The sequence below is a fragment of the Eptesicus fuscus genome, chromosome 5 (genome assembly GCF_027574615.1).
Source record: "Eptesicus fuscus isolate TK198812 chromosome 5, DD_ASM_mEF_20220401, whole genome shotgun sequence".
Taxonomy (NCBI): domain Eukaryota; kingdom Metazoa; phylum Chordata; class Mammalia; order Chiroptera; family Vespertilionidae; genus Eptesicus; species Eptesicus fuscus.
In genome coordinates, this window is record NC_072477.1 from 91088912 (window position 1) to 91161000 (window position 72089).

Below are 72089 nucleotides of genomic sequence, written 5' to 3' on the forward strand. Positions count from 1 at the left end.
ATTTGGCTCTCAAAAGAAATTTCAATCATTGTACTGTTGATATTTGGTTCTGTTGATTAATGAGTTTGCTGACCACTGATAGGGCATTCATACTGGAATTAATATTACTACTATGTCAAATATTTAAAACTATTATTATTAGTGAATGAATGGATTTAATCAAAGAGTTGGGTTTTGGAGATTTGAGTCAATCCTGAGGGGGTTTTGACTTTTCCAGGAAACTTTTGAAAATTGCTTCTTCCCTTAAACAATAGAGAAAACCATTTTCCACTTAACTTTTGAGACACAGCTGATTCTCTTCTGCAGCAAACCCATCTGCTTCTAAAGAAGCTGTGTTCACTCGCTCACTCACTCGTTCATTCACCAACAAATATTTATTGACTAAGGCATGCTATAATGTAGTGAATAAATCTTCATGAATAAAATAGACATGCTTCCTGCTTATATGGAGCCTATAGTTTAAAGGACAGACATTAAAGAAATAAATACATAGGTAAATATATAATTACAAATTATGGTAACTTCTATAAAAAAAATAAAAAGATGGGGGAGTAATTTATATTTGGTATGGGATATCAGGGAATTCCCTTCAGGAAGTGAACTTTTGGCTGAATTGTACATTGAGACTCTATATAATCAGGCAAAATATTCCTCTGATTGCAGAATAATTTTAACCTTGATCTCCTGACTTTTAACTCTAAATTCTTAATTCTTAGTACAGTTGTGAATTTAAAAGTTATTTAAATAATTTATCTTTTCATTTTCCCAACTGCCATGTTTCTTAATCCTTGATGGCTAGTAATATACTTGACATCATTTTTGCTTCAAGAGATTATAAGTTTGATAACATCTGGTCTTGAATAAAATCTTTTCAATATTTTCTTTTGAAGATATTGAAATCATTAGATTATCTATTTTATTCATTTCTTCCATCTGGCACCAATAGTTTAAAAATTGAGTAATGAAGTAACATAAGGGCAAACAAACTTCAAAATCTTTAGGTATTTTTGTTTCCCTATTTTAAAAATACTTGATAATTTTTATGCTTCATTCCCACCACCCCCAGTATCAATGGTGAGGAGCTTTATAACTGAGTATACAATGATTTAGTCTGTTTACTCTATTGCCTATATGTCAATGTAAAATGAACGAATCATGCCAATACCAATTCATTTGTTTTTACAATTTTAGGGATTAGAATAATCCATATTTTATTTGATAGAATCAGTCTTGGTGTATTCAGTCTAATATGTAGATAAGCAGTCTAATATATAGTATCTTTAATTTAGTCTAATATATAGATAAAATGCTGAGGATATATTGGGGTGAAATTGATAGGCCAATATAACACAAATTGAACAATTCACTTATGAAATTTTATCTGTAAAAATTTCAGTGGGGTAAAGGCTTGGTTGCTTGTATATGCCATTTTAGTTCTCTTTCAGAAAACCTCCTCTTTCTAGAACTTGATGATAAGTGGATTTCCTAAAGACATGGTTTTAAAATGCAAATCTAAAAATTTTTTCATCTGCAGTACTTTGCTTTTATATAATCTGAAGTTTAAAATGTGGCTGTAGTCCATTTAATTTCCACATTTATATGTTTTCTTGTCTGTCTTTTCCCCATTATGTGATTTGTTTTTGTGTCTCCCCTCCAACCTGACACCCTTCCCCATGTAGTGCATTTTTTATGATCCCAAAAGAATAGCTGCATTATTTAAGCGTGGAATGTTTCACTATGAAAATGAAAACTGGAATTTAGCCATACAGGATTTTACAGCCTTGTTAAATAGAGATCCCCAAAATTCTCAAGCAAGGTAAGAATTATTTTACATGTAATTTTTGAAATTATAATATTTTTGAAATACATTCTCAGGAAAGAAAATTGCTTGAAATACATCAGACAGCCCTTTAAAAATATGTATCTATTTTCAGTGACCTCAGGGAAGAAAATCTTTACTATACCCTAACAGTAGTGGTTAATTTAATTTAATAAGGCATAAATTTAGTTTCATTAGCATTTTCTAAATACCAGTTACATGCATGTGCTGGGGGGTGGAAGCGGGCCTGGTGAGGTCAATGGAGAAAAAAGAAGACATATGTAAAATTTTCACCAATAAAGAATTTAAAAAATAAAAATAAATAAAAAAAGAGAAAAAAAGAATAAAAATAAAATATTTAAGAATGAACTATAAAAATAAAGAAATAAATACTAGTTACATTATTAATTTTTAATGTATTGGCTTATGTTTTTATTTTTTCTTTCTTTTTTGTTATTGTCTAAAGTTTTACATATGTCTCCTTTTTCCCCAATTGACCACCCCCCCAGCCATTCTCACCCCAGGCAAGCCCCCACGGATGCAGTGTCTGTGTCCATTGGTTATGCTAATATGCATGCATACAAGTCCTTTAGTTGCTCTCTAACCCCCTCTCTCCTACCATTTGTCTCTAGATCGATCTATTCTTGTTCATCAAATTATGTTGATCATTATATCCCACATATGAGTGAGATCATGTGATATTTATCTTTCTCCGACTGGCTTATTTCGCTTAGCATAATGTTCTCCAGTTCCATCCATGTTGTTGCAAATGGTAAAAGTTCCTTCTTTTTTATAGCGACATAGTATTCCATTGTGTAGATGTACCACAGTTTTTTAATCCGCTCATATTGCTGATGGGCACTTAGGCTGTTTCCAAATCTTAGTTATTGTAAATTGTGCTTCTATGAACATAGGGGTGCATATATCCTTTCTGATTGCTGTTTCTGGTTTCTTGAGATATAGTCCTAGGAGTGGGATTACTAGGTCAAATGGGAGTTCCATTTTTAGTTTTTTGAGGAAACTCCATACTGTTTTCCACAGTGGCTGCACCAGTCTGCATTCCCACCAGCAGTGCATGAGGGTTCCTTTTTCTCCACATCCTCACCAGCACTTGTCATTTGTTGATTTGTTGATGATAGCCATTCTGACAGGTGTGAGATGGTATCTCATTATTGTTTTGATTTGTATTTCTTGGATGACTAGTGACTTTGAGCATGTTTTCATATGTCTCTTGGCCTTCTGTATGTCCTCTTTCAAAAAGTATCTATTTAGGTCTTTTGCCAATTTTTTGATTGGATTGTTTATCTTCCTTTTGTTAAGTTGTATGAGTTCCCTGTAAATTTTGGAGATTAAACCCTTATCTGAGACTAGAGGCCTGGTGCACAAGATTCATGCACTTGGCGGGGTGGGGGTCCCTCAGCCTGGCCTGCACCCTCTTGCAGTCCGGGACCCCTTGGGGGATGTCCAACTGACAGCTTAGGTCTGCTCCTCATGGGGAGCAGGCCTAAGTTGTCAGTCAGACATCCTTAGCCCTGCCACCGCTGTGCTCGTCAGCCATAAGCCATGAGCCTGGCTTCTGGCTGAGCGGTGCTCCCCTTATGGGAGTGCACTGATCACCAGGGGGCAGCTCCTGCATTGAGCATGTGCCCCCTGGTGGTCAGTGTGCATCATAGCTAATAGTCATTCCACCATTTAGTCGATTTGCACATTACCCTTTTATTATATAGGACTTGAGGCCCGGTACACGAAATTCGTGTGTGGGCATGGTCCCTAGGTCTGTCCTGCAATCAGAGCCATCTTCCTCAGCTGCCTGTAGCTGGCCCTACCCCCCCCCACCACCCACCCTCAGTTCCCCGTTTGTCATCGGGGGATCAGTGCCTGATGGCTGGGGGAGGGGACCAAGAGGTCGGCTTTTTCCGCCCACTTGCCAGCCCCACCCCTGCAGTGGGTGGCCATCAGTCAATCAGAGTCTGCCGGCCGGGAAAGAGACCAAGAAGTGGTCAGTGCACCTCATAGTCACTGGTCCAGTGGTCGTTCTGGTCATTCTACCATTAGGGTCAATTTGCATATTATCCTTTTTATTATATAGGATAGAGGCCTGGTGCATGGGTGAGGGCCAGCTGGCCTGCCCTGAAGGGGGCTCCGGATTGGAGTGGGGATCCCCATTGGGGGGTGGGGCTGGCCTGGGCGAGGGGCCGAGGGCCCCTGATTGGGGTGGGGGTCCTGCTGGGGGGCGGGCCAGCCTGAGTGAGGGGCCGCTTGGGGTTTGCAGGCCAGCCATGCCCCCAATCGGGGTGGGGGTTTCCACTGGGGGGTGGGGCCTGCCTGGGCGAGGAGTCTGGGGCAATTTGCAGGCCAGCCACGCCCCCGATCAGGGTGGGGGTCCCTGCATGGGGATGTGGCCGACCTGGGCAAGGGGCCTGGGGTACTTTTCAGGCTGGCCATACCCATGATTGGGGTAGGAGGTCCCTGCTGTGGGATGAGGCTGGCTTGGGTGAGGAACCTGGGGCAGTTTGTAGGCCAGCCTTGACCCTGATCGGGGTTGGAGTCCCCACTAGGGGGCAGGGTGGCCTGGGCGAGGAGCTGCGGGTGGTTTGCAGGCTGGCCATGCCCCCAGCTTTGTCAGGAAGGACATCCAGTCTAATTAGCATATTACCCTTTTATTAGTATAGATAGCATTGGCGAATATGTTCTCCCATGCAGTGGGCTTTCTTGTTTTTCTGTTGATGGTTTCTTTTGCTGTGCAGAAGCTTTTTATTTTGATGTAGTCCCATTTATTTATTTTCTCCCTAGTTTCCATTGCCCTAGGAGCTGTATTGGTAAAGATATTGCTAAGACATATATCTGATATTTTGCTGCCTATGGATTCTTCTTAGATTTTTATGGTTTCCCATCTTACATTTAAGTCTTTTAACCATTTTGAGTTTATTTTTGTGTATGGTGTAAGTTGGTGATCTAGTTTCATTTTTTTGCATGTATCTGTCCAATTTTACCAACACCATTTATTGAAGAGACTGTCTTGACTCCATTGTATGCTCTTGCCTCCTTTGTCAAATATTAATTGAGCATAATGGCTTGTGTCAATTTCTGGGTTCTCTGTTCTGTTTCATTGGTCTATATGTCCTTGTGCCACTACCAGACAGTTTTGAGAACAGTGGTTTTGTAATACAGCTTGATATCTGGCATTGTGATCCCTCCAACTTTGTGCTTTTTTCTCAGGATTGCTGTGGCTATTCAGGGTCTTTTTTTTTTTTTTTTAATTTCAGATGGTTTTTTAATTGTTTTTCTTTTTGGTTCTCTGATTGAGTGATTTTTCCTACCCAGTCTTCTAATTCACTGATCTGATTCTCAGCTTCCCCTAATCTGTCTATTCCTTCCTATGTGTTCTTTATTAGTCCTGTGTCATTCTTTGTTTCCTCTCATTTTTTTGTTCTCTTTTCATAGTTACTATATCTTTTCTCATGTTCTTGAACATCTTTGCCATCATTATTCTGAACTTATATCAGATAAATTTCTTATCTCATTTTCATTTATCTCTTCTTCTGGAGAATTCTCTTGTTCTTTCTTTTTTTTTAAAATTTTTTTTTTGTCCCCCCCCCATTTGGGCTGCCTGTTTGGGTTTGTGTCTGTGCATTAGGTAGATCTACTATGACTCCAAGCCTATAGTGCAGGACAACGTTAGGTGTTGTTTCTGACTGGCTCCCAGTATCCAGTTTGTGGCAGTCAGCAATCCACAGCTTGTGGCTCCCCCTGTTGGGGCTGGATGCCTTGGAAAAGGACCAAGATGTGCACCAGTGTCTGCTTTTCCTGGCCCCAGGCAAAGACTCAAAGTCTCCAGAGATCCACCTCTGCAGGCAGTTTGATTGTTATCAGCCTTGATTGGCCTCAAGCTATTGACCTCAGGGTGGGGTCATCCAAACAGGTGTGACAACTGCCTTTCCCCCAGGCCAAAACCACCTGGATAGCAAGATTCATCCAAGAAAAATGTCCTCTGTAGAGTGAGGAGACTTAGCCCAAGAGACCAGGTGTTTGCCCTCCAAGCTTCAATCCCAGAGACCCCAACCCAAGATTCTCCTCACACAGCTCCAATGCACTCTCTCCTCCCTCTGCCAGAGCCCAAGGTGAGTGGCTACACATGAAATTTTAATTGGTCCTTTAAGAGGGTGCCTGCTGCTTTTTACAGACAGGTGTTATGTGCTCATCTTTCTCAGTTCTGGTGCTCTGGGTTGAGGAGCCCACCTTGGGATTTAAGATCCCAGAGTTCTCAGTGGGAACTCCTCACAGCTGAGATATCCCTCTGGACCTTCAGCTGCTGTCTGTGGGAGCCTGGCCACCCCTTTCACATCTCCATCTCTGCACTTCATCATACAAGTCTCTTATGTGGTCTTCACTTTCTGTCCTCGGTTATCAGTTAGTCTTCAGTAGATTTTTCAGGGTGTTTTTTTTTTTTTTTCCTGTATTTTAGTTGTATTTCCTGTTTGGTCCTAGGAGAGTGTCAATGTAGTTTCCATTTACTCCACTGCCATTTTTAATGTCTCCAACATGTCTTAAAGTTTAGGTAAAAAAAAATATTTTGCTCTAGGATAAAATATCCTGGCTGTCAGGTGCTTAGTGCTTTTGAAAGACCTCTGTTACTAGTCTACCAGTATACTGACTATATCTTTTTATTTTTTTTAATTAATTTTTAGAGAGAGGAATTGAAAGAGAGAGATTGAAACATAACCATGAGAAACATAGATCAGCTGCCTCCCATGTGTGCTCTGACCAGGAATCGAACTCACCACCTTTTGGTGTATGGGATTATCCCCCAACCAACTAAGCCACACTGACCAGGATCTGGCTGCATACTTTTCTCCAAATTACTGTTGTTTTCCTAATATAACCATTTTCTTTTAGCATCTTTTATATTCTCCCTGGATTTATTTTCTTCAAGCAGACTAGCTATTCCTCTTGTTTTACCTTTATTTCTAAAAACTGATTTGCTTTACATTAAATGATTGAAGATGAAATTTTCAGAAATTAATATAGTTGTGATAATTTTGAGTATAAGCCAATAATAATGATAATTTTGAAATTGGAGTCAAAGTTATTGGAGATAGAATCCAATTCACGCATCTGATATAATAGCTCTTATTCATGTAGAGCAGCTTCCCATTTATGTGGGCATATCTTCAGTGTCAGGGGAAAGTACCATAATAATTCTACCCAGTGACAATGATTCCCATTGTGTTCAAAATGGATTATTTTAATTTTCTACAAAACGATCTTGTATAATTTAGGGCCTTACATTTTGGGTACTCAAAAATAATAAAAATGTTAAAATCTGATACTTATTTTTATTGATACACCTCTTTGATACATATAAGAAATATAATAATATTAATAATAAAATAAGTAATATGGAGCATATTATTAATAAGCATCATATTATTATATACAATAAAGTATAATTTATTTATTTATAAAAAGTTTATATCCTTTTTGCTATTAACATTATGATCAATCTTTCTTAGAAATCAAGGAGAAATAATCACTAATTATTAATTTATTTTAATGAGAGAGAGAAAGGGAGAGTGAGAGAGAGTGGTTTGTTGTTCTACTTATTCATGCATTCATTAGTTGATTCTTGCATGTGCCCTGAGCAGGAATCGAACCTGCAACCTTGGCCAATCAGGATGATGCTCTAACCATTGAGATACCTGGCCAGGGCCATTCACAAATTTTTAAATATGAAATTAATTGTATAGGTTTGCCAAAAAGAGAAAATATCTGTTCTGCAATACATGTTAAGATGAACTTCTTTTCTCTTTCTAGGACATACCGAGGGAGAGCATATTTTAAACGGCAGTTTTATAAGCAAGCAACTCAAGATTTTTCTGTTGCAATTCACTTGGATCCTAATAACTGGCTAGCATTTTATTATAGAGGCTGCTTATTTAGAAAGAGTAACCCTTTTAGAGCACTACAGGATTATAGTGTTTCAGGTACTTCATTTTCAACTGCACATATAAAGGATGATTAATATAATATGTATATTACTAGAGGCCTGGTGCAAGAAATTTGTGCATGGGGGTGGGGGAGTGAGGGTGTCCCTCAGCCCAGCCTGCACTCTCTCCAATCTGGGACCCCTCGGACATCCCTTTCACAATCCAGGACCGCTGGCTCCTAACCACTCGCCTGCCTGCCGGCCTGATTGCCCCTAACTGCCTCTGCCTGCTGGTCTGATAGCAGCCTAATTGCTCCCCTGCCAGCCTGATTGCCCCTAACCACCTCTGCCTCAGCCCCTGCCACCAAGGCTTTGTCCGGAAGGACGTCAGATGTCTGGAAGATGTCTGATTGACCGGTCTAATTAGCATATTACCCTTTTATCAGTATAGATTATATAGTTATATATGTATATATACCTATGTATTAATTTATATAATATATATTCATATATATTTATGAGCTACAATAGTTTAACTAAAAATGTTTCTAATATGCACTTTTAATGTATGTGAGTATATATGTATTTACCCGGGTGTATAATTGTGGCAAAAAGAGAATATCATGCCAAAGAAATATCTTTCTACATCTTGAGTCCTGAGGATATTTCTGGAAATTTAAGATTTATTTCCTAGTCAGCTTGCTAAATAGTAGTGAATTATCCTGGTGGGCTATGTCCTACTGCATAAGCCAAGCCCATGGATTAGTCAAATTCAGAATTTTTTAATCCTTAAGCTAAAAATTGGCTTTGAGAATCTTCAATAAGAGGATGGGAACAGCCATTTCCTCCTTACCCTATTATCAGTGCATTCCTGGTGTATGAATATGCCCAGCACAATCTGGGCATAGAGTAAGTGCTCAAGAAACAACCCCCATCTGAATAAATTAGCCCATCCTGACTAGGAAACTCCACCCAACACTCCAAACATGATTATGGTCACCTGGGTGCAAAGTGCTAGAATCCTCGATGAGGCTATATCCAAAGATGAAGAGAAGACTAGACTCACAAAGAATACAGAGCTTCTCAAGGCAGGCAATCTAAGGTGATTGTTACTTGATGTCTCTAAATCCATTTGCTTTCTGACATCACCCTTTCCATAAATATAAAAATAAAATAACTCAGATCTTACTCTACGTGTTGAGAGGAGTCGAGTGTCCTTCCTTCTATTTCCGGGATTTCTTGGAAGAGAGGGCTGCGGATTCCTGTTTAATTCTCCTATAATCTTTGTAGCTAATTTTTGCCCTCTGATTCTGCATTTTTGTTGTTGTTGTTGCTTCTCCACTTATTTCTTGTCGCCACTGTCTGTTACTAAACATTTTAGGGTTCAAAGGATAAAGTTAGCATAGACGATTTAACTGTGAAGGTCAAACACCCCTATTTCTGTAAGTTTATCTAACTCCGTCAGCTCTGTCCATCTGCCATCTTGCTGAACCCCTCCCACCCTGGCCTCTGAAGGCCCTTTCTCATGTTCCCCTCTTCTCCATATTTTGGGCTTCTCACCCCCTCTTTTCTAAGCTATCACAATAATATAAAATCCTTGACATTTAATTATTCAGGACAGACCAGCTTGATTTGGGCCATAACACTTTCCTAGTCTAGCATAAAGAGTTTTCTCTTCCACAATCAAAAAGGATCTTCTGGGTGTTTTTTCTAAGCTAATGATAACATCTAACATTTATTGGACGTTTTTTATTTGTAAAGCATTATTCTAAGTGCTATATATAGAGTGTCTCAATTAATATTCAAGATAATGCTGTGACGGGGGTATCAGTATAATTCCTATTTTACTGATGAGAGAACCAAGGCACAGAGAAGTTAAGTGATTCTAATAATTCTTTCATTAGGAAGAATTTTTCCATTTTTCTAGAGCAACCACAAAAACTGCAACCCACTTTCTCCTTGCTAGCCAATCATACTGTGAACCGGACAGTCAGATTTCCTTCAAGTGATTATTTACTTAATCTATATGAGCTTTTTTTTTTTTTCTTTTTTGTACTAGGTATACTTTCCAAAATCTAGTACTGTGAATATTTGTGTCCCAGACTGTGGGCACAATGCACATTTTTTTTTTTTTTTTGGTAAAACTTTCCCTTCTTAGCTGAAACAAGCTTGAGAAGCTTAGAAGACATAGATCAAACAGTGTGGAAAACCCATCTAATTCAGTAGCATGTTTTTGAAAGTGGAAGGGGAATCAGTAAATGGGGAGATGTGAGATGACCCTTAGACTGGTTACTGATGAGAGCCACAAACCTGGAGTATTGAGAGGAGGCTCTTTTGCCTGATGGTTCTGTTATTTGGGACAGGCAGAGTCATTATCTGCCTTAACTCCAAGTTCTGCTTCCATTGGAGAAGCCTCTCTGAGCACCAACCCTTTATGTGTGTCAGCTGGAACTCTGCTGTGTGCCTAGTCTGCACTTGTACTTGGTCATCAAGGGTAATGGCACCCTTCTGACTGCAATCCACTGAAATGAATCAGAAGTTAGCTTTTAGATTCTAGGCCCATCTTTGCCCTTGGTTTACATCACAGCCATGGTCAGTGAACCCAGCCCCACCCCACTGGACCCTAATCTCTTCATCTATAAAGTGAGTGGCCTATCATAGATTTCCACCAGGATTTCTTCCAGCTCTAATGAGTTTGTGATCCATGAGAACCACATTGATACTCACAGACAAATACATTTTAAATGAATACTATTTTGTATTCTTCAAATAAGTACACTCATTGTATACATGTTTTCCTTTATATAATGTTAAAAAAAAAGAAGTAGGAAGGGTATAGACTAAAATGTAACTCAGATATGTTTGTTCAGAATGTGAATAAGAGATTATATTTTTATTTTTAAGCTCTCATAAATGATGGCTATGAGAATCTTGGTTGTTTCCTACATCGGGGCATACTCTATGCACATCTAAAACTTTGGTTGCTGGCAATTTGTGACTTTGAAACTGTTATTTCTTTAGAAAGGTAGGTTTTCCTTTCCATTTTTTTACTAATATCCTTTTTGTGTAACATTTTTAATAAACAATGAAAGAAAAAGCTTTCCCCCCTCGTCATTAATAACTTGGTAAAAATGATATAATTATGAAGTTATGCTAGAATTAGAATATTAATCCTATTCTAAAAATAGGATTACTTCTAAAATAAGACCCATTGTTAACATCTATTTTGCCTCAGATGGTTTTGAAAACTTTAGAGATTGAATGGGTTTATGAGGAATTAAATCCACGAATGACAAAATAAACCCCACAAGTTTTTTTCAAAGAAGGTTGGAGGTGCCCAGGTTAGAGCTTTATAAAGTTAACTTTATGTAACACTGTCATCAAGTTTTAAAATAATCTACATATATAAAAGCCTAAGTGACCATCGCAATCGAATGGATGACTGAACAGGCTGTGTGGGGTGACCCGGCCGACAGGGGTGTTAGTGAGGGGCGACCAAACGACTGAACGGCAGGCTGCATGGGGCGACCAGGCAGGCAGGGTGGGGGGGAGCAGTGAGGGGCAACCAGGACAGCAGAGGGGGGAAGTGAAGGGTGACCAGGCCAGCAGGGGGTGGAGGGCAGTTGGGAATGACCAGGCTGGCATGGGGAGCAGTAAGGGGCTACCAGGCCAGTGGGGGGCAGTTAGGGGTAACCAGGCTGGCAGGGGGAGGCCAGTTGGAGGTGACCAGGCCAGCAAGGGGGAAGTGAAGGGTGACCAGGCCGGCAGCGGGGGGCAGTTGGGGGTGACCAGGCCAGCAAGGGGGAGCAGTTAGGGGCAATCAGGCGGAGGGAAAGTGAGCAATTAAGAGCCAGCGGTCCCGGATTGGGCCTAAACTGGCAGTCGGGACATCCCCGAGGGGTCCTGAATTGGAGAGGGTGCAGGCTGGGCTGAGGGTACACTGGACTTCTAGTGAGAAAATATTCTGCTTGATATATCGTTGCTATGCACAACACACAACTCAATAGAAGGAAACCTCTATTTAGAACTTCTGACTTCATTTTACTTAGTAAAACAAAAGGGAAAAAAAGCCAATAACATTTAGAACTAGTGTGTATAAGGAAGGAACACAGACTGAAAGCTATATACACTAGTCAGAAAGTTAAGCTATAAAGATTTAAATAAATAAATTTAATGAAGCATTTATTCAAATGGAAGATGTCAGAAAGAGTAATAAAGCATGGGGATTCCATGCTAACCCCCAGACTGTTTACTTCGCTTATCAATAAGGCAAATTTTGCACTTGTCCAGGAAAGTCATGGAGTATGGCTCCATAATAGCCACAGTGATTTTCTTTTCTTTTTTTTTTAAATATATTTTATTGATTTTTTACAGAGAGGAAGGGAGAGGGATAGAGAGTTAGAAACATCAATGAGAGAGAAACATCGACCAGCTGCCTCCTGCACACCCCCTACTGGGGATGTGCCCACAAGCAAGGTACATGCCCTTGACCAGAATCAAACCTGGGACCTTTCAGTCCACAGACCGATGCTCTATCCACTGAGCCAAACCGGTTTTGGCGTGATTTTCTTTTTGATATTTTTGAGCCAGAAATGGAAAGACAAGAGTTTCAGTTGTAAAAAGCTGAAACAGCCGAAACCGGTTAGGCTCAGTGGATAGAGCGTCGGCCTGCGGACTCGAGAGTCCCAGGTTCGATTCCGGTCAAGGGCATGTACCTTGGTTGCAGGCACATCCCCAGAAGGGGGTGTGCAAGAGGCAGCTGATTGATGTTTCTCTCTCATCGATGTTTCTAACTCTCTATCCCTCTCTCCTCCTCTCTGTAAAAAAATCAATAAAATATTTTTTTAAAAAAAGCTGAAACATGGGCAATAAGGACTTTGGCATCTTTTCGGTAAGGGGACAGGGCTTCCATGAAGCTGGGCTGTAGGATGTGTAGTTTCCTTATTTTGAAACAGGGGAATTGAATAAGTAATTTCTAAGGTCATTTACATACTGAAAATTGTTTTACTCTAAGAGAGAAAACATTTATTTGCTCTAGAAAAGAAGCTGGGTTAATCCCTATGTGGAGAGGATATTTCATCACAAGCCTTGAGACTATCATTATTTCTCATTGTTACTCATGGCGAATATAATAGAACCCGAGGCAAAACCTTTTTTTTTTTTTTAAATCTTCCCCCAAGGATGGATGGATATGTTTGTGTGTATGTTTTAAAAGAAACATTGATGTGAAAGAGAAGCATCAATTGGTTGCACCCCAACTGGGGATCGAACCCTAAGTATATGCCTTAACTGGGAATCAAACCAGCAACCTTTTGGTATATAGGAGGACACTCCAACTCACTGAGCCACCTGCTGAGGGCCCAGAAACTTTTGAATTGAGGAAAACTGAGCTTGTAATTCAAGATAAATCAAGATTAAATCCAGGAAGAGTAAAGTACTGCTAAGTCAGACCTCAGGAATTCTGTTCCTGGCCCAAACGCAGCAAATGTTCACTCCCTGCTAAGGATTTTATAAAGATGTTTATAATTTCTAAGAGAGAGGGTTTAGTTAACTTACTTTGCTTTAGTAAAGCATTAAAAGAAACCTGCTATAAATAGATGTATTTAATTAGGTTCATTCATAATTGAAGAACAGTAAAGTAATTAAAATGTCTAACAAGAGTTTGCTTTCTCGTTTTTTTTTTAGAACTGTTACTTTGGCTTATATAAATATTGGCATCATAGATCTGCTACACTTAGATAACTACACTGACGCCACTTGGTATTTTTCTGAGGCTCTTAAACTTGATCCTTCATATATTCAAAGCTATATGTGTCTAGCAGAAACTTACAATAAGGTATTTAAGGTTTGAGAACCTTGATTTTTTAAAAAGTTTTAAATTTCTGGATATTTGTTCAATATAATTTAAAATATGTTAATGTGTTTTTTCAGATAATTGCAGTGGCTAATGCATTTATAAGCAATAAACATTAAGTAGATATCGTTAACTATAATTGCCCAGTTATAAAGACTGTATTGATGAGGTATGACTTTTTGTCTTTCATTTTCTTCTTAAAAAATACATTTTTTCCCTAATTACAAAAGCAACATATATTTGTTGCATATAATACTTTTACTTGTATATAGTCACAGATAAATTTAAAACTACCGATGATTTCATTCTTTAGGGTTAACTGCTATTAACATTTGGGAGCCTATCAGTTGTGTGTGTGTGTGTGTGTGTGTGTGTGTGTGTGTGTGTGTGTGTGTGTGAGAGATGGGTTTGTGGAATGGAATTTGTGCATAAAATGGGATCCTACTCACTCATGCTTTCCTTTAGATTTCGTTTAGATTTATATATCATTTGAATTTAAAAATGTAGCATATCCTTTATGTAACAAATTCAAACAATACAATAAACAGGAAGTCTTAGCTGACTCCAACCATATCTGATTTTCTGGAGAGAAACTCTGTTGTCTCTGCCTTTCAAAATAGATATCCCTTTCCACTACTCCACCACTAACCAAGACCCTGTCATTTCTCATTAGGACTATTGCAGTAGCCTTCTGGTCTTCTTGCTTCTGTTCTTTACTCCTTTATGATGGATTTTCAACACAGCAGCCATAGTGATCCTGTTAAAACATGCCAGATTATGTCACTTCTTTGCCCAGAAACCTTCAATAGCTTCCCTTTGCACTCAGAATAAAAGCCAAATCCTGCAAAAGCCAAAGAAAGATCTGCAAGAGTCCATGTGAATTGGCTCAACACTTTTTTGCTCTTGTCTCCTACAAATCCATTAGTCACACTTGTTTCCATCAGATTAGGCAGATTATGGTGTAGGGGTGAGGGAGGGGGGAGCCACAGAAACAAAACACCAACCCACCCCACAAAAACAAACATAAAACTCCACTTCGAAATCACTATTAAAATAAGTTTTTTTTATTTGTTTTTTTCTTCCTCACACTGCCTCTCCTAGGAGATTTGGCTAGAGGCTCCGGTCTCCAGTGTCTACATCTCAGGACCCAGTGAGACTAGAATCCCATTCAGAGCTCTTACCTTCCTGATGATAGAGGTGGAAGACCCAGGGCAGGTTAGGGTTAGTGCGGTCCCCAGGGAAAGTTTGCTCTTGACTCCTGCTGGGAAAGGGATGGACATTCTTGTGGTGTGTGGTCCTTTTGCTTGCCTACATGTTGTTGGAGCTGAAGGCTTCTGAAATTTCTTTTGAGTGCACTTAGAAACCAAAGCCCCAGCATCATGTCAGGGTATAAAGACATGCATTCAAAAACTCTTTGTTCTGAGGAGGCAAAAATTCCTGCACAGTAGTGAATAAATTATGTTGTATTTACACAGAATATTATGTAGTCAATAAAAAAACAACTAGAACTATATCATATGGTGTAAGACGACGACTAGGTTTGGGTAGTAAGCATGTGATGTAATATACGGATGATGTACTATAGAATTGTACACTTGAAACCTTTATAATGCTATTAACCAATGTTACACCAATAAATTTAATTTAAAAAAGAATATCAGCTGACTGGTATAAGAAAAGCAAGATTCAGAAAGGAGTATAAAGTATGTACAATATAATTCAATGTAAATGAAACAATCACAAATCAAACCGTTTGCATATAGAAGAATACATATGCCTACTGTGTGGGCTCAGCCTCCAGGGTGAAGCTAATCTAAGGCTGTCTGGAGAAGTCCAACCCCAGGTCAGCTCATAAAGATCAGAGAGTGAGCCTCCGTGTTTCCCAACCAGGGTTTCAATGTATAAATATTTACGGGTGGAACAGACATATGAATAGATGATTTAATACTTACACCAACCTGAGCAGGGTCAGCTTGAGAAGCAGCAGGCCTGAGTCCCACAGAAATTCTCCAGTTAATTTAAATACATCTCAAACTCGATCCTTTTCTTTTTACTTCTTTGTATCCCATTTGCTATGATAGCTCTTAAAAAATATATATTTTCATTGATTCCAGAAGGAGGAAGGGAGAAGGAAAGGGAGAAAGAAACATCAGTGATGGAGAGAATAATTAATCAGCTGCCTACTGCATGCGCCCTACCAAACGCAATGTACTTATATCTTTTGGTCATGTGCAACCCGGGCATGTGCCCTGAACAGGAATCAAACCATGACCTCCTGGTTCATGGGTTGATGCTCAACCACTGAGCCATACTGGCTGGGCTGCTATGATGATTCTTAAAAAAAAACATGTATTAGGAAATGTTTCTGCAAAACTTCTGTATTGAAGAATGGCAGGGGATAAACACCAGAAAGGAGTGTTATTATGAGCTAAGTTTCTGTTTATCCATCAACAGGTACATAAATTGCAAAAGGCAGTAAGAGAGATATCTCGTGCTATCCACCTTCAGCCAGATCGAATCGAGTTATATATAATAAGGTATTGGCATAGAAATCACATCTTCAAGTCCTCTCTTGATCCTTCCAGTGACCTCCTTTTACATTTAATCTTTCAGCGGTGGCCAAGACCCAACCACCAAGTCAGATGTAGTTATTGGTTTTGTTAAGCTTGAAGAAAATTTATAATATAAGATAACCAGATCTTTCCCTTTGCTCTATCCTTGCATCAAAACACAACTGTTTCATGTTTTAAATTATTTCAGGCCTCTCTACATTACTGGTTATATAATTATCACAGGACTCATGAAAGTAAGATAATATTTTGAACAATTATTTGATTATGTCCACAGAAGTACCAAATGTGAACCTCAGCTAATTCAGTGGGGAAAAAAAGTGACACATTGAATTGTATTTCAAATGCCATAGGCTTTTCTATAAAGAGACTCATTGAACATTATGAGTTATCACCCCAAAAAAAAAAATGTTATTGTCTCTAACTCAGGAAATGGATGTATAGATAGATATGGGAAAATGGACTAGAATAATGCTTTCTGATAAGGGCTTGCTTTGTTTTTAAACCCTTGAACCACATTTTAACAATTTATGTAATACTTTTCCACTTTTATGTACCTTGAACTGTGTTCATTTTTTATTAATTTCTTAGCAACAGAGTTTAACATTTTAAATACAGTAATTGCAAAAAGATTTGAGGTTTTTCTTCTTTCAGCTTCATATTTCCTAAATTGTTTTCTCATCACATCTCTAAGCTAATTGGTTCATTTAGACAATATAAAATGTTTATAATTTTCACATTGTTTTTATCATACATATGTAAGTATACATATATGTATTATAATTATAAAATTACAAGTAACTGGTTATAAGAAACTTTGTTGTGGAAAAATTTTCAAGCTTAGAATTAAAAAGGCATTATTTCTTCCAGAGGACAATATCTTCTTAGGATGAAATGTTATGACCTTGCAAAGTTCACTATTTACCAAGTAGCAGAAATGAACAAAGGTAAATATAATTAATGCAAAATTATAATGGCCTCAACTTAAAAGTAAACGCTTCTTTAAAATTTTTATGGTATTTGCAAAAGCTATGCATAGATAGCTTGAAGGGTTCACTTGAAAATCTAAGTTAGACTTTTGAAACTTTAAAAGTTCCATTTCATTTGCACATAATCAATTAGTAAAATGCTTCAAAACAGTGAATTTTGTGAGAGAGGTTATTATAGGAAATACCAGGCTTACACTTTTATTGTTTTTTGTTTGTGTTGGAATGTCTTACTGTTTGTTGATGGTGAATAGATTTTAGTATCATATTGATTTGTTAATTCATATTAAAAGATAGATCGTTGATCAAAATATTACATGTATTCTAAATCCTAGATACTTGACAAAGGTATTGATAAGCTTTCCTTTTATTTTAGGTCTCATTGAGTTGAGTCCTATACAGCAAGCACTCATTTATTCATTTTGTGAAAACCATGAGAAGGCCATTCAGGTGTTGGATGGGGCCACTTTGAATAGGCCTGAGATCAACATGATTATTCTATTAGCAAAAACCCAAATGAAGGCCAAGAGAAACAAGGTACAAAGTCTTGAATAATGCTTACTAAGGCTATTAATGGAATTTTAATATTTTGCTTAGAATGACTGCTTGCATATCTTTTTATAAAACAAAATTATATCATTTATTTATTGACTAGAGACCTGGTGCACAAAATTCGTGTACTTGGGGGTGTCCCTCATCCCAGCCTGCGCCCTCTCGCAGTCCAGGAGCCTTCGGGGGATGTCCTACTGATGGGCCTAAATTGTCAGTCGGACAACCTTAGCGCTGCTGTGGAGGCGGGAGAGGCTCCCGCCACTGCCGCTGCATTCGCCAGCCGTGAATCCAGCTCAGGGCTTCTGGCTGAGTGGCACTCCCCCTGTGGGAGCTTACTGACCACCAGGGGCAGCTCCTGCATTGAGCGTCTGTCCCCTGGTGGTCAGTGCACATCATAGCGACCAGTCGTTTCTCCGTTCAGTCGATTTGCATATTAGCCTTATATTATATAGGATTCTTTTGCTAATTAACATTGAGGTTGTTTCTTTTTATTATTTTTTCTCCTCTTAACCTTTTGCACTCGGATGTCGAGTGTGACTCGACACGGTTAGCATTAGAATAAAAGAATCGAGAAAAAAGCAAGCGAGTGCAAAGGGTTAAGAGTAGGGCTGCCCTAGCCAGTTTGGCTCAGTGGATAGAGCATAGGCCTTAGGACTGAAAGGTCCTTGGTTTGATTCCAGTCAAGGGCACACATACCTGGTTGCCAGCTCTTACAGGGCCCTGGTTGGGGCAACTGCGGGAGGCAACCAATAGTTGTGTCTCTCATATCAATGTTTCTGTCCTCTTCCCTTCCACTCTCTCTAAAAATCAATAGAAAAACATCCTTGGTGAGGATTAACAACAACAACAAAAAAGTAGGGTTACTAAAAATATTCTTTTTCCTGTCTTCTGTTAACACATGGAGTAGTTTGCCAGGATTTCCCAGGAGTGGAATTGTTGGTGTGTAGAGAATGTGAATGCCTAACTTTCAAGCTAATGACACATTGTTCCATAGGGTTGTATCAATTTATTCTCCCACCTGCAGTATGAAGGTCCTGCTAATCTGCATTTTCTACAATAATGGGTGTTGTCAAGTTTTATTTTTGTCAATTTGGAGGAGAAAGACCACTCCTGTGGTCTTAATTCACATTCCTCAGTTTGAGCACAGATGGAACTTTTTTATATATGTTTATTAGGCATTCGTATTTCCTAGTCTATCAATTTCCTATACACAATTTTTGTCTTTTTCCTATAAATTTTAGGCATTTAAAAACTAAATTCTGTTATTCTTGGTTGGCTGTATGTTTGATACATATCTTCTTGCAATTTGTGCCATTTATTTATTTATTTATTTATTTATTTATTTATTTTGTTGTGCCTTTTGGTGAAAATAAGTTCTTTTTTTTTTAAATATATTTTATTGATTTTTTTACAGAGAGGAAGAGAGAGGGATAGAGAGTTAGAAACATCGATGATAGAGAAACATCAATCAGCTGCCTCTTGCACATCGCACATCCCCTACTGGGGATGTGCCCGCAACCAAGGTACATGCCCTTGACCGGAATCGAACCTGGGATCTTTCAGTCCGCAGGCTGATGCTCTATCCATGAGCCAAACCGGTTTTGGCGAAAATAAGTTCTTAATTTTAATGTGGTTGAATATATCTATGTTTTATTTTGTTGTCATGACTTTAAAAAAATTGTTTAGGAATTTCTTCCCTACTCCAAGGTCATAAAGATAGCCCTGTATTTTCTTCTAAAAGTTTATAAGTTTCACTTTTTCCATTTAAGACTTTACCTTAAATATATATTTTGAGTATGAGACAGGATAAAATTTCAATTTTACCATAAATGGACACTTAGCATATCCAAGTTAAAGCTCACTATTTCTTTTGCAATGTAATAGAATTAATAAAATGGGCTAAAGGGTCACAGGTTTTTTTGTTTCTATATAGATGTACTTCAATTAGCTAATTTAAAAGACATTTCTATCTGAAAATCTGAATTTTTCTCATTAATGCCTTTCAAGTATTTTGTTTAAATGGGTTATTTTTTTATGTTAGTTTATTTTCTGGTGTCAATGGAACTCTATTAACAGCACAGCAGGACAAAACAAAGGTTGATTAAAACCACATCAGATATTATCATTGGAGATTTTCTACTACCTAAAACAGTGATGGGCAACCTTTTGAGCTTGGTGTGTCAAACTTCGCCAAAAAACTGAGCATAACTCGGGTAGTGTGTCACTTTGAGGAAAAAACTAACTCCAAGACTCTAGTCGCAAATGTTTCATCCTCGGCATGCGGCTGCGTGTCATCAGAAATGGCTACGTGTGTCAGTGCTGACACGCAGGTCATAGGTTCGCCATCACTGACCTAAAAGCTGCCCAGTATTCCTTTCAGGAAAATTATAGGAAATTGGTCATAAACTAGTCTACAACTTTAACTTTAATTTAAGACTACAAGAAAATAATCTTTAGAATTTAGGAAGTGTTGTTTCTTAAGTCCTCATGTAGAGCCTGCTTAAGCACTAGCTCTAGGATAGGCACCTCGTGGGACGTGCTGCGATCAGACAGGCAGTGGTCTTCTCGCTGTGTATGGACAAGATCTGTATGTGAGTAGGGCTATGTGCTCAGGATTCCTTTTAACGTTTAAGGTTGTCATGTTAAGTAAACAGTAGAAAGAAGCATTCTCAGCCCTCTCTCTCTTCACCCTGCAGGAAGCTATGAGACTGTTTAAAAAGGCGTTGGATGTCTGTTCTCATTCTGAGAGAGGATCAAATGTCTTAGAGGCGTCAGTGGACTGTCTGTATAACTTGGGTCTTTGTTACATGGATGAAGGCAACTTCCAAATGGTATTTTGTATATTTAGGAATTTAGGTTACTTGTGATTTTAGAAAATGCTTGCATTTAGTTCTATTTCTGAAGGTTACTTCTACAGGAAGTGACCAATACAGGAGACCAATGCTTCTTATAAGGCGTGGGTTGTTACAGACACTATGCATCCTACAATACCTACTGCATTGTTTTATTTACCCAACATGTTTGTTTTATTTGATGCTTATTTGTCAATAGTATTGTAAAGACTAATATATGTTTTTCACCAAAACAATCTAACTATAAGAAATTATTATAGCAAAATAATTTCATCACATTAATGTAAATTTACCTATTAAATTTAAGTACTTTAAATTGAGTGATTCATTCTAATGTAGAATAAATGGAAAATGATTAACACACTAATTTTTCTTAATGTCGACTAAAAATTCAAAGATTGAAACTGGTTATTTAGATAGCCAGGATATCATTGAAAACCAGTTGAGTCAATATTTACATACTTATCCAATATTTGGCTATTTTACAGAAGTCTCCATTTCAAAATTGTCCAATATGTAATTTCACAACTGTATCTTTACACACACACACACCATTCCTATCCTTATATTCATAGGAGTGGACAGTGTCTAAAATTTGCATCTCAAACCTTGAAACAGAGTTGCACTTGATTAGTTGTTCTATTAAGAAATTCTAATAAGATTAATTACAAATCTTTTCCATGCTTTTAGCCCTTTTGTTCAACCAGCATTAAAACTGACTTTGCCCTACAATGTTGGGGGAAATTTTGGAGTTCTATCATTCTGAAATTTCATAGCTACGCATCTGCTGTGAAATGTTTGGGCCCTCCTGGAAAACAAGTGTGCTGATTGTGACTTCTTTGAAGGAACACAATATGAAGAATAATGATTACATGTACACGCAAAATTATTGAAATCTAACAACTTGGACTATGCGGACATTAATCTGGGAATACGGGGCTAGTAAATTATAATACTAAACCTGACTTGTTAATAAATATTACTTTTGTTTGCTCCACAAGTTTCACTGGGAAAAATGTATTTAAAATGACCAGAAAAAGATGGAAAACTTTCAACAATGGCTATATACTATAATTTATTAGCATTATAAATTAATGAATTCTGCTTATTAAACCATTTGCTTTGTAACAATATGCTCTTCTAGGCTTTTGATTTTTTTACCAAAGCTGTGAAAATAAATCCCAGTTTTGCAGAAGGCTTCCATCAACGAGGGCTTTGTAAAATAAAACTCCACAAGGATAGCTCAATATTGGATTTTAATCGTGCAATTACCCTCAATCCAAAACATTACGAGGTATTTAAATGAACACTTCTGGTGATTTAGAGAGTGTGTTATAGATTTGCTAAAACGATTAAATCCTTCATATGTCATTGTTATTAGTTAACAACAATTGATTACTTATACCTACTTTTCATGTAATTGTTTTAATAATGCATATATCTGTATTTCCCTTTGAACTAAAAATATTATCTCCAACAGGGATAGTATATATGTAAGTGTCTTATAAATTATGATGTATATAAGTATTGTTAATATTTTAATGTATCTATTAATAATTATAATTTTATATACTATGTTATTAATTTTATTTACTTCTTGTTTTGCTATTGCATTTATTTCTTACTTTTAAGAGACTAAAGAGATAACACAAAATTTAATAGGTGAAGTTTTATTGGATCCTGATTTTAAAAGTCTATAAATTTTAAATATGGACCAAATATTAGATGTTTTTAGGGAAATACTATTAATGTTCTTAGATATATTATGGTAGTGGGATTGTACAAAAAAAATGTCTTCTTCATAGGAGATGCATACTGGAGAGCTGCGGTGAATTGTTACAATGTCTACAACATATTTTTTAACAGTTCAGGGAAAAGTAGATACAATAAATATTGCAAATATATTAATAATTATTTAATCTATGTGGTAGGTATATGGATGTTCATTGTACTATTTCAATTATTCTGTATGTTTGGAAAAAATCCTACATTTTATAACATCTTTGGGTGGTATAGATTTGTCCAAACTATCATATCTTTTGGTATAACTAATGCTTTTACTATAACACACATTCCTGTTTTCCTCTTCTCTTTCTCTGAAAAGGCATATTTAAACCGAGTAGCCTTCTACGGTTTGAAAGGCAGATACTCCAAAGCAATCTTGAACTGTAACGAGGCCATCAAAATTTATCCTCAGAGTGTGCGAGCTTACATCTACAGAGGCGTCCTCAAATACCACAACAGGGTAGGCGATTTCCCGTCTTGTTCACAGAAAACAGAGTGAGCGATGCTTGGATGCCAGTGGGGACGCACTTCCTTTTTCTAATCCGTGAGAGAAGAATCGACATAGTGTTCAGGGCAGAGCTGCATGGGACACCTTCCACTTCCACAGTACATCAAAAGGCTTACAAAATAGTGGGGGTTTTTTTGGACATTCACATTTTAAATAACACATTATTTAGAAAGTAACATATTATTCATTGTAAAGAATTTGGAAGATACAAAGAGGGAATAAAGAAGACTAAAGTCACCTATTATCTCACCATCAACTGAAAATTTCTGAGAGCATTTGGTGTATTTGCATTGTCTTTTTTTTTTTCTAATAATATATGGAATATATTTTCCAAAGTGGGATTATGCTACTTACTTTGTGTTGTGCCCTGCTTCTCACACTTAACCTTTGAAGATACCATTTTCAATGACTGAATAATATTCTATCATAGTTTATTTTTTACCACTTGATGGTTGGACATTTGGGTTTTTAATTTTTTTCACTATTTTACACATTACAGTTACTAGTATACACACTGAGAACACAGTCATTGCTTGAATTTATAGTTGATTCCTAAAGAGAAGTTAGTAGGTCAAAAGGTGTGAGTAGCAGCACTGATATCCGATACTTCATGAATACTTTATTTTTCCTGCTTTTCTTTTCTGAACTTTTTTTGTAGCTATTTCATATGAAATATTTTGCAAATAATGCCTTAAAGCAAAGGTAAGACCTTGTATTATGTATTAATTCCATGAAAATTACTATCTATAGAAATGGATGACACAAGGTATCAGAGAAGCATCAAAGAGGAAGCAAAAGAGACTGTAGGTAGAAAACATGACGGTTATGGGATCTGAGTATGAATGACAGAAGCACGCAAGCTCTGGTGAATGTTTGCTGGAGGAACATGACTTGCTTCTCCTTTACCAATAAGAAGTGTAATTTTCTCAACATTGGCAATAAGATAATCATCTAAATTAAAATTCTTTATATATTTAATTTTATTTGCAAGTAACAGAAACTATAATAATAATTCCTACCAAGAGATTTTCTTAATTAACTTGGTGAAAGATGAGCTTGATTGTCTTAATATCACAGATGCTGCACGTAGTGTTCCAAAAAGTCTGATAGAATCAATAATTTCTTTTACAATTAAATGTCAGTCCATTGTGACTAACCCTTCTCACCTAATTATTTTTTCCTTTGTAGACTTATAAGCTAGCGATTACAGATTTAACTACCGCTATCAACATGGACAAAAACAGTTATGTAGCATTTTATAACAGAGCATTGTGTTACACCAAGATAGGTGAACTTCAGATGGTAAGATGACCATTTTAGTAAACAAAATGTTAAAGTATTTGTAAACATACGTAAAGCACGTGTAAAATATTTTTTATTATATCTGTTGTAATTTTGAAAAATAATTCTTGTGGAAATATGCACACACACACACACACACACACACACACACACCTTGAGAACCCAAAGAAACATTTCAAAGGACATTATTATTTTTGTTAGTGTTCACAAGATTGTCTTATACAATCTCAGCAATGTCACACGAAAAATTGATTTTATAATGTTTACAAAAGCATTTGAAGACATATATAAATTAAAATACATTACATAATTCTCATTAGGGTAAATGTTTCTACTCATACACTTGTGGACGAAAGGAGCCACATGCTAACCTGACAAGCTCAGGGGAGGTCTGCGTGGCAGTCTTGCAAACTCAGAGACCTGGAATAACCACAAAGGATGGTTTGAAAATTAAATATTTAACTACAGACAGGTTATAGTGGGCAGTCATTCCTAAGCTGATATCTTCCCTGACAAAGATCAACTTAGATCTTCTTTACTGAGCCCATTTGCCTTTTTGCCTCTGAGATAACATATCTGTGAGATGTCTGGGTAACTTGTAACTTCCTTTCTACCCCGAACCCCTCAGGGCACAACAAATGGCACCGGGACATTCCCTCATTGTTATTGTTATCAAGTTAATTGTCAACTGTTAATTACGTTAAAGTATCCTGTATCCATCTCTGTAAGAGAAGCACATGTCCATCATTTCACTTTTCACCCAATCCCAGAGGTTTCCCCGCTTTGCTTTGTCCCACCTCCCTAATCTGTCACCAATGGATTTCAAGTAACTCACCTATGTCCCTTTCCTTTGATTTCAATGTATAAATATAGATGTAACCCTGCATTCTCCGGAGCATTATCTCATTGAGGTTCTGCTTCCCGGCATATGTCGACAGTTTGGCTCAAATAAACTCACTAAAATTCTTTACAGGTTTCAATGGTTTTTTTTCCGTTAACACACTGTTTGCAGTATTTTTAAGTAGCGATTGTTAGCAATATTGTTGCTTCAGAATTTGCTGAGGTATTTTTTGCACAGTGTTCAGGCCACAGATGCAGCAGTTTTGAGTGATGGTTTCCAGTTATGGGGACCAGTGACCAGTGACCAGTACTGCAATCCTTTTTCTCTATTTGTCCTCGATTGCTACCTGTGCAAGCCATTTTTTAGATTTTCTAATCTTTCTCCTCTTTCTCCTTTCTTTGTCTGATTGGTCTTTTTCCAGTCAAGATTCCTCACTGGGAAGCAGCTAGTCTGTGGTCTTCTTAGTGCTATGACCCTCTGGTTTCCCTTCCTCTGTTGTCCTCTTGTCTCCCCTCCTTATTTCTATCCAGGTCCACCGTCAACGAGGCATTCCTTTAATAGACGACATCACATGCCTGCTGTTGCACATGCTCCCCAATGTCCTGGAAGCGTGGGCAGTCAAATCTGTTTAAAACATTTAGAGATTTTGGAATTTATTTGCTATGGAAGGAAGTTGAGAAACATTGTTTCTCAAAGGATGTAGAATTCCTGGTAACCAGAGGATCGGGTTTCCTCCAGAACCATTGGCAAATGAATAATTTTTAACAAAGGGGTTGTTAAGATTATAGGACTAATTAAGGGCTCATTTATCAGAGTAACCTGCACAGCAGGTGTCTTTGATGACTTCCTCCCCACCCCCATTCCTGCCTTTTCTGGGTAACTCTGAAGCCACAAACAATGGGCTGGGTGGGGGCAGGGACCTCCCATTTTTGTTATCTCTGATAGGTAACAGAGCCCCACACTCTGAATAAAGAAAATGAAAAAACTACCTAAATAGAGACCTAACTACTAGAATAAATCATCTTGGCTATTTTGGAGCTGCCATGTACCCAACCCATTTCATTCAGACACTCATTTTACAGATGAGGAAATGGACGCTGGGAGAGGTTAGAATCACATCCACCTCACACAGGGAGTAAGGGCCTGTGCTGCTGTTCACAGGTTTGTTTGCTTCTGGCTAACAGTCTGTAGGCGGCTTTGGAAAAACGTTTGACCTCCAGCAGGAGGAACGGATGCCATTTAACAGTGTCGCCTCCTCCCTTTTTGTCTACCTCCTCCCTTCATGTCTACCTCCACCCGTTTTTCAGCATTGCTGCCAACACTACACTCACTGAGAAAACCCAAGTCTCTTTCTGCAGAAAATGCACTTAGACATTCTCTTAAGATATGGTTTCATAAAAATTAAGAACAGGTGAGTTCTGATTCCTATCACCTTCATAAAAGTAGTAACAGTTACCACTTACTTAGAGCTAATTGTGTGGGGGGCACTGGGCTAAACGAAAATTCATTTGTGCAACAATATGATGAATTGTTAATATCCCAATTCTGCAGATGAGGAAACGAAAGCTAGTGTTAAGTAACTTACCCGAGACTCAAAAGCTAGTAATCACAGCAGAGGCCTGTTACAAATCCTGCTCATTAACCTTCATGAAACTAATTTTATAGCTCTCGTTTCCTCTTGTGTTACATATTCAGCTGTCTAGTGGATCTTGAAGTATCTTAAAGGTTTTACATTCTGTGATTCTATAAAAGCAAAAGTGCTCACATTTTAGTTTTGTTTTTATAAGTATTATGAATTATTTTTACAGCCCTGGCAATGTTTGTTATTAATTATGCCACAATGTACATAACTGTACAATTCTTTTAGACACTTGAGTGCCTAATCATGAAATACTAGAGCACCACTGAGCAAACACAAAATACTATGTATTTGCATTTTCAGTTAGCACGTGCTGTAGGCATGTAAGTTCTGGCCCTTTTCTGATGAAATTATATGGTTCTTTTGGGCAAAATGTTCAGTAGAAAAATGAGGCAAGAGATTCAGCTCCAACTCAAATTTGGGATGGTCCTGTTACCTGGTGCAGAACGGTGACCAGTAAAAAATTGTTTATTCAATGAATGAAATAAAAAGGTAAAAGTAATAGAGAAAGATTCTCTGAGTTAATTCTCAACTAAGATTAATGTCTTAAAAAACACACAAAACCCTAAGATAGCTAAGTAATTTTCCAACAGGCTTCTTTGTTATATTAAGACCCATTTACATTTATTCATGATTTATTCTCTCAACAATCAGTTATCGATTGCCTACTCGGTGCAGGCACAGTGCTAGTTACTGACTTCGTAATGGTGAAAAATAAGGATCAGCTCTGCCTCCATAAAGCTTAGGTTTCTGTGAGAAAAACAATCAAATACTAAAAAGAACTTAAATTTCCAGTGACAACAAGTGCTCTGCTTTAATGTGGGCAGTCCTGGGGGGGAACTAATGCCTGGGGGAGGCGGGTGGTATGCCTCTTCGTCCAATCACAATGGAAATGCTTAGGATGCTTCACAAGAACACGTGACGTGCAGCCACAGTCAGCCCCGCGTATTACAATGCAGCAGCAGTCAAATATTTAGTTCAGGGGCCCCTTTACATCCAACAAATGATTATTTAGGGCCATAAATTGTAAGTCAAATTAAATACTAACTATGGGTTCCTAGTTTGGGCATTAACACATTTTTTCCTTGGCCAATGTAGCAAGGCTCTAAAGAGTTGAATCTAGGTTGTAAGTGCTTCTTTTCTTTTTAGGCATTAATAGATTATGGAATCGTGCTTCTTCTTGATGCTGGGAAAACTATGGCATTCAATACCTTAGTTAATCGTGGACTCATCTATTTAGGACAAGGACATCACAATTTCGCATTAGAGGTAAACCTGAACCCACTTGATTTTTCATGCTCACTTGTGAAAATAGTGAACAAGTTTTTCTTACTACCAAATGGCAATATTAATGAGCAATAACTAAACTTTAGCAATAATCATGTTGAAATACTTTGAATGACTAATAGAATTTTTGTAAAACATGCGTATTTTTACTTTGTTTTGATTACAGGCAAATAGCCAATATATTTTTTAAAAAGTTTCTAACTTGGTGAAAGTTCAAGACTATCACTTCTCCCAAGGGAGTATCTTGGCTATACAAATTTCAATTATTTAGCAAATAAAATGATTTATGTATTGTTTACTTTGCTGCTTGATGCTCTCTCTCATTTATAATTTTCCTCATTCTCCATTGACAATATATCAAACTAAATCTGTTTGTTTTGTATAGAGTGGAAAATACCTGCTCAAAATAGGCTACTGAGAATGGTGGGAACAGGCACTCAGGATTGTAGTAGAGATAGCATCTGCGATATATCACAAAGATACATGGTTTCTTTGGTTAAAAAATGCATTTCTTTGTAGAACAATTAAACAAAACTTACCATTCTCATTTTGATCTTATTTGTATTTTTTTAAATTAATTTTGGAGTTAAGATTAAGAAATACAAGACAAATCAAACAAAGTTTGCAGTTGAATAATGGTAGTTTTGCTTCTTCTTTGTTTCTGAGGAACTACAACAGAACATTATGTAATGGAGTGTTTCTTGGTTCTTTTCATCTCCAAAAGTGACTTGTGTTATTTTTCTACCTTTGGAGTCATATTTTGAGGTTCTGCCCCACAGAATTACTTATTATTATATTTGTGGACCGATCATGAGAATTCTCGCTTCATATTACACAGTGTTTTACAAAGTATCATACTTTAAAAAGATAATGGCTTGTAAAAATATGTAATAAATAATCTCAAAATGCAATGGGTATTTAATTTTAAAGCGTGCCGTTAACATTTATGTAAAACGTTTTTTGCACTCGTTCAATAGAAACTTATCTGGCCACTGGGTAAAGCTAGCAGTAAAACTATTGGTCCGCAATGTATTAAGGAAGTGTCTGAGAAACCATATTCTAGACAATTTACACTTTGATGAAATGTAATTCCAAGAGTTGAACTCCTTTAGGTTTAGGTTATACCATTTGGAATTTCCTCAGGGAGAGGGAACTAAAGAATTTCTCTGGAATAGGCAAGAAAGCTACAGAACTCTAGGGAACAGTGTTGGGAGTAGAGAAGTGAGGAAAATGGGGATTGGGAGCAAAAGACCTCAGCTGTTGGAGAATTAAATGCAGGGCCTGTGTTGTCTATATGGCACATATTTATTTGGTATTTAACATCAACATACCAGGTTCTCAACAATGCTGCACAATTTGTAATTGTAACTTATAGATGAAGAAGCTGATATTCAGAAGAGGTTAAATAGTCTTTTATCCAGGAAGTGCTAGGGCATGATTTGATATCAGGTCTCACCTGATTCCAAATCCTATGTATTGAAGGTGTGGAGATAAATAAGGCAGACTTCCTGTCCTCGAGGAGCTTTTGGTCTATCCGAAATCATTCTTAACCCCTCTCTTTTCTCACATTCTACATCCAGCAGTTCAGTAGGCTCTGCCATCAAAGCATATTTTGAATGCAGTCATTTCTCATTTTTTGCCACTGTTATCTTCCTAATTCCATCCTCAAGCATCTTTCCCCTGCTCTACATCAGGAGTTTCCCAACTGGCCTCTCTGCTTCTGCTCTTGTCCCTGTCTCTACATGCTGTTCTTCAAACAGCAGCAGACAGACCCCTTAAAAACATAAAGCAGACCATGTTATTCCTCTGCTCAGAACCCTCCAGTGATTTCCCATCACACTTAGAATAAAATTTGCACTGTTGACTGTGGCCAACGAAGACCCATCATGATCTGACTGTCACTCATTGATCTGACTTCATTGTCAAACATTGTTCTTTTCTGCACTCATGTCCCTCCACTTTGGCATTTTGCTCTTCCTTGGAAATGCCAGGCTTCCTTCCAGCCCCAGGGTCTGCACACAAGCTCTTCTCTGTACATAGAATGCTCTCCCTACTAATATGTGTGTAGCTCATTCCCATCTTTCATTTCAGGTTTCTGCTCAAATGTGACCTCCTCAGTCAAACAAACAAACAAAACAAAAATGTAGATTAATTGAAATAGAATATTAGAAAATTAAAATAATCCTATCTAATAAAAAGGGAATATGCAAATTGACCATCACACCATAGCAAAGATGGTGGTGCCCACAGCCAATAAGGAGGGAATATGCTAATCGACTGCCACATCCTCAAAGATGGCAGTGTCCACAGCCACAAGATGGCAGCGCCCAGTCCCCTCAGCCCCACCGGGGTGCCTGCCTCCAGAGTCCCCCAGTTCCCTCAGCCCCCCGGCCGCTCAGGGCCGGCCCAAGGCGCAGGCAAGCCTCAGATGTCGGCTGCCCAGAAATAATATTCTATTTCTAAAATAGAATACTAGAACATTAAAATAATCCAAAATAAACCTGGACAGGGAAAACAAACAGGAAACAGAGGAAAAAAGCAGAAAACAAATAATAAGATGGTAGACCTAAATCCAACCATATTAGGAGTGACATTTGGTAGGATGGTAAAAAATAGACCTATTTAGGTAATGAAAATGTCAGATCAGAATTTTTTTAAAAAAAGTCTCTGTCTACAAAAGTCACACTTTAAATATATTGATATAGATAGGAAAGGTGAAAGGCTGGAAAAAATATGCCTTGCAAACACAAATTAAAAGCAAACAAACAAACAAACAAAAAAAAAAACCGAGTTTCCTTTATGTAAATAAAAAATATTTGAAAAATTAAATTAGAAAAATGAGAAAGAACCAATGAAGACATATAAGACTGAATAGAAGGGCTAGATGAAGAAACAGAAAGCAGCAGTCTTAACACTTACGCAGGGAAATTTTTTTAGTGAGAATGATTGATTAACAGAGAGGTCAAGTGGGATGAGTGCTGACTACATATCAGGTAACTGATCCTCGTATGGCCTTCCTAGGAACCCTTGGTCAGGAAGCAGAGTGCAGCATTGGGACTCGCATTGTTTAGGAAGTTAATGGGTTGGATTGAGAACTTATGTCTCAATTTAGGTTAAGTGGGTTGGATTGAGAACTTGTGTCTATCTCTTTGTCCTCTTGAAAACCTACCAGGAAGACAGTAAAGGAATAAAAAAGATGTAATTCCACAAGGTTGAAGATAGTAGAAAAGAGATGTTCAGGCACCGAGAACTACCATTCTGTATTTTAATGCCTCAAACTTAAATATGAATGGGTAGCCAAGGATTCTACACTTAAGAGGAAAAATAGAGACTATTTTTTTAGGGATGATGGGAGAAAAGAAGATGTGTGGAGTGCTGGGGTAAGACAGCTAAATTCTACCCTATGTGGGAGGTTAAACATGACAATTCTCATGTTATTTTGAAATTTGAAGGTAAATAGCAGCAAGATGTAAAAACAATTGCAATTGGGGAGTGGGCCTCAGGGGCAAGGAGAGGTGGGACAGGGGATTGCTGCAAGCACTGTCAGTTTCCTAGTTGTATTAGACACCATACACTTTGTTCATGGGTTACTTTGATAAGAATAAAAGTAAATAAATAAAAAATGTCTTTCGATGCAATTTACAAATGACAAAATAAAATTGGCCTTCATTAAATAACACAAATAACAGGAAGTTGATGGAATTGGGGGGTGTGGAGAACGGGAGTGTTAGCTATGCTTTCAAGGAGATTGGTAGTGACAGGAACTAGAAAGACTGGGCCATGTGTAGTTTGTAGGCAGGGAGGGTTGAGGGGAAGGCATGTTAGGTCGGGGCATGAAACAAGAATTAAAAATACAGAAGGCAGGAATATGATGGAGCAAATTTCCAGAGGAGAACGGAAGGAACCAGGTCAAGAATCTGTCTTCTGACACAAAGACAATGTGGGTGAAGGTCCTTACAAATAAGGAATTTGCTTTGTGTATGAGAGGCTATGTGTGGTTTGTTATTTATGATCTTCATATTAGAAAAAAAATGAATGCAGAAGGGGAAATCATAAACACTAGTTAGCTTTATTCTAAGTAATAAGAATAGTCATCACATGTTTATTGCTGATAATTAAACATTTGGAGTCAGGTTGACTTTTGTAAGTTTTATCTGATTACAAAACTGAACTTGATATTCTCAGTCTTTTAAATTCTTGATCACTCTTCACAACTTCCAAAATAAATAAATAGGAAATAAATCTCAATTTGTAATAAATCTCAATTCCACTAAGTTTGCCTCCACTTTAAAACAGTCCTCTTAGTCCAGACAGGTTGGCTCAGTTGGTTGAGCATCTTCCATTTCTGGTCAGGGCACATGCCTGGGTTGTGGGTTTGATCCCTGGTTGGGGCATGTTCCGAAAGAAATTGATAGAGCTCTCTCTCTCTCTCTCTCTCTCTCTCTCTCTCTCTCTCTCTCTCTCTTTCTCCCTCCCTCACTCTTTCTAAGCATGCCCTCAGGTGAGGATAAAATCAGTAAATAACACAGTATTCGGGGGAGTTATCTGGTAGCATATTTGATTATATTACACTTGATTAGACAATAGATTTCTTATTTTCTTCCAATAATAGTTCCTTTTAGTATCAAAATATACTTCAGGAATCTAAGTGCGGATTCCATATCTACAAATTGGTTTCTCTGACTGAAACCTTCCTCCTCCAATAGGATTCCAGTGACCCTGCTTGACCCTGCTACTCCCCCTGCCTTCCCAAAGTTTGCAGAAGAGTTAGCCAGCTTCCTCCCTCTGCTGCAGCCAGGGAAGGTTTGTAGAAGGGGGAGGAGGAGGAGGGACAATGAGGAGGGAGAGGGAGAGGGAGGCTGTCTGTGTGGTTAGCTCCTCTCCTTCCTCCAAGGTGGACACCAGGACTCAGACACCTGCCCTCTGAGGCTGGAGAGTGCGGGTGCCAGCCTCCAGGAAGGGAGCTGGAGGAGTTCCCTTTGACACTACAGAGGAGATGACAGCACTCTCCTGTTCTAGCTTGGCCACCCGAGGTTACAACCAAGACTGCCAGTGAAGGTTCCTGCTGAAGCAGTGCTTTGGGAAAAGCAGAATCATTGCAACTTACTTGATATTTTTATATGTAGATACTAGAGGCCCGGTGCACGAAATTCGTGCACAGAGGGGGGTTGTCCCTCAGCCCAGCCTGTACCCTCTCCAATCCAGGATTGCTGGCTCCCAACTGCTTGCCTGGCTGCCTTCCTGATTGCCCCTAACCTCTTCGGCCTGCCAGCCTGATCACCCCCTAACCACTCCGCTGCCAGCCTGTTTTCCCCCTAACTTCCCTCCTCTGCTGGCCTGGTCACTCCTAACTGCCCTCTCCTGCAGGATTGATCACATCCAACTGCCCTTCCTTGCAGGCCTGGTCCCTCTCAACTGCCCTCCCTTGCAGGCCTGGTCCTTCTCAACTGCCCTCCCTTGCAGGCCAGGTGCCTCCCAACTGCCGTCTCCTGCTGGCCATCTTGTGTCCACATGGGGGCAGGATCTTTGACCACATGGGGGCAGCTATATTGTGTGTTGCAGTGATGATCAATCTGCATATTACTCTTTTATTAGATAGGATAGAGGCCTGGTACAGGGGTGGGGGCCAGCTGGTTTGCCCTGAATGGTGTCCTGGATCAGGGTGGGGTTCCCTTGGGGTGTGGGGTGGCCTGAGCAAGGGGCCTGTGGTGGTTTGCAGGCCGGCCATGCCCCCTCACAACCCAAGCGGAGGCCCTGGTATCTGGAATTTATTTTCCTTCTACAATTGAAACTTTGTAGCCTGGAGCGGAGCCATGTCTGGGGCTCCCTCCTCGGCCAGCAGCCATTTTTGTTGGGGTTATAATTGAAACTTTGTAGCCTTAAGCGGGTGGGCCTGGCCAGGGTGTGCTTTGCTTCCCCTGTTGCCGGGAGCAACCCTGACCTGCTCTCTCAAGCTCCATTCTGCCTCCATTTCTGTTTGAATTTATTTACCTTCTATAATTGAAACTTTGTAGCTTGAGTGGAGGCTTAGGCCTGGCAAGGGCAGGCGGAAAGCTTGGCTTCCTCTGTTACCTAGGAAACCTTGCTCTCTGTGGCTGTAGCCATCATGGTTGGTTTAATTTGCATACTCGCTCTGATTGGATGGTGAACGTGGCTTGTGGGTGTTGCTTGTGGGTGTGTCGGAGGTATAGTCAATTTGCATATTTGTCTATTATTAGGTAGGATTCATCTAAATATCGTATCAGTTTCAATGTAGTGATGTTCTTATTTTGCCTCAGTTCTCAAACATTTTTGTACGTCTTTGAAAAGCTTATGCACTTTGGACACTGTCTCTGGAGCCTAATGGAGGTCAGTGTTCAGGGCCACAGAGGCAAGATCTCTTGCAGGCTTTTAATTCTCTTCAAACAACCTCTTCCCCAGGGCCATTCCAGCCACGTTTCCTAACTCAAAATCTTGGGATTTTCCATTGCTCCTTCTCAGGAGGCTTCTAGGAAACCTGGACAAAATGATATACTTCTCCCCAGAAGTGTGAATTCCAAAGGCAGAGGCAGCCTTAGCTAATCCCCAAAGAAGGCCCAATGAATATCCTTTTCTGGGTCTGGGTGTGTGTTTGCCCTATAAAGTCCAAGTTTCTCTATAGGAGAATTTCCATTTCTATCTAGATGGGCAAGTCTTTGGTGGTGTGAACTGAGAAAAAAAATAAAAAGAAAGTAAGTGTGATCTCATTACACACATCAGGGCAAAAACCACTGGGAAAGTGCAGACCAGTAGCACAATATTCTGAGTGAATTTTCAGTTATGGGTTTCCTCTGCTCCATTCATTCTCACTAGATGTGATATTAAAAAGAAAAAAAAAGTTTTAAGATGTCTTTTAAAAATAAAATTTATTGATTTTTTACAGAGAAGAAGTGAGAGGGAGAGAGAGTTAGAAACATCAATCAGCTGCCTCCTGCACACCCCTTACGGAGGATGTGCCTGCAACCAAGGTACATGCCCTTGACCGGAATCGAACCTGAGACCCTTGAGTCCGCAGGCTGATGCTCTATCCATTGAGCCAAACCAGTTAGGCTAAGATGTCTTTGTTAATGCTTGTGTTATGTATATTCGTGGTAGAACACAAGCTAGAATGAAGTTTAAGAAAGCACAAAGGATGATGTTGCAAAACTAACAAAATTTATAAAATTGTTTCAGGATTTTAAACAAGCTGCATTGCTGAGCAAGACTAATGTGAGCCTTTGTCAAGCTACCGCCATGTGCTATCACAGGTATGCCATTTAGGCTGAAGTGAAAGCAAGTGGGATCATCGAATAATTATAATAGAAGACTAGAAAGAGGAAAATGTGGAAGTGACAGGGACAAAAATGGGGAGAGACAAAGAATCCCTGCATAGAAGTGGGGAGCACACCTAGGTGTGCCATCAGCACCCTCCTACCTACTAATAAGGTATTTTAACCAAGTCTGCAAGCAAATACCTGTATCCTGGCATTGGGTACCCACTGATTCAAGCCCATTTACTGGGCAAAAGGACCTGGGTGATACATAGAATAAAACCATGCACAGCTTGAAATGTCTAAGAATAAAATTAATTGATTAATTTTGTTCCTAAAATGAAACTAACCTTTAAAAAGCCTGTTTCCTGCAAGAGAGGGTGATTTCAAAAAATTAAATATTTTCAAAAAATTTTGCATTTAGAAAACATAATTCTAAATCTAAAACTAATTAAAATAATACCAGTAAACATCTATAAGATACAATAAAATCTACAAAAATATATTACTTAAAACATTATTACCTGCTATAAGTCAAGTTATAGTAGGGGAGAAGAGAACAGTTACATAGGCTAAAATACAGAAGATCACTTTATAATTTGTTCTGACATAATATTACATAGATTTTTACTAATTATAAGTTTTACATTTCTACATATACATTTAACATCTAAAATTAATTTCTGGTCATTTTGCTTTTAAAAGTATAGAGATTCAGCATGTGAAGATTTTATGTGAGATAAAATTTATTTGGTGAACTAGTAGTTTACAGTATTATTTTTTAAGACAAAAATAATAGCAATTAATTGGAGGGGAAATGAGAATAGTTCATAAACTATACAGACTAGGCTATTTAAATATCCAATTTTGAATTATTTTGGAAATAAACATTTCTTTTTTTTTCCTTTTTAGGACATAGCACAGCTACATTTCCCTATGAAAGTTAGATTTTTTTAAATTTTATGAACATAATAATGTAACTTGTGAAGATGTCTTTGTGTTTAAAGGCCTAAATTGGGACCTGTATTTTATATAGACAGCAAAACATAGTCACACCATTGTCTGTTTTAATCCAGCAAACTTTGTACAATCCATCCCTTTAAGTAATTGTCATCCTTGAAAAGAGATGGAATAATGATGACTGATATGTTTGTTTTGGTGGGTGAGTACAGACCAAAAATGTCTGAGGTCATTGCATTCTCTTAAATTAAAAACGGACTCCAAAATTTCTCCCAAACTCATTCCTGTGTTTAACAACTGAGTCAGTAAATTTCTCTGTGTCTGTTCCCAATCTCTTTCATGAATTGTAATCACTGGATATACTACATGGCGGAGCCTTCTTAAGCTGATACTGCTTTGCAATTCCAAATAACCAACTTTTATCAGTTGATTAGAATCTCTATTGTCCCTTAATAAAAGTAGAATTTAAATCACCGGTAAAGCCCTAATAACCGACAGTCCCAATTCCATGTGTTTTGAGTTTTAACAGTTTTGCTGAATTTAACAATAAGAAATATTTAGTGATTGATTATATCTACTTCAGGAAAAATATTTTGCTTTTCAAGGTTGTCTATAACATACTTATATCACAGCAGTACAGTTTCTCAGTATTGGAGATTAATTACTGGTATCTTATAGTGGGGAAAGTAAAAATTTTCCCAATTGAAAAACAATTTTGAAAAAGAATAAATATTTGAAATTTAGGGCTTTGATCTTTGAACTCAGGGGGTTGCAGACTTTTGAAGTATGCCTTTGTGTATCTCTGGTTCTCACTCTTGTGGTTGCTAGGAGACAACATTCCTTAGGCTGAATATCTACTTGTTGCCCAATTTGGTCACGAAGAGTGTTGTGCTACAGTTGCTTTTTAGATCCCTTTATGAAAGCCATCTTCATATGAAAAAAAAAAAATGTCACAGAGGAGAGCGTGATTACTCAGAGTTACATATCCTAGCCACTTCTTTTTTTTTTACCTCAGCACATTGATTTTACTATTCTTATATTTGCATACAATATTTTTGAAACGTTGACTCTGCAAGCCACATTCTTTAGTTTGGGGAGGTATTTATGATTTATTTGTACAACTCAGTAGGGCACATCTGGGCACGTATGTGATTAATTTAGGAAATGTGGTGGCCTCTGTCTGTGGCACCGACGGCAACAGCTCACAGTCCCGACTGAAGGATGGGCCCTGGTGAGAAGACGCACCTCTGTCAGTGATCACAAACACATCTTATTTTAGAAAAACGAATTTAATATACTTTCATGTCTGTGGTACCCGACTGATACCTAAGACTTTTATGTATTGATGAACATGTATCCTGACATAATACATTTTTTCATTGCTAACTGCCATGTGATCATTTAACAAGAGCTTCAATCTACAGGATACTCTGATATACTCATCTTCAGAAAAATGAAATTGTTGTTTCTATCGTGGCCCCTGCATCATTTTTTCCCTGTTGATGCGGGGAGCTGGGTGTCTCTGGCTTTGACACTGTCACCTCCCCTGGACTTGATTTTTAGTTGTCACCTGATTTGAAGTGTTGGTAGGTGATTTTCAAGGTCCCTTTCCAGTGTTAAAGTTTAATGATTATTTACTTAGTTGAAACAGAGTAGATGCTCATTACATGCTAGTGCTGATAACTAGATAGGTATAGAAAAATGGCTTCCTCCAGGCTAATTGAGATGAAATGTAATTATTAGATATGCATATGAGATGGAAAAGTGACTCCTTTATGAAACATATTTGATTCCCTTACCAGCCCTCACCCACACCACAAAAGAATAAATAGGGAAGAAAACCTGAGTTATTATTTAGTTATATATATTTACAAATTAATAAATAAAATGCATTTTTCTTCTTTTTATCTTCTCTCCTGGTGTCCAAAAAGAAAGGGCATACCTTTATAGATCTGAAGTAAGGACTCCCATGTATAACATTTTGGTTCCTTTTGTTGTATAAGGAAATATTAAATACATATAAACTTATTATAATCTGCTTTAAATAGTGTATTCCATCTATATACTCCCTCCCTCCCCCATATTGGACACAGATAGCTATTAAAAACAGGCTCAGGAATGCCATGCAGCCTTTTATAAATCTGAAAAGAGAACTCTAGAATATTATCCCAGTATATTCTGCTATGAAAATGGCTCTTACCTCCCTCTTTCCCTTTTACCACAATCTTCAAAGACCCCTTCAGCCTTTCTTAGGTCATGTGGACTCATGTTCTTACTTCCTATGATGGTTAATAAAGTGAAAATTTTTTTGTAAGAGTGAATGTAAACCTTTATGAAAATTTTATATACAGGAAAGTACTTAGGTAACTCAACAGAAAGCATCAATAATTTTATTTGTTTTCAGAAACAAAGAGTTTGAAGAAGCTGTCCATTTCTTCACATGGGCTCTTAGTATCAATCCTTGCTTTGTGGATGCTTACATTGGACGGGGAAATTCTTACATGGAATATGGTCACGATGAAGGCATCAAACAAGCGCAGAAGGACTTTCTGAAAGCCTTGCATTACAATCCAATATGCACAAAAGCCAGAATTTCTTTAGGTTACAATTTGCAGGTAATATTACATAACATTTTGGGCCATGAAAGTGTTACCGGTGGGGAGAGGTCTTCATCCCTGCTGGTTGCTGGTAGGAGTGGATTTCTTGCAATATCCTGAGGAAAAGAATTTTCTCAGATTCACATGGGAGAACAAGTGACTTCTTATTTGCATGGAATTAAATCCCCGGGTTTCCAAGGTCCCCTCTCCCTCAGTCCCGCCATAGAAGTGTAGCTTCGGTTTCAGCAGCGTTGAAATCCGAGCCCGTGTCCAGATGTCCAGAGTTTCCATCTATGTCTGCACACTCCAGTCCAGCATCAGGCTAACTTGACTTGTTCTCCCTGCTGCAGTCCATCAGTCCATTGCATGTGGGGTCCACATGACCATGGGCCATACGGGCAAATGCCAGAGGGCCAAGAGGGAGCCTAGAGCAACAAGAGAGCAAACACCTTTGTTTAGGAGATTCTGTGTTCCCCCATTTTCATGTGCTTGCAGTGGCTCTGCCTATTCTGGCCAATAATCCCTGTTTCTAGGTTTGACTGACAGGCAAGTACCGTTCCTATATCACCCCAACTTCACTGGGCTTGCATCTACCTCTGTTGGACCGCTTCCCCTAGTGATCTGTGGGGAATGGGCCAGTGGTGTGTGAAATTGCAGCTTCCTGGTGAAGCTGCACAATGACATGCATGTCTGGCCTCCTTTTCTGTGCCTTTCCTATTATTAATACAACAGTATCAAGAGCACCTTTTGGACAAGAGTGAGAATATATTTGGCTCTTTACTGGCGATGGGGATAGCTGCTCGCTCTTTGTTTAGGAACATGTTACCTTTCTCTTTCTATTAGTATCCACAGCAGCAGTGGGAAGCAGTTTCTCAGCAGCCCTGCCTGGGGAACCCATCTGGGGACTTGGTATACTAGTGAAATGAGCATCTTTTGAATCTGATTTCTTTACCACCTTCACCCCTTTCTACCTCACCTCACGTTTATAGACAACTTTTAACATTTGCCTGATGAGTTTCACATATAAGAACCTGGCTAGCATTTGTTTCACTAGCTCATATCTGGACTCCATAACTTTTGTCCTATTGAATTAGTGGAAAGCTAAATGAAATAAACAAAAAAAAGTTTTTGTATGAAAGTTTTGAAGTGGACTCCAGCCAGGCAATGGGTCAGACAACCACTGTATAGGGACTTCTGAATTTAGGGCATCTTCTAAATGGCAGTGAATTAGAACATACTGGGAAGGCAAGACGCCAGGCATTTGTCCTTCCAGCAAGATGGAAGAGTGCGACTCTGTGTGAGGCCAAGCAGTTCTCTGAGTGCTTTTTGGGACACTCTGACCTGACGCATCACTCACCAAGGTCTTTACACTATTAAAATAGGTTAATTGTGAGAAATGCTCACCTGTCCGAATTCAAATAACGGCCTCAGAGACAGAAGTATGGAGAAAATGAGACTTTTAATACATCCTTGATTGAGAGTGGGTGTCCATAGCTATTGTTTAGGCACACTTGGGGCAGCCAACACAGCTTATTTATTCAGTCTCTCCTCCAGCTCCTCATTGGCTGAGTACTACTATGGGGTCACCTGTTTCCTCATACATTGCCTAAGTCTTGCTGTCTTCCATTGGGCCATTTAAAAAAATTGGGCTGAGGCCCTCTCTAGCTGCCTCTACCTCTCCCTGTCTAGCCCAAGCAGGCACCTGGGGAGGAGTGGGGAGGGGTTTTTCCACCATGATGTTGGCCCACACACAGTTCTTTGTTCCTATATCCTCTTCCCTCCTCCCTACATTCTGTTTGCCCTGGGGAAGTTCAGCAAATTCCATCAAAAGCTGACCATGCTGAAGATGGGTCACAGAAGTCCATTTCCTACATAGTAACCTTTTTGAAATAAAGTGCTAAAAGTCCTATATTCTCCATGAAAAGGAACTAAATAATCTTAAATTCTCTTTTTATCCCTTTTAATATCAAAAATTTAAACACTCAGCAAAGAAGTATATTCAAATATTATAAATTGCAGAAATCTCTATTAAAATGAAATTAAAGTTGAATTTTTTCATTTGAAAATAAGTGAGTTTGTCTGGTTTAAGATTAATAATATTGGAGGTGGTTGTTGGAATTGGTGGTTATAGTGAGATATTCCCAAAAAGTTATTAATAAGGGAAATAAGCTTGCCTTCTAAGAATTAAACATAAAATTAGCCATTATTGTATCACAGTAGAAATTTGCAAAGTCAATTTAAAGAGACATACATGATGACTCCCAAAGCATCTAAAGCTGACTGTAACCCAATGGAATGAGTTACCATCATTTATTGCATTTAATAAGCATTTACTGAGCACATAGTATAGGAAAGAACTGATCTAGGCCTAGGAATAGAATAATAAACAAACTATACTTGGTTCTTCTTGGAGTTTACTATCTAGAGGAGAGATGAGCATCAAGTAGTCATATTCTTCGTTATTTAGTTATATGCATGGTAAGTGCTACAAAGGAAAAGGATGGGTTTTAGGAACATTTATAACAAGGGAACCTAGCTTTGAGGAGTAAAAGAGGGCTTTTAAAGAAATTAACATTTAAATTGAGGCGTGAAATACTAGTAATTAGTCAGGCATAGGAGTTGGGAGTAGGACACAGTGTTAGGATAGCGAAAGAGTTGGAAGGCCCAGGGAAAGGAATGTTAGGGAGTGTGGGGAGTGATGTGAGGTGAGACTAGAGAATTGAATAATAACTGGAATAATATCTTTTAACTTGCCAGTTAGTTAAAAATGTGAGTATCACTAACTAGAGCAGTGACATCAAATTCATGTTTTATGAAGCTGTCACTGGATACATATCAATATGGAAAAGGACTAAAAAACACACACACATTAGTATGAGGAAAGATTGAATCAGGAAAGGAAGGACTGAAGGTGACTTCAAATCCTCCTCAGGGGACAGTGATCATTTGTTCAACAAATACAGTTTTCCTTACTGTGTGCTTAGCAATAGAGATATGGAAGTGAGCAAAACAGATGTTGTCAGGAGCTGATGACAGATATAATCCTACTGTGAGGCTGTTTGCAGCTTAATATTCTAATAACTCAATCTCAGTTTGCCTGATTCCTTGTTACGAAATGAATTTGTGATGATGGTGGTGAATTTCACATAATTTGCCAAGAGGGAGAAGATTTGCTGGTTAAAGAACAGTGTCTTATTACTTATATCTTACTAGTTATGTGCCTTCTTAGTTTCATACAAGAGTCAGTGGGCTCATCTTGGTTAATGTGAGTCAGCTTCTGAGATTCTGGCCAGTTGTGTTTTTGAGCCCATAGGAATAAAGGACAGGCCCTGGACCATGTTGAATTCATCAACTCACTGCCTTCCTGTGAGGAGGTATTTAGTTGCCAGTTGGTCTTCTCTAGGAAATATTCTGACATCCTTCTATGCACAATGCCGCTCTCCTGACCTTTTTTCTTGTTTTCCAGTTGTCATTAAGGTTAGCATAAATAGATGCTTCGTAGATTTGCATGCATTTTCCCTGGAATACGTGTAGTGATCTTAAAATTCCAGGTGCTTGTACAATTTATCAAAATAGGTTTTACACCAGTAGTTTGTGCATTTATTTATTCAACACATATTTATTTTATTATGTATATTACGCAAAACCAGAGATCCAATGCCACGCAAATAAATACAATTTCTGCCTGTGTATGCAGAGCTCAATTTTGTGGTGATTGTCCAAAGCATATGTGTTCCACATGGTGGCTGTGATTTTATGTTGTCCAAGATTGGTATGAAATGACTCTATTAGATTTATTTTAATTAATTAAAAATTCTGTGTAAATACTCAGAGGTAATTACAGCCTACTTCTTGTTTAAAATATCTTATATTTAGCACTGTATAAATATATGCTTTCTAAAGGTTTTATTTGATTAAGTTAGAATCAAATATTTGTCATGTTATGGATAATTTCCTACTTCATGTAAATGGAAAATTATTTTAGGCCCAAGAAAAATTCCAGAAAGCTTGGAACCACTTTACCATCGCCATAGAAGTTGATCCAAAGAGCTACCTAGCCTATGAAGGAAGAGCTGTGGTCTGTCTTCAGATGGGTAATAACTTTGCTGCAATACAGGATATTAACATTGCCATTAAGGTAAAAATCCACTTAGATTGTGTTATAATTAGCATAAATTAACACATCAATGAATAGGGTTAAGTAAAAATATTCTGTTACTTTTTAAAGTGATTTGTAGAGAAAATAATATATATATTTTGTTCCAAGAGAGTCCTAAAGAATTATGGCTTGCCAGTTCTATAACCTGAATACATTTAAAATTCAAAAAACAACTTCCTGGTAAATGTTGATTCTCTCAGTGAATGCAATTTATAGTTTTATGGGGCATCAATATTATCTATATACAGGCAGTCTTCCGGTTACTTTGGAGATCTGTTCCTATGGCATGACGTAACTTGATTTTTGCCGTAAATCAGAACCCACTTACATAAGCACCTATGTCACTCACATGGAGCACATACACAGCAGTAATGAAGTAAAACAGTAAAAAAAATTTAAAAGAAAGATAGCAATTCCTGACCTTTACTTGTGGTAAATAAATAATAAAAAACATAAAGCACATGTGTACATACGTCAAAATGACAGAACTTTTTTTTTATAAACACTGTAAATGAGAGATGGTGACGTAATCAAGAAACAACGTAAGTCGAATCCGAAGTAACCCGAGGACTGCCTGTATATAAAAGCCTAAGAGACGGGCCATGATGCGCACTGACCACCAGGGGGCAGATGCTCAACGCAGAACCTGCAGAGCAACAGCAACTTTGCAGAGTGCCCTCTTGCACTCCTGGACCCCTCGGGGGACGTTGGACTGCCGGTTTTGGCCTGATCCCTGCAGGCCAGGCCAAAGGACCCCACCTGCCTGAGGAACCCTGCTCACTCCACAGATGCCCTTAGAGTCCCAGCGCTGCCCCAGGTGCAGCCGGCTGGGGAGGGACCGAGGGAAGTTGGCTCCAGGGCGTGTCTGGCCTGTCTCATCCTGCCAGCCAACTTCTAATTAATTTACTTTCAATGTGCACAAATCCGTGCACCAGGCCTCGGATTTAGTTTTGTAATAAAAAATGAATGCAAAAAAATAATGTTCTGGGTTTGAAGGCACTACAGAAAGAATAATGTAATTCCCCAGATTCTTCTGTAGTGAAGAAGCAAATAAATACCTTAGGTTTTGTACACAATGAAAGAAAATCTTCCTCTTTTTTCCCCCTAGATTTTTGGATTCTGTTTCCGTAGCTTCAGGTAAATGTTGTAATCTCTGAGGTGAGAGAAAGGAAAGACCTGAAAGATAATTGCTGCTGCTTAGGACAAATAAACATGTTAACTATTTAATTTCTTTCCCAGCTTTAACAGAGCTAAGCAGATAAGCTTTCCCCCATGTTCTTTGGAAAGGAACTGAGTAAAGCACTAAGATTATTTATTTTATTATAACCAAAATCAACAAAGTGTTGACATTGAGCCAACTTCATACTAAGTCCTCTCTCAAAATATTTGCTCTAAGAGGGCTTCACCTGAACTATAAAGTTACTAGCTTCCCACAAGTAGATTTCATAATGTTCATTTTTGCAGATACGAAATCGGAGATAAATACTATTCCCAGATACTAAATACTCATACTATTAAATTGCAGATCAATACTACAGCAGAATTCTTAACAAATCGTGGTGTGATTCATGAGTTTATGGGTCAGCAACAAAACGCAATGAAAGACTATCAAGCAGCAATTTCTTTAAACCCTACATACGCGCTGGCTTACTTTAATGCAGGAAATATCTACTTTAACCACAGGCAGTTTTCCCAGGTAATGTGAGTTTTCTTTTTACATTAAATGCTTTCTTTGCTATATATAGTTTTAAAATTCAGTCCTTATATCCTATGCTAATCATTCATTAGTTCTTTTTTAAACAAATGTTGTCCTTCATAAGAATGTTTATAGTTAATTAAATGTTTAACCTCTCTGGATTTATTCTCCTCATTATCAACATCCATTCAACATTTGTCCAGCAAACATTATTTTGGACTTACTGAAGTGTTGCTATCCATTCTTTATCTTTTTGAGTCAGAAGCTAATCATTTATTGTCACCCTTTCATTTCTATTGTGATAAATTATTATGGCTATGCCTTTTCTCCAAGTACTGCTTTTAGCAGTATCCCACATATTTTGGTCTTTGAAGTTTTAATTTTTGTTTTCCCCAAATTTTGCACTTGTAATTTTATTTCCCCTTTGACTCAATAATAAATTAATAAGGCATTTGAAATGTCAAGATGGAAAGGCTTTTATATTTTCTAATTTTGGTTCTTATTGAGTTTTAATGTGGTCTAATATGTGGCAAGTATTGAAAAATATTAAAAGGTTCTTTTCAAAGAAGTATAAGATATACCTTATTAATTATATTTTTTAATTAGTCAATATCCATTCTTTTCTTTTTTTGGACTGAGAAAGGTTTATTTAAGTATCATATCATTGGTTTGGTTCTATATAGTTTTTTATATTTCTTATAATTTCTGCTTTATGAAAATTGCTGCTGCATTATTTCTTGTATAGATGTCAATACATATTATATATGCACTATATACTGTAACCTTCAGCATTATAAATGCCCTTCTTTGTTTTTTAAAGCTCTTTGGAATAAATCGCATCTGACCTCTGATTCCATTTGGTTTGCTTTTGTTTGGTATTTCTTTGTCCTTTTATTTTCAACATTTAGAATCTTTTGTTTTAGATGTGTCTCTTTTATGTAGCATAGAGTTGGATTTTGCTTGGGGTTGGGCTGAACAGGGTTAATGTGGGGAAAGGGGTACATATGTAATACTTTCAACAATAAAGAATTATTTAAAAAAAAGAAAAAAGACAATTTGAAAATAATTATCTTTTAATAGGCGGGTTAAGCCCATTTTCATTTTGGCATAATCAGTATGTTTGTTTTTGTTCTGTTATTTTTGCTTTCATGTGTTTTAGAAGAATTTTATTCTGTGATCTGTTTAATTTTTTTCAGTTTTTCTGATATTGAGAAAATTTACAGTTTTCCCCTTTATAATAGTAGTTTTATACCCTTATTTCCTTGTATTTTTAGTTTCTCTACTATCAACAACAATAAATTATTCTCCCTCTCATCTATTATTCAATTTTACTTAATAGTATTCTCTTTTAAATTTTTTTCTATTTGTATTCTTAAATATGCTTGAGTTTATTGTATCAGCTTACTTTCCACTGTCAGTGTTCTCCCATTGTCTTGTGAGTTTCATAATTCCTATACTGCCAAAGGATTTAATATTTGTGTACATTTTGTTACTCTTATTTCAAATTTTCGTCTTAGTTCTCTAGTTAAGTATATTCACTTCTCATTACCAGGTTTTTTTGCCAGTTTCCATGCCAACCAATCATTCTTGGTTGTCTGAAGTTGGTCCTTTAATAGAGTCCTGAGAAAGGGCTCATGTGAACAATATTCCTTGGATTTTTTCATGTTCTTCACTGTTTGCCTCTAGCTTTGATATCTTAAGGAGACACATCTGGGTTTAAAACCCTTGACTCTTTTGTTATTTTTCCTTGAGTATCCTGTGTTATTTCACTGTTTCTGATATTGTAGGTTGATGTCAAGAAGCTGGATACAATTCAATTTTTGTTATTTGTGACTCTTTTTTTTGTTAGGATAATGGAATTTTTTAATGGAAAGTTTTAACAATGCATGCCTTAGAGTTGACCATTGGTGTCAAAGTTAACAAGCACACAGTATGTTTTCAATATGTAGATTTCAGAAAAGTTTGGTTGAATTCAATGAAAATTTTTTTCTGTTTCGTGGTTTTGATTTTCTTTCTTGGGCAACTCTATCTATCTCCTGTCCTTTAGCTTCTATATATCAACTATTTTTCTCATTTCTTAAAGCTCTTAATTTCTTTTTCATTTTGTTGCCTTCTTCCCTGTGTTTTTTGAGATATTTATTCTCCCCTTGTAGACCTTAGAATTCAAGTTCTCTTTAGGTTTTTTGTTTGTTTGTTTGTTTGTTTGTTTCCATGTCAGACCTTATCGCCATTGCCTTTTCTGAAATTCTTTGTTTCTGAATTACTTTTTTCTTAAATGCAATTGCTTCTATAATGAATTTTTTCTAGTTCATTTTGAAATGTTACGTTGCAATCTTAATCTAGACTATAGCAGTACTTTTTTTCTGGTGAGTTTTTACTTTCAAAAAATTAAGTTACTTTCATCCTTGTTTTTGCCATGAAAGCAGGTGAATTACTTTTCTGTTACTCATATTTGAATGTAATAAATTATTTTCCTTCTCTAATAGCAGAGGTTCTTGTGGAAAATAGGAGGGTGGGCCATAGTAACTTGCCAAGTTAGGTTCCTTCTGATGCTATAGTAAAGGACTTTACAATATGTCCTTTCTAGCCTATCTTGGTTTGGAAGGCTACCACACAGTCTGTTTCTCTGAGCTTTTCACAGCCCTTGCCTTCTAAAATAATGTGCTCATTTAAAAAAGTTGTTTTTATTTTGCCTGCATTTTTTGAGACCTGTCACCTTTATATTCTCCTTCACCACTCAAAACTGTCACCACACTTCTTTTTAAAAAAAATATATATTTTTATTGCTTTCAGAGAGGAAGGGAGAGGGAGAGGGAGAGAGACAGAAACATCAATGGTGAGATTCATTGAACAGCTGCCTCCTGCACATCCCCTACTGGGGATTGAGCCCGCAACCCGGGCACGTGCCCTTGACTGGAATCGAATCTGGGACCCTTCAGTCCACAGGCCGATGCTCTATCCACTGAGCCAAACCAGCTAGGGCTCACCACACTTCTTAATAAAACGAACTTTGAGGCTTTTATGTGTGAAGAGGCTATGGTTCTTATCTATATTTTGCTGAAAAAATTCAGCAAGTATTTCCTGTTTCCACTTAGCTTTTCCTTCTTTCAATCTCTGCATATTCATGATGTACCTGCCATGTGGTAGGCATTTATAAACGCCTTGAGGATACAGAGCTGAACAAGGTAAGAAAGGATTCTTTTATGATGTAGCTTATATTTTATTGGAGGAAGAAATAGAAAATAAATAAGAAAATATTTGAAGCGATACGCGCTAATACAGTCTCACCTCAGCATTATTACATCAGTATTAGCATATCTGTGAGACCATATAAGATTGCCTGGTAACTAGTATAGATGGAGAGAAAGGATTTAAGGGCAGGTCCTGGGGAGCACCAATGTTTAAGAGTGAAGCAGAAAGGAGAGGCCAGAAAGTAGACTGAGGCAGGAGCATGCAGCCAGTATAAGCAGGCGAGCATGTCACTCTCAAGAATAAGAGTTTTGAGAAGGGAAAGGTGTCCTGTGTCAAATGCTGATGAGATGTCAAGAACGAGGAGGATGGACGAGATCATTGAGGACTTTGGCAAGAACATTGTTGGAACAGCAGTGCAGCAGAGGCCTGAGTGGGAAGGGTTGGGTTGAGGAGAAAATGTGAGGTGAAGAATTAGGGACCGATCCACTGGTTCAAGACATTCTTCTGTGAAGAGCAGTGAAATGGGGGTAGTAGCTAGAGTGGATTAAGAAGTGTTGTTGTGCCCTAACTGGTTTGGCTCAGTGGATAGAGCATCGGCCTGCGGACTCAAGGGTCCCAGGTTCGATTCTGGTCAAGGGCATGTACCTTGGTTGTGGGCACATACCCAGTAGGGGGTGTGCAGGAGGCAGCTGATCCATGTTTCTCTCTCATTGATGTTTCTAACTCTCTATCCCTCTCCCTTCCTCTCTGTAAAAAATCAATTAAAAAATATATATATATATATAAGTGTTGTTGTTTTTGAGATGAGGGCTAATTGATTCATGCTTCTATGTTAATGAGAAGGATCTAGGAGAAAGGTAGAAGTTATGGATGCAGGAGAGTGGAGAGTGGCAGGGACAATTAGGCTAAAAATCTTTGAGAATTTGATGGGGTTAGAGTTTGGAAGTTGCAGGAGTAGCCTTTGCTTGGAGCAGGATGCACGATGCATTATGTCATGAGGGAAGGCAGAGAGTCAGGGCACAGCTGAATATAGTTCGGTAAATATTGATAGTAGGCATTCCTGCTGATTATATTTCCTCCATGGAATACAAGTATCAGTTATCAGTTGAGAGTGGACAGTTAAAAAGAGAAACGGGGTGGCTAGGAGTTTGGTAGAGAAAATGTGAAATGCTTGTGTTAGAGAGTGGTAGGGTGAACACACCAGGGAAATGTAGCAGAAAAGATTAAGTTGTCTTTTCGTCTTTCAGTGCACAATTCTTTTTTTCTTTTTCTTTAAAATTTTTTCAATTACCGATAATATTTTTTATTAGCTTTAGGTGTATAGCATAGTGGTTAGACATTTATATAATTTAAGAAGCAATTCCCCCACCTGGCACCATCCATAGTTATCAGACAACATTAAGCTGTCATTTGAGGTTTGTGGTCATGAATTTAAAATGAGATCTTGACTCTGTACTGATTTGTATACAATTCTTTCTATACAGATTCAATGCTATTTTGTGTCACTCCACACTTGTCTCTGTATGTTGATCTCTTATCTCCTCACTCCAGTTAGATTGCAAGCTCGTAGGGCCAGGAATCAAAACCCTTCCTTTTCTCCCTAGATTTCCTTACTCAGAAAGCTTGTCTGTACCCATGGTTTAGACTGCATGTCAGCCTCCACCTTTCTTCTGAGCTCCTAACCCATATTTATCACCAGTTGCTAAATCTGAATATTTTACAAATGCATTACGCCAAAACAGAATTTCTATATCCTCTTATCCCCAGTCCAGTGGTTCTTCATATAAATCTTCTCTCAATTTAAGATGTCATCTTTCATAAAATCACCCCGGTAAAAACACCAGTGTCAACCATGACTTTCTCTTCCTCTCCTCCTTAATATAATCATGTCAGTTTTTGCTTCTTTATTTCCCCCCTCAGACTTATCCCTTTCATTCTGTGTCTTCTGACATTGTCTTGGTTTAGCTCTTATTCTTTCCTAAGTTAGATCATGACCCTGAACAGCTTGCTGATCCCTGGGATAAGCCTGGTTGACCTCAGTGGTGAAGCTAGGTGCTTGGACAGAGAATTACTGAAAGTATAATTCTGTAAGGCATGAATGAGACTTGTAGCTGATACCTCAGTGGACAGCTGGGAGGCTAATATTTCCCTAGGCTGACAAGCTAGAGTCAATTGACTTAAACGTCATCAAACTCAGACCACTGTCTGGCTAGGTCCCAACAATGTTTCTTTGCACCATGGAGTTAGTTAATGAGATGAAGGCAACTAAAATGCCCACAGCAATTTTCTGTTTCCTTAAATGTTTAAGATCCACATGAGAAGGAGACCTTTACATTTTAAACATATTTGTCATTTATAACTCTGAGCATCATGTATGATACTTTTCAGTTAGATCTGAAGTGTAGTTTGACATACTAGTATATTTTTATGGTTCTTTCTTAAAAACTGGGATACATTTGTTGGGCAAATATTTTATATGAAATGTAGGTTGCCCTCTGTCTTGATGTATTGGATGATTGGGCTTTATTAAAGACAAACAGACTTTAATACAGTCATTCAGCTATATCACTATGCTCCAGGCCTCTTACCTTTGTTTCTGACTATACTGGAAAGATTTATGGTCAGGAGAAAGGGTCCTTCAACAGAGTAAATAATCTCTAGAGGGTTGAAACATGTATGCATTTTGACAACTTTAATCGTTAATTAGTCATTTAGTGCTTTTAAACCACTTTTGGATGAGCTATGTGTATGCATCGTGAACTACAGGTGACTTTAAAAAATAATTAAATCTGCTTTCTAATTAATTACAGTTATAAGGGCATTAGAACAATTGTTAAAAAATCAAGGCCATCCATTGTGGTTGGTGTTTTTGGCCTCTGATTCATAGTTAATATTTCTATACTCCAAAAATCCTATTTAAATGTATAGGCTTTCATATCTATGTATATAAAAGCCTAATATGTTAAGTGTCTGACTGATTGGTTGACTATTCATTCGACCCCTTGACCAGTCACTATGATGCACACTGACCACCTGGGGGCAGATGCTCAGACTGGTAGGTTAGCTTGCTGCTGGGGTCCGGCCAATCGGGACTGGGTGAGATGGGCCAGACATGCTCCGGAGCCCTCCCACAGTCCCTCCCCAGCTGGCCAGCTCTGATTGGCCCTGATGGGGACTGGGCGAGATGGCCCCGATGGGCCCAATCAGGACTGGGGGAGACGGGCTGGACATGCCCTGAAGCCAACCTCCTGCAGTCCCTCCCCAGCCTCTGAAATATTTCTTCTAATTAACTTCCTTTCAATGTGCACGAATTCATGCACCAGGTCTCTAGTTTTAAACAATATATTTTGGAAATTTTAATAGAAAGGTAGATTGTTCAAATTTAGGCACATATTGTGTTTTACTAAATTCTGTTATTTTTAGCTGTGGCAGGCATTTACTCCTTCCTGACTGAAGTCCTGCTTTGGTGATGTATAATTGTGTCACTTTTTTAAAATATATATTTTATTGATTCTTTTACAGAGAGGAAGGGAGAGGGATAGAGAGTTAGAAACATCGATGTGAGAGAAACATCGATCAGCTGCCTCCTGCACACTCCCTACTGGGGATGTGCCCGCAACCAAGGTACATGCCCTTGACCGGAATTGAACCTGGGACCCTTCAGTCCGCAGGCCAACGCTCTATCCACTGAGCCAAACCTGTCAGGGCTTGTGTCACTTTTATTAATCATTTATCAGTGAATTAAGATGAAGCCTAAATTGCTTTTGTTGTTGTTGTTGTTAATCCTCACCTGAGGATATTTTTGCCATTGATTTTTAGAGAGAGTGGAAGAGAGGGAAGGGGGTTGGGGGGGGAGAAACATTGATGTGAGAGAGACACATAGATTGGTTGCCTCCTGCACATGCCTTGACTGGGAATGGAACCTGAGACCCTTTGGTGTGTGGGCCGACACTGTAACACAGGCCAGGGCCTAAATTGCTTTTTGAAGGAAGTCTTATCCCTGCTCAGAGTCATTCCCTTGCCTAATTTCTGATGATTGTGAGTCCAGCTTTCTGTTCAGGAGTAAATTCTCTTTAAGCTCTTCACAGGATGCCAGTTCTGTTGCCATCTTAACATCCTCAATTGCACTTAATTGCAGCATAGAAGAGTTGCCATTCTGGGATGAGATGGGTTACAAAATCTTGATCTAATTGCCTCTCAAAAATCATAGGCAGCCAAATTCTTGGAGTATTGCCTGAAGACTATAATGTATCTTCATTTGTAGACACTGGGAAAAATGATATCTATATATATAAAAGGCTAATATGCAAAGAGTCCCCTCAGGAGTTTGACCAGGAGACCAGGAGTTTGATCACTCTCTATGACGTGCGCTGACCACCAGGGGGCAGCGCGGAATGAAGGAAGGCCCCCACCAGCAGCCGGAAGGCTCTGATCGGCCCTGATCACTGGCTAGGCCTAGGGACCCTACTCGTGCATGAATTTTGTGCACTGGGCCTCTAATATCAATAATAATTTAGTCCTTACTAGATTCTGCATATCATTCTCAATACTTTATTATTAGCACACTTAACCCTCATAGCAGCACTGGACATAGATATCTATTTGTTACCTCTATTTTACAGATGTGAAAAATTGAGGAAAAGAGAGCTTTAGTTACCCAAAAGCAGAGATAGTAGAGCCAGGATTTGAACCTAGAAATCTGGCTCCATGGTCTCCTGACCATGCTATCAGGATTTTCTTTCACCAATGATAGAAGTGAACTGAGGAAAAATCCCTGAGAAACAGAGAAAAATAGTTCCGTGAAGGACACTGATAGAAAATGATCAGAAAGCTAGGAGAAAAAACAGGGAGTCACCCTGATTCAAGGACAGAGAGAGTTTTAAGAAGGAAGGAGAGGTCAAGAGTGTTCATGCCACAGAAATGTCATGGAAGAAAATAACTAGAAAATGTCCATTGGGCTTGAGGTCATCTTCCACCTTAATAAGAGCAAACTCATAGAAGAGGGAGAGGTAGGTGGAAGCCAGATTGTGGTGCTGGGGAAAAATCAAGTGGTAAGGAACTGGAGAGAGCAAGCTCTATTGTGGAAAATGAGTTTTCCTTTAGGGAAGTCTAAAGTAGGAGCCAAATTTTCATCCATCATGGAGTTAGAGAAGAGATTCTTACCTTCAGTGGTAGGGTGTCTAATCCGCATCTCAAGCCATTTGTGGTGAAGGACCAGTTTTTTTCTTTTTTTAATTTCTAATTTGTTGTTGATCAACACTCCAGTACTGGTATATGGACCACACTTTGAAGGGTCCTTCCAGCTTGATGATGAGTTATGAATAACATAGTCTTTGATCTTGTTGACAAGTTGGTGTTTATCTTCGCTCATCCTTCTTTATAACTTTTCATAGTATAACTGAGTTTTTAATCCCTTTTTAATATGGTTTAGAACCTTATTTTCAAAATTTATCTCTTTAGCTCTTAGATACTCTGCTTTTATATGAAAAGTGTTAATTTTCTAATATATTTTATCTTCTTATTGGGACCTTATTTTCTAATTTATATTTTACCTTTTTCTTGTGCTGTGCAGGGATGTGGGAGTTATGGGATGGGGGTAAGGTAGTGACTGAAACATTTCACCTGAATAGAGAAGAGTATTTATTTTTTAAAAAACTTAAATTTATTGGGGTGACAGTGGTTAAGATTATATAGGTTTTAATTGTACAGTTCTATAATACATCATCTGTATATTGCATTGCATGGTCAAGTCTCCTATTCTTCATCACTGATGTTGTCTAGAATTGTCTACTTGTGGTGATAACAAAAAGCAGACCAACTGTTGGCCAGTTTTATTACTGATTTTTGCATTCTCTACAGACAATGCACCTTCTTATCATCTGTATCTGGGATGAAATGCTTCCAGAATCCCCTGGAAATGCCATTGGCCTTAATTTTATATTAAGAGTAAAATACTTCAAATTTCTGTATAGCTGCCAATTAAATTGCAGTCAAATTATCATTATCTTCACATTTTATAGGCCAGTGACTACTTCTCAAAGGCTTTAAAGTTTGATCCAGAAAATGAATGTGCTGCCATGAATCGAGCTATTGCAAATACAATATTAAAGAAGTACGAAGAAGCAAAAGAAGACTTTGCAAATGTAGTTGAAAGCTGTCCCTTTTGGGCTGCAGCGTATTTTAATAGAGCACAGTTATACTGTTGTTTGAAGCGATATGAATTAGCGGAGGAAGACCTAAGTAAAGGTATAATTTTTGTAATGCTTTGGGTAAGATTCCAGTGGTTGATGTGTTTTTTAAATAATAAAAGAACAAACCTATCAGGTTTATTTGTCTAGAAAAACTTACATTAGAAATGAATGTTTTTATATACCACGTTTTTAATGTAAGCAATATGGGTTCCTTTAGGTAATAACTTGCAGTATTGGTAAGTTAAGATGCAGAAAATTATTAGGGAAACTATACACAAGCATTGGCAGCCTTTCAAAGAAAGACATTGTAGTGTTTCCCCAATTTAATTTTCTAAGAAAGATTCAATATTTTAAATTTAAATAGGTGCATATGAAGAAAATGTTTTTAAACAAGTAATACTAAAGTTGTTATATTATAGGATTTTTATTCTAAAAACTGAGACCTTTTGAGTGTTAGCATAAAACACATCTTGCATTTTTTTCTTTTTACAGCTCTGTCTTTGAATCCTAATGATGCCCTGATATATAATCTTAGAGCAGAAGTTCGTGGTAAAATAGGTTTGATTGAGGAAGCTATGGCTGACTATAACCAAGCACTTGATCTTCAAGAATATGCCAAGTGATATGATTACATAGACTGGTTTCTGTAGCAGTTTACACAGCTGTTAAACGAGAAATTGAAAAGTATTTGTTGTTTAAAACGAAGTTGCACTATCTTCACTATTGCATTCATTATGTTTAGTCTTCTCTATAATCCTTTTATGCATTTTAACAACATATTTATGCTCTATATTAATTTTAAAACATTTAGATCATTTTTTGCCTATTTGGAAAAACTCAATAATTGAATTTCTTCATCGGGTGCAGAATTTAAATGGGAATGTTTAACACTTCAAATATTTTCTTTAAAGTAAAATAATTCCTTTTGAAATATTACTGCATGATTGTAGAAAAAGTGTCAACCTTTTTATCAATATCTACTCACAATTAAATTCAATGGTATACAGATTAAAAAATAAATATAGAGCTGATGACTATAAAGAAATTGAAGTCATGTACATTTCCTCTCTCCCCCTTTAAGTAATGTCTATTCAGGCTTGCATTTCTCCTACTGCTCACATTCTTCCAACAGATAAACACATTCCCTTTTTATTTAATGTTCCCTCCCTTCCAGTACAGCACCTATAAAGATTCTGAGCAGAGTATTCCCTCTGCTTTAATGTAAATTCATAAGCATGCACTTGCAATTAGTGCTTCATAGTAGGTGACAAGTAGAAATAAGTTAAAACAGCTAAAAATTCTTTATAGACTCTCAGCTGTTGCGTGAACCAGAGAACCCCTTTTCTTACTCTTACTGATAGTAACAAGGTCTTCTGACTTGGAGCTCATTCCGACTTGCTTCACTCAGTTTATGTTCCGTTTTCATTTCATTCTCCCAGTACCTCTCCAGCTCCCCCAGAGACCTGTATCCACTGAGATGGGGCATTCTGGGAAAGAATTCCTCTTCCACCGAGCTCCATTTGACTTTAGTTTGACGTGCCAGAGTTTCACAAAGGAAAGTGGATGTTCAATGTGGTATGCTTCACATTCTTCAGGAAAATTTCTTGACATGATATGTGGGTCCCTGTCATCCTCAGTGGGTTACTTCCGATTGGGGAATCAGGCGCACATTCAATAAGCTGCTCAGATCCTCTTGCTCTCACTGACCTCAGTCTCTTCAGGCCCAGCCCCAGCCTCAGACGAGATTCAGACCAACCTCCCGCACCCACAGACAGCCCCTCCTCTCAGGCACAGCCGCACCTTTCTCAGCTACCCCTGGGCATCGCTCAATGCTGAGACCTCTGCTGCGGGATCCTCCCAGTGTCCACCCACGCGCACTGTGGATGTGTAGCAGACCTAAGTCTGTCAAATGAGCCTTTGGTGATGGGAGAAAGGAGCTAGTAGGTAGATTCTTCTCCCTCCCACCTGTGGGTGGCGAGTCCTGAGACACTTGGTTTATACAGCCTCCTGGAGGCTCCTACTAGAGAAGAAGCAATCAGTTTGGCACTTACGGCAGCCAGCTTCAAAACTTGCCTTGCGTTAGTGCTTCTTTCTTTCCTGCCTTGCTCCCTTTTGTCACCACTCCTGCTTTCCTGGGTCTGCACTATTTGACCTCTGGGGCGTCCCCATCCCCCCACCGTCGCCCACAGTATAACCTCCTCCTTGCACACCCGCTGTGAGCTTTTCCCTTCCCTGCCTCACTCCCTGCGCCCTCACACCAAGGAAGGGGCACTGAAGCTGGATCCTGAGCAGCACAAAGGCCCATGGGCAGGGGTGTCGAGCAGTCAGGTGTTCCGTGCTGACTGGTGTCAGGACAGAGATACAGAAGTGGGAAAGTAATAAAGCATGTTTGGGGAAGGGCTGGAGCAGAGCTTTTGTGAGGAAATGGGTGGAAAGCATGTCATGTTGTCAGAGTCAGACATGCAGGATCAAGAAGTCACAACTCAAGGAGTTAAGCCTTCACGGCCTGCGAGACAGAAGGTGAGGGTGGGGCGGGGAGAGCGACCCCTTTCTTCCCTTCTCTCCCTCCATCCTCACATTGATGGACTATTTTAGCATCGACACATAAACATCGGACATAGGAAAACTGACCAGCACTCTCCAGAAAGAGGTTTGCTCTGTCCTGTATGTGCTCCATTCTGGCGCAGTCTTCTCTGAAGGCGAAGGTCCACGGAGGTGAAGGGAGAGGCTGCAGGATGGAGGCGGATGGAGCGGGGATGCGGACTTCCAGACGGACTTGGGAGCTGAATCAGGCTCCGAGGACCTGAGGGAAGAGGAAAGAGATGTCTGGATTTCGTCTTTTCCTGATTAGCTTTGTGAGTGCTGACCCCTTCAGCAGACAACCGAGTCTTTGTACTTCCCACCAGGGTAGGACTTAGATTAGTTTATTTACAATATATGTGCAAGCACACACACAGCCTTTACTAATGATCATCTCAGCGAGGTAAAATCAGAGGGAGAAAAGGGTAAGGAGAATTTTACTTTTTTTTGGTATCAAGATGGAAGAAGGAATGATAGGATTATAGATAGCTTATATACTTCCAATTTTATGCATTTCTGTAATTTACAGGTTTTTGTTAATTATATTAATTATATTTTTGTAGTTATAGTAATTGTATTTTTTTCTTTACTAGAATATAAGCTCTGTGAGAAGCTTGTCTTTTTTGTTTAGTATTGTTTCTTTTTTGTTTAAAGATATTTAAAAACACCTATAGGTATATTTAAATACTTATAATGACTGGAAAGTGACAGAAGCTCAAGATACATGAATTTGCTAAATATAAAATACATTACAAATGCAATACTCAATTATTGTGTAGCTATTGTGATGAATTGTCTACTTTTCATATGTTCATATTTTTTGCGTATCTTCTATATACACAGAATGAAAGCTAAGAGTTGTCTCCCAAATGTCCTTGTAGCCAGAATTCACAATGTGTTTTAGTTTCTGCTAATTTGACACAATGCTGAGACTGACTTGAGGCGGCATCATGCAAGGCCACCTTCTGCTGCTACTATAACAGTAGGCTCGGGGTGGCTAGATTGTAGCTGTCAGATTTAGCAAATTAAAATACAGCCCATCCAGTTGAATTTGAATTTCAGATAAAGGAGGAGTAATCCAGGGCCCCAATTAAACACATGATTCCCAGTTGAACTTGAATTTCAGATCAACAACAATTTTTTTTTTTTTTTTTTAGTGTAAGTTGGTCATACTGCATGGGATACATTTATACTAAAAGTTATTTGTTGTTGACCTGAAATCCAAATCTAAATAGGTGTCCTGTGCTTTATATAGCAGCCCTACTCTGGAGCCCAGCGTGATGGCCTGGCTTCCTGACCCTGGATGGCATGTACATCTTCCTAGAACCAACAGCTGCTGGGCCCATTTCCTGATCTCCTGCTGCTTCTTTTTGGAGGTCAGTCTCTCTCCTAGTTTGTTTTGTTTTGTTCTTCTGATGGCCCAGCTTAGAGCCTGCTTGCTTTTCTAGAACTTCCAATGATGATATGTATAAAATGTTTATATTTATTCTTTGCATAAAAATTCTTTCTGCTTAAAATAGTAAGAATGGTTTCTGTTATCTATAATTGAATTCTGATATTATTTCAGAGATTAAAAAACTAATTTTCTTTTCTCATGAATAGAGTTAAGAGTAATAGCGTCTTTTCTGCAATGAAGTATTTAAATAATTTTGTCATGAGCAGTAGATAATCTTGAAAATAATAACTATAATAATTAGGATTTTAGCACTTTTTTTTCAAAGCAAAGTAGGTTTTCATGCTTCACATACATTGTCTCTACTTTCTAAACAGCCTTGTAAGGTAGTGGGTATCGTTAGATGAAGAAACCCAGGCCCAGAGGATCCAGTTTATGATCAGGGTCACAAAGCTAGTAAATGGTGGCGCTGACAGCCAACCTCCTTTCTAGTTTAAAAGCCCCTGTTTCTCCTTTTTCACCTAAAGAGAAATAAAACAAGACAAATTCATAGTCAATCAAATAATCTTTATCACAATATTAAAGCTCTCTGCCTGATGATCACTAGTGTATAAAAAGGATTTCCTGTCTTTTAACACTTCTTTTGGTATTGACATATATCTGTGTCTATGTCTACATATCTATGTATCTATCAAAACTAACTTTAAATAAGTGCACTATAATAAGATTATCTCAACTTTTTATTTTGAAGTGCAGTCAATGGACAATATCTTAAATTTTATCCTTAATAGTAAAAAACAGGAAATGGCAGCAAAAAGTTCAGGACGTAGGCAGTAAGAAATGGAAGAAAAAGAAAATTATCATTTGTTAAAAATTTACCATGGATCAGAAAGTAAGCTAGAAATTAAGTACATGTTTATTTCACCAATATCAGTGAAGCAGGTCTTATTATTCCCATTGTAATGAAGAAATATATGTGATATAGAAAGGTTAATCATCAGGTTGAGCACTCCTATAATAACGATGTTACCTAAATGTTGCTTTACTTTTATTCACTAAATATAGGTCTTTAAATTGACTTGCTAGTATCAGTTGAATTTACTTAAAAGGAAGGAATTTGTAAAAATAAATGCATGACTATTTAAAAATTTGTCCTTGTTCTACCTAAAACAATCTCTTTTTATACCAGTCACTCATATCACATTTTGGGAAATGTTGTACCCTATAGTATTAATGCTTGATGGGTACAACTGGAAGAGTATTTAGGGTTAGGGATGGAATAACATATAATACCTGTGGAGCTATGTAATAGAAAGAGAATGGGGAAAAAAACACACAAAAACACAGAAGTTGATTGGCACCTGGACTGGTAGATCCGAGCCAGAAGCAATAATCTTGTGCTTGGAGAGTGTCGGTCTAAATATTCTTAGCATGTTGTAACAAAATCTTTCAGAGTTTCTCCAATAGCATAAAAAAATGCTTTGTTAGCCAATATCTTAGAATCTTTGATTTTCAATAAATAAGAGATGTTTTATGACCATTTACTAGGAGATCCCCATATTCAATATCTCTTCCTCTCCTCACTTATCTTTTTGTTGTTGTGTTAATCCTCTCACTATATTTTTTCCATTGATTTTTTTAGAGACAGTGGAAGGGAGGGAGGAAGAGAAAGAGAGCGAGAGAGGGTGAGAGAGAGAGAAGAGAGAGAGAGAGAGAGAGAGAGAGAGAGAGAGAGAGAGAGAGAGAGAGACATCAGTTGGTTGCCTCCAGAATGCACCCAACCAGGGCCAGGGATAGAACCTGCAACCCAGGTACATATGCCATTGACTGGGAATGGAACCCTCAACCCTTCAGTATGCAGGCTGATGCTCTAACCACTGAGAAACACTGGCCAGGGCTCCTCATTTATCCTTGCTGGGTAATTTATTCTCAGGAATAGATTCATTCCCCAACCCAGGATAGTGTCTTAGATCTTTTGGCTCTAAACTTCCAAAGCATTGCTACTTATTCTTTTGGAATACCTTTCATATCTGTATATCCTTGGCTGTTCTCCCCACTAGACCTAGAAACTCTGAGGGCAAGGATTAGGTCTACCTTGCTTACCACTGTATCACCAATACTTACCATAATTCATGGCACATAGCAGGTGCTTCATAAATACTTGATAAATTTACTTACATAAAATGCAGGGCTGGATATTTATATGACCCAACACACTACACACACACACACACACACACACACACACACACAATTAATTTATTTTACTATCCATTTCTACAATGAAGTGAGCATCCTGTGAGATCCTAGGCAGACCCAGAATCTTCAAAGGTCAAAGCAATGATAGCATGCATTGTAAATGTTCTTATTTAACATTTCTTGTAAGTAGAGAGTTCCTTAACATCTACACAGCTTTCACAATTTCTCTCTCTCTCTCTCTCTCTCTCTCTCTCTCTCTCTCTCTCTCTCTCATACACTACACATACCTTAAGCCTGCAAGATAAGATAAATAAGCTTAAAAAACGAAATTAGGAAAAAACAAATGTAATGATTGAGATCAATCTGCTGTAAAAACATGTTGCTAAAAAACAACTCTGTCAAGGTAATGAAGATGAAATTTCTGAAATCATGATGTATCAACATCTCAAGCCAATCACTGTAATTTTTATAATTGGATGATGCTATGACATAATCTAGTTTTAACCTGATCAAGTATAATGAATAAGAAACTATAACAACATTTTAATTTACTACCCTATCTTAAGAAGGATCAAGGGGGCATGGTGTTTATTGAACCTAGAATGGGAGAGGGGGAGAGGGAATGGTCAGAGTGTAAGCATTTATATGCATGTTCTAGGCTCTGCCTGCTGAACTGGTATTCTAGAGAGTAGACAGGAACATTCTGATCCTTTGACCTCTTGTTAGTTGGTAAATTCCCATAAAGTAAATGGAGCATGCCATTGTCAGCCTTAAGGCACTGAATCATTAGGCAATTCAACCACTTTTCCCCATCCTGATTCTATTCTAGCCAAGGAATCTAATAAAAAATTAGTTTTCTATGTGGATATGTAGAACAATATTTATAGTAAAATTCAACTTTATTGTAAAATTATGCATATAAAATATACCCATTATATTTTCATTAAAAGTCTTAAATAATTTTTTTACGCCAGCCTTGGTACCTATAGAGAGACTACATTGCTGGTGTAGGGATTTTGGTAGAGAGTGTGGGAGGTTTAAAAGAACCTCAGTTTGATTTTTTTACTTTTGACACTTCTGCATTGTCTGATTTATTTGTTTCTTAACCTCAAGTGTGTCATGGTTTCTAAGTAGGAAAAATATAAAAATATCTCCCTTGGCCCCTAAGATAAACAGTTTATTTGAGGCAACATGTAAGATGATAAAAGATGCTCATTGCCTTTTTCTCTGGGCGCCTCCAGGGAGCTCAGCTCGAGCTGGTGAGTAGTGCCCCATTAAAGGTCCAACAGGTTCTGGCAGGTCTTACCCACAAAGCATCCCAGGTCCAAGCACTGAGACCATCTCTTCAGAAAACGTAGCCTTAAAAATCCTTAAAAAATACATAATAATCATGGTTAAATTTCCAAGGAAAATATAAAATGTGCTGTTAAACTTCAATCAGTTGAGTTCTTTTGTCTTTCCAGCACTACATTGTAATTTATTTGCAAAAGGAGAAGTTCTTAGTTTTTGTGTGCTCATGTAGTGATTTTGCTTTACTTTAGAGCTCTACTTCTCTGAAACAAAGATCCCAGGGCTTCTAACGGAAAGAAAAAAATCACTGAGAACTGTCGGTTAACATATCTACAAGTTCATGACATAAAGTTTAATAGAAAAAGGAATCTTAAGAGACCAGTGGTTTATGCTGATGATATGTATAATTTTGTAACTGTGACTTCAAAGGAAAATATCATTAAGCAGAAAAAGCATCATTTACATTCCAAATATAAAAATGCTCCTTAATTTTACTTCAATTGGTTAATAGTTTAGACCCCTGGTCAGCAAACTGCGGCTCCTGAGCCACATGCGGCTCTTTGGCCCCTTGAGTGTGGCTCTTCTACAAAATACCAGGGCCTGGGCGAGTCTATTTTGAAGAAGTGACATTAGAAGAAGTTTAAGTTTAAAAAATTTGGCTCTCAAAAGAAATTTCAATCGTTGTACTGTTGATATTTGGCTCTGTTGACTAATGTGTTTGCCAACCACTGGTTTAGACAATTCCATATATATCCTTTATAATAAAAGGATAATATGCAAATTGACCTTAACAGCAGAATGACCAGAACGACTGCTCAACCAGTCACTATGAGGTGCACTGACCACCACTTGGTCCCTTTCCCCAGCTGGCAGGCTCCAATCACAGATGGCGATCAGGAACCGGAGGTGGGTGGTGGGGGATGCAGGTGACGCCAGGCCAAGGCCCCCGGCCCACCAGTTGCCCCACACACAGAGGGCAACCCACAGCAGGGGCGGAGCCAGCAAGCAGGCAGGAATGGCCGACCTCTCTGTCCCTTCCCCCAGCCATCAGGCTCCGCTCACCCAATGGCGAACAGGGAACCAGGGTGGGTGGTGGCAGGGGATGGGCTAGCGAGTAGGTGGAATGGCTGATCTCTTGGTTCCTACCCCCCAGCTGGCAGGCTCCAATCACCCAATGGTGAATGGGGAACCGAGGTGGGGCCGGCTTCGGGCAGCCAGGGAAGATGGCCAGGCCTAAGGACTGTACCTGCACATGAATTTCGTGTGCCAGGCCTGTAGTATAAATATAAAACTATTAGACAGTTTAAAGTATAATTTTTACTTAATGTGTTTCTAAGATATAAGGAATAGATTCCTAATGGCAGTGTGTGAAGTATTTCTTTTTTTCTAGAACCTTCCCCAGAGAAGAGCTGTGTAAGTCTATAAATCAACTTAGCTTGACTTATATTTAGAGAAAGAAAAATAATTGAGAATTTAATGTTTTATGGCATTATGACTATTAGACAGTAGAAAGTTTATTTTAAAAGCCTATTATAAATCAAAGGATTCTGAATTTATTAGACTAAATATAATAAATGTTTATTTATTATAAGGTATGAACAAATCCAAATTTCTCCTTTAAATTTGAAGACCAAGATAAGAATTTTAGTGTCTAAATTAAGGTGTTTTATTACACACAAACTAGAGATGAGATCTTTCCTTAAAAATGATAGAGCAATGATTTTAAGAAAGTCTTGGAGCCCTATTCTGAAAATTTATAACTTCTACAGTACAACCCTGTGCTTTTGAAATATGAGAGATATCTCACCACAATTTTCCTGGGGTATTTGATGCTGAATAATATATGTATGAGTCGTGTAATGGCTCCTCAGAGCATTCTCATCTCCACGGAATGCTGGCTTCCCTACTATTGCATCTCCCACTTTCTATTTCTATCCTGTGCTTTTGATGGTGAGGAAAAAGGTGGGGGAGGAATATTTGTGAATTGCAAATCCTTGGCAATGCTGCAAGTAGTTTGCTTCACTAGACTTTGCTTTGTAGCTTGGTTGTGAAAATGGGATTTCTGCATAGGCCTTCTTAAAGGGAGGTCCTTACTTCTAGAGGAATAAGTGGGCAGCCAAGGAATATCAGTTTTACTTGAGGATTTTCAGAGGAAGAGAAGAGGGAGAAATTTAAGTCATTGAACTAGAAAGCAATTGAAAACGTTTTTAAATAGAAAGATAGAGCTATGTCATAGAATCCTACCTAATAAAAGGGTGATATGCAAATTGACCGCACCTTCGCTAAGCCCAAGCCACGCCCACCAGCCAAAGCCACGCCCACCAGCCAATCAGGGCGAGTATGCAAATAAACCCAAACAAGATGGCTACAGCCACAGAGAGCAAGGTTTCCCAGGCAACAGAGGAAGCCAAGCTTTCCACCTGCCCTTGCCAGGCCTAAGCCTCCACTCAAGCTACAATGTTTCAATTATAGAAGGCAAACAAATTCAAACAGAATGGCAGCAGCCACGGAGCTGGAGAGACCAGGCCAGGGTTGCCCACGGCAACAGAGAAAGCAAAGCTTTCCGCACACCCTGGCTGGGCCCAGGCCTACGCTTAAGGCTACAAAGTTTCAATTATAGAAGGTGAATTAATCCAAACAGAAATGGCTGCCAGCCATGGAGCATGCAGGAGGCTTGGCTCCGCTCCAGGCTACAAAGTTTCAATTGTTGAAGATAAATAAATTCCAGATACCAGGGCCTCCGCTTGGGTCACCAGGGGGCGTGGCTGGCCTGCAAACCACCACAGGCCCCTTGCTCAGGCCGCCCCACACCCCAAGGGAACCCCCACCCTGATCCGGGACACCCTTCAGGACAAACCAGCTGGCCCCCACCCGTGCACCAGGCCTCTATCCTATCTAATAAAAGAGTAATATGCAGATTGACCATCACTCCAACACACAATATGGCTTCCCCCATGTGGTCAAAGATCTTGCCCCCATGTGGACACAAGATGGCCACCACAAGATGACCAGCAGGGGAGGGCAGTTGGAGGCGATCAACCCTGCAGGGGGGTAGTTAGGGGTGACCGGGCCAGCAGAGGAAGGCAGTTGGGGGCAAACAGGCTGGCAGTGGAGTGGTTAGGGGGTGATCAGGCTGACAGGCAGAAGCGGTTAGGGGCAATCAGGAAGGCAGGCAGGCGAGCAGTTGGGAGCCAGCAGTCCTGGATTGTGAGAGGGATGTCCCAGATTGGAGAGGGTACAGGCTGGGCTGAGGGACACCCCCCTCTGTGCATGAATTTCATGCACCAGGCCTCTAGTATAACTATAAAAGTTCACATGAATCTGAAAGGTAAAAGACAAGATTTTGGTGACATTTCTCCCTTTTGGGTGGCTGCTTTGGGACGTGCCACAGACCCATAGGTATCAGTACCTGCTTCCCTCTGTGGCTGGGGATCATGAGACAGTAGCGGCCTCCACCCACAGTGACACAGCAACTCTGTTCCTGAGGCCCCTTTCACATCAGGTGCTTGCTTGTGATCCCATTTTTCAGATTGGAAAACTTGGCTCCAGGGAGATTAGGTAGTCCATCAAGGTCCTACATTTAAGGCAGGAGCCACAATACAAAACCCAGGCAACCTGAGAAATTTGAAAAATGCTGTTTTGGTTAATCCATGAACACAGGCAATAATACGGTGAAGGCCTGGGGATGGGGTAGGAGCCGGGTGGAGGGGGTTAATGGGCGGGAGGGGACATCTGTAATACTTTCAACAATAAAGATATATTTAAAAAAAGAAAAATGCTATTTTAGAAATACTTTGGATTGGGAATACCAATAAAACAGTAAAAAACAAACAAACAAACAAAGGCTAAAGCTCCTCTTGGAGGTTCTTTAGGATTCTGCCCTAATGAATTCTTGACCAGGTGAAGAGTGGTTCACATCTCAAAGTACCTTCAACGATACAGGTGTTTTCTATAACATTTCCAGTGCCATCTTCATGCCTACTTAGATCTGTTCTATGTTACCGTATTTTCCGGTGTATAAGACGACTGGGCGTATAAGATTTTCCTGGGTTAAAAAGTCGTATACGCCAGAAAATACAGTAGTCCAATATATCTAATCCATTATATCTAATCCCATCAATATCGTCCAATATACCGTATTTTCCGGCATATAAAACGACTTTTTAACCCAGGAAAATCTTATACACCCACTCGTCTTATACACCAGAAAGTACGGTATATGAAATATGTGGAAATATAAAAACATTTAAGGGCTTGCTAAGTGTCAAGGCCTTTTCTAAATGCTCTACTAGTATTATCTCTGTTACAACCACACCATGAAGTTATGGATGAGAAAGCTGAGGTGCAGAAAGATTAGGTAATTTGCCTAAAGTCACACGGTAATTACGGTGTCCAGCAGTCTGACTCCAGGGCCTGTGCTCTTTACCCGGATCCTAAACTGCAGAGGGAGGACAGCCACCGAGGCCCGGACTGTAGAAGGAGAGGCCTGGCAGCAGCTTGTGTGTTTCGGGAGATCTGTGCCCTGGAAACTCTATCGCTTGGTGCTCAGCAATTCCTTGCCTCTTCGGGGTCTGCAGGAGCTCCATGTTTTATCTTCTGTTTGGCATAACCTGAACCCAAAGTGCTTTAAAATGAGGAGGATTAGAGAGGATAAAATTCAACTTAAAACCTAGTAATTAACTTAACTGTACTGCAGGGTTGTAGCTTCCACTGAATCGGAACTTTATTTTCTAGGTTCTAAGTCTCTCTGAGGCTTATCCCTAAAAATGTATAGGAAAAAGGAACCTCTGAGAGGAAATGACTGATGGTGACCTAGCTCTCTCAACAGGACAAGGCTGTAAGAGGAATTTCTGCCATAAAGCTCTCCCGTGACCCACAAGCAATAAACGACAGTCCTTTAAAGGCGGCAATGGCTTATCAAATTCTTGGGCATCAGGCAGGGAAGCACTCGAGTGATTTCTCTACGCTTGTAATGTCAAGAGGAGCCGAACTCAGAGACCTCTGCTCCAAAAGAGGAATTGTTCCAGGCTATTGAAAAATCCCCCTGGAACTGTCATCAAAACTTACAAAATGTGTGAGTTACTTAGGCATCAGCTTTCTGGATCTGATTTTCTTCCCAGAGCATTCAGAATCAAACCCTTTCCTTTCTGGCTGGTTTCATATGGATAAACATCCGGCCTTTTTACTTTCTTTTTCTTCCTCTCCTACCTGTTACTGTTGACTCTGTTCACATCCTTTCCTCTTTCTTTCATCCCTATTCTGAGACAATACTCTAATTCAGTGTCTCTCAGAATGGGGCCTGTGGCCCACCTGTGTCAGACAGGCTGGGTGCTTATTACAAACTAGAGGCCTGGTGCACAAAATTTGTGCAGGGGGTGCCAGACTGCCCACCAGGATCGGGCCTAAATGGGCAGTCAGAAATCCCTCTCACAATCCAGGACTTATGGCTCCTAACCACTCACCTGCCTGCCTGCCTGATTGCCCCTAACTGCTTCTGCCTGCCAGCCTGATCACCCCTTAACCACTCCCCTGCCAGCCTGATCGATGCTTAACTGCTCCCCTGCTGGCCTAATTGCCCATAACTGCCTGGTCACCACTAACTGGCCTCCCCTGCAGGCCTGGGTCCCCCTCAACTGCCCTCCCCTGCAGGCCTGGTCACCCACAACTGCCCTCCCCTGCAGGCTTGATTGCCCCCAACTGCCCTCCCCTGCAGGCTTGGGTCCCCCTCCAACTGCCCTCCCCTGCAGGCTTGGGTCCCCCCCAACTGCCCTCCCCTGCAGGCCTGGTTCCCCCCCCAACTGCCCTCCCCTGCAGGCCTGGTCCCCCCCCAACTGCCCTCTCCTGCAGGCCTGATTGCTCCCAACTGCCCTACCCTGCTGGCCTCATCACCCACAACTGCCCGCCCCTGCTGGCCATCTTGTGGTGGCCATCTTGTGTCCACATGGGGGCAGCCATATTATGTGTTGGAATGATGGTCAAATTGCATATTACTCTTTTATTAGATAGGCTGCACATTTCAGTCCTTCCCTCAACTTTATTAAACCAGACCCCCTGGGGTGGCGGAGGGGAGCCAGGACTCTTCATTTCTATAAGCGCCCACAGAGATTCCTCTCCGTACTGAGGCAGAGAGGAGCTAGTCCAGAGGTTTTCCAACTTGAGTGTGGAAAGCTTGTTTCAACGGAACTCCAGGTCCCAGCCTGCAGTTTCTGATTCAGTGGGTCCCAGGTGGGGCCAAGAACTTGCCTTACTATGGAGTCCCCGGGTGATAATAATGTGGCTGGTTCGCTGTGAGAACTCCAGAGCTTTTGGAGAACCTCTAGTCTTTGAAGTCCTGAAAACCCTTTAAGAAAACATGACCTAAAATGTTAATTGTTGAGCATTTTGGTTGTAGAAATAAAAATGTTAACAAAAACACCCACATTTCAATCTATACAACTGTGTGGACCATTTCTCACTCTGCATCCCTCCGTCTTCAGCCCAGCCCCTCCTCTTCAGGCAGCCCCGAGTCAGAGCTGTGCGTCCCCCTCAGCTCCCCACACCAAGCCCCCAACCCGCTTTTCACTGGTTCAAGGGCAGGATTCCTTTTCACATCCCGTGCAGTTATTTGTGTTTGGGGAGGATATTTCATCCTTTCTGCCATACTGCAAACTCCATAAATACAAAGTTTGTGCCTTTTTAAATTCTGTCTTGCCTGACAATGGCACTTGGTTGATGTTCAACAGATGTTTGATTAATGAATGAATATTCCAGTGGAAAATGGATAAATTTAATTCCTTTAAAATTAGAGCTAGACTGTTAATGCTTTATTTTTATTTATTTATTTTTTTAAATTTTTTTAATTAAGGTATTATATGTGTACATATCTTACCATTGCCACCCCCCAACCCACTCCCATATATGCCCTCACCCCCCAGAGTTTTGCATCCGTTGGTTATGCTTATATGCATGCATACAAGTCCTTTGATTGATCTCTTATCTCCCCCACCTCTCCCTAGACTGTTAATGCTTTTTATTTTCCACTGGAAATTTCTGTCTTTAGAGCAGCGAAGGTCATTCATTCAGCTGAGACAGTAGGTAGTGCCTGGCATGAACCTATTTGTAGTAAAACTTATGGAAATCCTAGGAACCCCACAGGAAGGTGCAGAGACTTTTCACTGGTTTCCTAGAAATATTTCTCTTCTCTGGGTACACAGAGGGTGATACCTGGACCAGCAGCACTGGCCTCACCTGGGAGCGATTAGAAACAGCCCCTGGGCCTCACCCCAGGGTCAGAATCAGAATCAGAATCTGCAGGTGCGTTGTCTGAGCATTCACAGTGGAGAAGCACTGCGCTCTCAGAAGTTGCCTTTATACTGAAAAAGAGTACTTAAACATAGTGGCACAGTGACAAGTCAGTGCCAGAATCTTTGTTACTGGTGATTATAAGTTTGTATATTTTTACACAAGATGTCTTCGTGGTAACCAGGAGTTCTGCTGGGGTTTTGTAACCATCATCAAAGGTTCTTATTAAATGGACACCATAATGTGCTAGACACTATTAAAGAAAAATAATGAATCTGAGTTTCACCACAAAGCCTGACATCATTGATGTGGGTAAACACATATTAAGACATAATTAAACATAGGGAGCATATAGATGCAACATCAATACAACACAAATGGATTTGTTTTGAAAATTTTTTAATGCTCATCTCCTATGATCCACATTTCTCTGATACGAAAGTTTTCAAAACAAGATGTGTTTAGGTATTTGGCTATAGAAATTAATATTCAACAGTAACCTGGACAGGTTATATAAAGATTGATATTTCTGAGTACTTTTCCAATCTATCTCAATTTGTAATGGAGAAGAATAAATATCCTTTGATATGGAAAATTACTCATACTATGTATGTGGTGCCCAAGTAAAGGCATCTTTTCTTTGATTTTCATTTAAAATATAACTCATATATAAATGGGTCAGGCATCAAAGGCATAATTAACAGTTTTTAAATAGATTGTCAAAAATAAGAAGTGTTTATGTGCTTTGTATTAAAATGTTTACTCATAATTTAGGGTTCAAAGTATATCATTATTATCCAAATATAAAAACATCATTCATTTAAGCTTATTTGAGATTATCATACTTAGCATATTGATCTTTCCTACTCCAGAGTGAAGGGATTATGCAATATTTAATGTGTGAGGCTTATGTGGGATCTGAACTTTCTTGGTTATTAAGATCTCTTCCCTTTTATGACAGTTGTGATTCTCAAAAGATGCCCATTAGAAAGGTCAGACTGGCTGCTTTGAAAGTGTGCTGAGTAGGGGATGAGCGTTTCAGCAAGGCTAGAGCAGGAGCTGGGAGCGTTGTATGTCTTGTTCATTACTGTGTTCCTTTTCATTTCTCTGGGGGGTTCTATGTGACACAATTTAACAAAAGAAGAGCAGTGTCATTAAAAAGCTATTTAGGATATGGATGGTAATACTGGCTGTAAGCATTAGAACAGAGGAGTATAGCAGTTCATTATATCTTTTTGCATTATAGTATTTAATTATTTCTTTACTGTTGAAGACTTTACTTTTAAATGGTCTACTTATTATATGACTGCTATGAAACTTGTAGAACATAATCATATATTATTCATGGTAAATTTGTTTCTCTGATGTTGTCTTTATTTGAGACTTGGTATTGAAAACAATGTATGTTACCATTTCAAAATACAATAAGATGACTATGTTCATTATGAGCAGAAATAAAATAATACCCACCTCTTCTTAATGAAAGTATTCAAACCTCTTCAAATTTGATATGCATTTTTTTCTAAGGTACATGAACACTAGTGTTGTAAACAGTCGGTTCTCTTATCAGCTTTTTCCCCTGAAAGGAAAATTTCACTTTCTTTCTCTTCCTGCCCTCAACATAAAAGCCAGGCCGTCCTGAATCAGTACTGGGTTGCACAGCAAATAGTAGGCATGAGCAGAATGAGTGTTTGTTGAATACAATTAACTTAATATTTGGGGGGAAATTTGACCTCTTAGAGAGAAAGCAGAATTTAAAATATGAACATGGATTTCAGTAATTCACAACAAGTTGGTGTTAACTGCTGGGATGTAGAAAGTAGTCATGTAGGTTTGATATCGGTAATAATCAACTGATGTGCATTTCAGTCTTGTATTAATGTGCTTTAATATTCAGAATTATAAACTCCCACATAAATGCATATAAGTTCCTTAATCTAACTCTATGTTTTTTTAATCAAAGCAAATTTAAAGTAAAATAAGGTTGTTCCCAGAGATGAAATAGCTCAAAAGACGAGGGCACTTTTTTATTTTTCTAAAGTACATATCTGGACTTAGGTTTAGAATTGCATGTCTGGAAAAACTATTCATAATCTGCTTTTCTCCCCTTTCTTTTACTTTTGCGTGTATTTATTTTGGCCAGCTGGCGAGACAGATCTTTTTCAGGGCTCAGCCTTCCAGTCTGAGTGGTTCTCTCCCAAACCAATCTGTAGATCAAATTCCTGTCTTACTCGCTCCGGTGTCTGAGCAGTGTTGGTGTCACGGGGGCACGGTGACCCAGTTGTCTGTCCCAAATGCCTGGTGGCTTGCCAAGAAAAGAGCTTAGTCAGGTGGCCACACACTACCGCCCCTGGGGAGGGCAAGGAGGGTGCAGTACAAGCCTTAGGCAACCGGTCTCACCTCTGCATCTCTCCTGTTAGCTGTCTAACATGAAGGTAGACACAGAGGTTTCCTGATAAAATAAATGGCCCCTCGTTTCCTTCCTAGCTTGGTTGTTTCACCTCATCAATAGACAGTCGTAGGATCCAGAGGCTGGAAAGTAATCCTTGTCCTGGAACGATTCCATGTGATTCTGGAGGAAAACTATAAAATTTGGTGGAATTTGTTCTAATGGGTTTCAAGATTTTTTTTTTTTTTACTAAATGTGGGTCCTTTGTATCACAGCCTTAGAGATTATCTTTAATTTTCCTCAGAGATGCTGAAATCCCAGACCCAAGCACCCCCCCGAGAAAGCCAGTGGGATTCATTGACTGGGAGCCAATGTCCCTTGGAGTTGGAAAGGCTGAAAGAGGGGCTTTTCATTTCTCCGTCCGCTGCAACATTGGCACACAAACCGCGGGAGATTAAAGGGGTTCTACACCCCAACTGTGGTGGTCCCAAATGTGGGGGTCTCAGCTGATGTGGTCACAAAACAGACATTCTTCTATTGAAACCCATGAGCACCCCACTCTCCTTCCTTCCCTTGTGGTCATCTACAGACTAAGTGACCACTTTTTCACCTTCCCTACTTGAGACAGGTGAGGCATTGTGGAGCAGTGGGAGAGCCTGGGTGTCAGAACGAGGTTGGCTTGTCCCATCTCTACCAGTGTGTCAACTCAACTGCTCCGAACCTGTTTTCTTACCTGCAGGATAGATCTTCAAGTCCCATCTAGCCTTAAGATCTATGGATTTGATGCGAATAATATTACCTGCTCAGCCTACCGACTGGGCTGTTGTGGGAATTAAAGGAGATCATATTTATGAAACTACTTTGTAAATCCTCTACAAAAGATTAAGGAATGTGATACTATTAATTCTCTCTGAAGAACCAAAATAGCTTGCAATTTACTTCTAATCTTCATGACTGTGTGTATACCTTTTGT

The 72089-nt window shown here is 38.8% G+C and overlaps 1 protein-coding gene across 1 annotated transcript; it reads left to right on the forward strand.

The window, feature by feature from the left end:
* Positions 1–13434: 13434 nt before the first annotated feature.
* TTC6 (tetratricopeptide repeat domain 6) lies at positions 13435–54778 on the forward strand. Its single transcript, XM_054716561.1, has 15 exons — positions 13435–13581; positions 16054–16136; positions 17040–17116; positions 17532–17692; positions 20404–20538; positions 21704–21853; positions 22664–22804; positions 24041–24154; positions 27784–27903; positions 35113–35186; positions 38554–38764; positions 42732–42884; positions 44431–44601; positions 53814–54039; positions 54477–54778. Exons 1-15 carry the CDS (start codon positions 13555–13557, stop codon positions 54605–54607), a joined length of 1974 nt encoding a protein of 657 aa, XP_054572536.1. The 5' UTR covers positions 13435–13554; the 3' UTR covers positions 54608–54778.
* Positions 54779–72089: the final 17311 nt, after the last annotated feature.

Coding starts and splice junctions, on each gene's coding strand:
- TTC6 (XM_054716561.1), top strand. CDS start 13,555: ATGTGTCTAGCAGAAACTTACAATAAG. Junction 13,582..16,053: donor TAGCAGAAACTTACAATAAG/GTATTTAAGGTT, acceptor ATCCATCAACAG/GTACATAAATTGCAAAAGGC. Junction 54,040..54,476: donor GGAGGAAGACCTAAGTAAAG/GTATAATTTTTG, acceptor TTCTTTTTACAG/CTCTGTCTTTGAATCCTAAT.